Below are 56804 nucleotides of genomic sequence, written 5' to 3'. Positions count from 1 at the left end.
AAAAATTGTATGTAGAATATTTGAAGATCTTTGAATATACATATTTTGAAATAATAATTATCAATAATTGCAATTATGTTCTCATTCGATTGTGTGCATTTTATATTGAAAAAAGGTAACTTGACTCAAGCTAGCGAACAATTGTAGCGAACAATTAGTCAGCGAACAATAAGGAGGTATAACTAATGAAAGTACTGAAGTACTGAACATCGGATGACCGCAAGCCGTTCTTGTGGATGGTCCGACAAGCACTTGTCTCAGAAAAAAAATCACCTCTCTATACCTGAAAGTGAAATTAATGCACAGATATAATTTTTTCTGGGAAAAGTTCGTGCGTGGATGATAAATTAATGACAGGGAATTCATCCTCACCGTAATATTATATTAATACTTGTATATTACAGTTAAATGTATATATGATTTTCATGCATATATTTGTATCATTCTATTCTACTATATTAATAATAGTGCAGTGCAAGTGCATGGTGGACAAGTCACGCTTCTGTAATAATTCGATTTTTCTAATAGAATGGATTTGAGTAGACTGAGTAGGCATTCGTATTTTCCCGTAAAAAAATGTTGTATCATCCATGCAGAGTTATCGTTCCTTGAGACTGCATAAGTTCCACAGGCACTTGTCTCAGAAAAATATTTCCTATATACCTTATTATAACACAACAAGGTATTTTTTTCTGAGACAAGTGCCTGTGATAAGTTCTTAGATATTCTTCCGTTTGCGTGTGCATAGATATTAATGATTTCGATTACTTATATGGATATACATATAACAAAACATTTTAATATTATTTATTTATCTTCTTTACAAAGTATTTTATGAGTATTCATTGAAGAAATAGATTTATAACAAGCGATAAAGAATGTTAGTTTGTACTTGGTGCTATCTACGTATTCATTATGTTTATAGATCGGTTAAAAACCCAAAACAGATATAACGTAATGGAAATCTATGCGATAGCAATACACGTGAATGCCCTCACGGTCATCCGCTGTAAAAACCACAATTTCACATAAGACAATCACGTTTTTCCGACCTAATGAACAGTTACAGTGATCTTACAAATATTATACTTTTTTCATATTACCGACTTTTGACCCCGGGTTCTACAATAAAAAAAAAATGAAATTGACAACATGAGATTAAAGGGGTAGACAAATTAAAGTTAGTTTTGGAACCATTTATAGAGATTGTGACGGTCAACGGCTACATAGGTGATGTAGAGGAGACATAAGCGCATCCTGGAAAAATTGACCACATTTAAAATGTACCCTTTACTGATCATTCTTACTATCCAAGAAGAAACAAAAAATTTCACCAATCATATCGGCAAGTACAATTTTTGCTTGATGCCATAAAAAAAACCCCAAAGAAATCCCTAAGCAATGTAATAACAATGTTTCCAGGAATTTAATTTGATCCGACGCGAAGCAGAACTCTTCATTTGTCCAAGAGCAATTAAAAATACATTCTCAAAATTAGAAACATCTAAAGGTCTTACCAATAAGAGACAATTTTTATTGGTTTTGAATCTGAAAAAAAGTCTTTCACTCAAAGTATGAGTTAAGCAAATGAAAAGAAGGTTGAATGAAATAAGAGGACTTTATATTCATAATTGATATCATAAAAGAAACTTTTCATACAAGGTAACTGAACCAAAGAAGCCTAAGGAGGTGACGATAACTTGGAGTTCGGGAATTGTATTTTTTACTTATTATGTGAAATGGAAAGCAACGTTTGACGTAAGACAGAAAGGCATATTTCTAATGAAATACGAATCATCTTCGGTAGATCACGGAATGACTTTCTACTTTGTTGTGAGACGGAGGTCAGATGAAAAATTAAAATTAATGCTAACATTTTCATGTTTACCTCACCTGGCCCAAAGGGCCAAGTGAGTTTTTCTCATCACTTGGCGTCCGGCGTCCGTCGTCGTCCGTTGTCGTCCGGCGTCCGGCGTTAACTTTTACAAAAATCTTCTCCTCTGAAACTACTGGGCCAAATTTAACCAAACTTGGCCACAATCATCATTGGGGTATCTAGTTTAAAAAATGTGTCCGGTGACCCGGCCAACCAACCAAGATGGCCGCCAGGGCTAAAAATAGAACATAGGGGTAAAATGCAGTTTTTGGCTTATAACTCAAAAACCAAAGCATTTAGAGCAAATCTGACATGGGGGTAAAATTGTTCATGAGGTCAAGATCTATCTGCCCTGAAATTTTCAGATGAATCGGACATTCCGTTGTTAGGTTGCTGCCCCTGAATTGGTAATTTTAAGGACATTTTGCTGTTTTTGGTTATTATCTTGAATATTATTATAGATAGAGATAAACTGTAAACAGCAATAATGTTCAGCAAAGTAAGATCTACAAATAAGTCAAACATGACCAAAATGGTCAGTTGACTACATTAGGAGTTATTGCCCTTTATAGTCAATTTTTAATCATTTTTCGTAAAACTTAGTAATCTTTTACAAAAATCTTTTCCTCTGAAACTACTGGGCCAAATTAAACCAAACTTGGCCATAATCATCATTGGGGAATCTAGTTTAAAAATGTGTCCTGTAACTCGGCCAACAAACCGAGATGGCCGCCATGGCTAAAAACAGAACATGGGGGTAAAATGCAGTTTTTGGCTTATAACTCAAAAACCAAAGCATTAAGAGCAAATCAAACAGGAAGTAAAATTGTTGATCAGGTCACGATCTATCTGCCCTGGAATTTTCAGATGAATCGGATAATCGGTTGTTAGGTTGCTTCCCCTGAATTGGTAATTTTGAGGAAATTTTGCTGTTTTTTGTTATTATCTTGGAATATTATTATAGATAGAGACAAACTGTAAACAGCAATAATGTACTGCAAAGTAAGAACTAAAAATAAGTCAACATGACCAAAATAGTCAATTGACCCCCTAAGGAGGTATTGCCCTTCATAGTCAATTTTAAACAATTTTCATAAAATTTGTAGATTTTCAATAATATTTTCCACAGAAACTACTGTTATAGATAGAGATAATTGTAAGCAGCAAGAATGTTTAGTAAAGTAAGATCTACAAACACATCACCATCACCAAAACACAATTTTGTCATGCATCCATCTGTGTCCATTGTTTAATATTCACATAGACCAAGGTGAGCGAAACCGGCTCTTTAGAGCCTCTTGTTTTCAGTGTTATTGCTGATGTGTATACCGATTGTTATACTATATTACCTAATCTCAGCTTTATGTTTGGGATCGATTTATTTTCAAAAAAGAGAAGTTCAGATATCATAATTTAATAAGCAACATCAGATGTCTGTAGATTCGTTGAACTTGTACGATCAGATGCAAAAACAATTTCTAACAGTTTGTTGGCATATCTTCGTAATTGAGAGTTCGATTTGAGGTAATAGAACAAGAGTACGATATTTGTTCCACAATGTCCGGTTAAGCTTCAACAGATACAGTTAAGTCTGCCTCATATCTAGACTTACATCTAGAAATAGACAATGTTGGGGGTCGGTTGAAAACAAAACTTTACGACACAAAAAAAAGGATTTCAGCTTTCTAATTGTGAACTTTTCATTTCTATGTAGCAATATTACAGCAGCGCCTGCATACAGAGTATTTATCTCCCAACTGATACGATATTACCGGGCCTGTATTTCCTAATCATGATTTTCTTGATAGAAGGTTGCTGCTCACTAGGAAGCTATTAAACCTAGAGTTCCAAATGGTGAAAGTGAGATCATCCCTTCATAAATTTTACGGACGCCATCGCGAGTTGGTTGACCGTTATATATGGGATAACTGTTTCACAGATGTAATCGGATATGTTCCTTTTATCGTAACTACACTACCATTACCTTTACACGAATGTGACCTAACGAATTAGATTTTTTACAGGATTTGTAATAACATGAGCGACACGACGGGTGCACTTGTGGAGCAGGATCTGCTAACCCTTCCGGAGCAACTGAGATCACCCCTAGGTTTTGGTTGGGTAAGTGTTGCTTAATCTTTAATTTTCTATGTTGTGTCTTGTGTACTATTATTTGTCTGTCTGTCCATTTTTTTCTTTTTTTTTAGCCGTGGCGTTGTCAGTTTATTTTCAATCTATAAGTTTGATTGTCCCTCTGGTATCTGTCGCCCCTCTTCAATTATTGAAACTCTAAATACTGCAGAATTGTCCGCTGAAAAATGCTTGTATTAAACGAACTAATACTCTTTTTATCTCAACAAACAGCTGATCCTGCTATATACATACTAAGTGGAATACTACCAATTGAAGCTGAAATCCACCTAAAAGCTTTAACACTTTTTGGAAATATTACCAGAGCTAACAAAACATCAGTTGAATGGAGATTAGCAGAAAGACAGCTGCAATTAAAAAAAATACAAGTAAAAGTTGGTTCATAGAAATAAAGAAAATATGCCTAAAACATGTAAAATATGATCTGCCAGGCTGTCCGAATTTCCTAACATATCGTCTTGGAAAATTCCAATGGAAAAACTTGATTACAATGAAAATTTATACTTACTGGAGAGAAAAAATAATTGAAAATTGGAGGGTTATTCAAGCTTGCAACACATCACATGTGCCTATAAGATCAAAACAATCCAGCCAATCTTTACAACAAACACATCAAACTGCAGGAACATCAACAGAATACCTATTAGAACTAAAGTTGCAACAGGAAGTTGCATACTGCAATCAAATAGAGCTAAATTTAACAAATGTGAGGTATCAGCAACCTGCAAAATTTGTAATAAAGAGGACGAGACGATTGAGCACCTTCTTATCTCTTGTATTCATCTAGAACCGGACAGAGAAAAGCTTTTAAAAGTGATACGTGAGCAATGTCTTAGATTGGTAGATCTATTTAACATTAGTTTGGATATAAACTGAATCCATGTGATAATTAACCCATACTATCTTGTGAAATTCTGTGCTTACACTCAAACTAGTGATTTATGTAGAGTTATTAGCTTTCATGTTGAACCTGCGTGTAGAGCTCTTATATATAACCTGCATATGCAAAGGTACAAGCTTCTGAACATTGTACAGAAAAACTTAAGAAAGTCAAATTTTATAGCTAAGTAGTAGTTGTGTGTGGACTGTAAGTTATTATTAATTAAAAGTAAATATAAATTCTAAATTCCTTAAATAAGACTTGATATGTGATATTGGTGACGGAATATATTGCGGTCCTACTAAAAAGCGCCCGGGGAAAAGAAAAAGCGCCCGGAGAAGGAAAATTAGCTCCCGGGGAAGAAAATTAGCGCCCGGGAGAAGAAAATAATAATATTTTATAACAAATTTTTTTTTCCTTAAAAAATAACTAATCATTGCTTGTTTTGTCCTTAATATAAATGGGGATATGTACGATGCTACATCTAAAGTGTTGTTGCACTTTTACATTTTAGATTTCAAAATTGTATATAAGTAAGTAAATAAATATAAATAAGAGTATATAGAAGAATCATGAAAGACATTGTCCTCGATCAAAATGTATATTTTGTTATTTAAAAATAATCGGTGCCTGAGGTCTAATATTTTCGCAACTGCATGGTGAACACTTTTTTATACAGATGCTGAGATAGATTTATTATATCATTTTATAAAACTAAAACTGCTTCAACAAGTTCAATGGCTATGCTTATCAGGGTTTTAATGCTTAGACTTAAATTTAAACCAAACACCTGTTTTTTACCCCCTTGTTTTAACTACGGTACATGTATAGTACTGCTTTTTTTCATGTGCTGATTTATTATGTGTACCTCTTTTAATTTTTGATTAAATTAATATTTATCTGTGAAATTTGGGTTGTCTTATACATTTTTCATTTTGATATCGTTTTTGAAAAACATGTCTTTTGATGTCTTACATTTTATAAATCTTCCGCATAAACTGTGATCCATTGTTATCAATCTTTAGAAAAGTATTCATATATTATTGTTAAAATTGAAATATTCATACTTGTTTTTGTGCTTTATTACAAATTAATTGTCTAAAATAAAAAAATAAATCAATTTTAATATCTTAACAAATTTGTCTCATGCCAATAAAATATCTATATATTTTCCCCGGGCGCCTTTTCTTCACCCGGGCGCTCCCGGGCGCATTTTAGTAGGACCCATATATTGACATACTTTATTGTGTACTGACTGTATAATAATTCTTCTGGCGATTGGATTTATATTGGATTTATTACTTCGTACTGAAGGTGTGCCTATATTGGCGGAATATATGAAGATACAGCTTGTACATTATAGATAGCAATGTTTGAATTAAGTGGTTGTCAATGAGTTAGGAAACTGTCCCGGTTGTTCAAAATTTCGTGGCATTTCTTGGGAAAATCACAGGACTCATCAGTAGTTCCACAAAAATAATAAAAAAAAACATTAATAGCGTGTTGATTTACCATCATCAGGAATAATCAGAGCCAAATATAAAAAGGTCAAAGATGTATATGTAACAAAATACGTGAAGAGCTACTAGATCAAAAGAAAGCTAAAATAATAGCCTATTAAATCCATCTATTACAGATCAAAGGAGTAGGTCCGGTAAGGACCGATTTTGGCCTCAAATTTCAGTTTCATCTGACGAAAGATTTTGACCACTTTTTAAACACTTAAGTGTCTATTTCATATGATTCAATTGATTTATGTGAAAGATTTTAACTTATTTGGTCATTAAAAACGATCCGATTCAAGCTCAAATATGAAAAATCTACCAAATATGCGAAAAAATGTCACTTTTCAGATTGTTTTTGTCAAAAACGAAAGTGGCCGCATCCGTGTTCATCCTCAATCTTTATATATGTTATGTATTATCATCAAATACAACTTCCATTTCAATATTTTGGATGAACACGAATGCGGCCACTTTCGTTTTACACGGAAACCGTCTAAAATTTAACTAAAATGCTGGAATTGTGAAGATTTCCGTAATTTAGCATGACTTAATGGTGCTAGTACCCAATATATGTGCATAGTATTGTCAAAAACAGCCTATATTTATGTAGCAGAACCATTCTTCTATCCAATAAATAACTAAAAGTTTATATTTTAACAATTTTGTAAAACTGCTATATTTTGGGGCCAAAAAGGGGTCTTACTGGACCTACTTCTTTGTCCACCAGTTGAAAATCACTTAGCATTTTTCAATTTTGTATGACAGGGAGGAAGATATTTTCGAAAAAGGTGCCTGCCGACACATAAGACATGGCTTCATGTATAAGCACTGTGAACAGGTTCTAGGCATATTGCAAGAAACGTGGATCATCCTTTTATCATCTCTGTCATGTTTGGTCAAAATTGGCTATGTAGTTTAGGACTTGAAAATGCAAAATCCCTCTTTTCCTTAGTGTTTCAATGGGAACTCTGTGGTATTATTTGGCACACTGGTACGAGAGAAATGATTATAAATGAATGGAATGGGAGGACAGACAGTTAGTTAGAGGTAACACTTATACCAGTGTTTTTTTTTTTTTTTTATATATTTACGAGTACAGAAAAAATATTTTGGAGGTATGGTTGCATCCTTTAATCATTCAGTTTTTGTTGTTGTTTTTTTTATGGGTAAAAACGTCCTTTTCTCTTCTTTTCTTAATTTCTCTTGACAACATGTACTTTGCCATAAAGAGTGGTCTATTGTCCGTCATTAATAACTACAGTTTCTTTACTATTCATAAAAAGTATAATTTTATGGACAATGAAAAGAACCTTGCTGTATTCTTCAAAATACTGCTAATTTACAAACCTCCAGAGACAGGTTTTTAAGGCCTTGCACAGTTACTTAACATCTGTGAGCATTAGATTCTCTGTCTGATTTTGAGATAAAAAGTTGAACTCTAAGTGAAAAATTATTAGCAAACCAGTTTAAATTTAATTAAGCTTGTTTTGACCTCCCAAAACTAGAGAATTTGAGGGGCTGTAAACAAAAATACTTGTATTTATAGTTACTGTAAGTTTTGGAGAAGATCAAGGGGAGCCTTGACTATTCAAACCTTGAAAATAAAATCAAAATCAGACAAATTTACTTATATAAGTATAAGTTAATATTACTTACATCTTCAAGTAAATAAACATGGCTGTTAAAAGTATCACCCATGACTGAAAGTCACAAAAGAGGGATGAAACATAAATACCAAAGACAACTAACAAGAACATGACAAAAAATTAAAATCAAGTTTAAAGGAAGAACAAACAATGGTCAACAAAACTCATCATAGAACTAAACACTGAGTGAAACAAACCAAACTCAACATAGAACTAAACGCTGAGTGAAACAAACCAAGCTCAACATAGAACTAAACGCTGGGTGAAACAAACCAAGCTCAACATAGAACTAAACGCTGGGTGAAACAAACCAAGCTCAACATAGAACTAAACGCTGAGTGAAACAAACCAAGCTCAACATAGAACTAAACGCTGAGTGAAACAAACCAAGCTCAACATAGAACTAAACACTGAGTGAAACAAACCAAGCTCAACATAGAACTAAACACTGAGTGAAACAAACCAAGCTCAACATAGAACTAAACACTGAGTGAAACAAACCAAGCTCAACATAGAACTAAACGCCGAGTGAAACAAACCAAGCTCAACATAGAACTAAACGCCGAGTGAAACAAACCAAGCTCAACATAGAACTAAACGCCGAGTGAAACAAACCAAGCTCAACATAGAACTAAACGCCGAGTGAAACAAACCAAGCTCAACATAGAACTAAACGCCGAGTGAAACAAACCAAGCTCAACATAGAACTAAACGCCGGGTGAAACAAACCAAGCTCAACATAGAACTAAACGCCGGGTGAAACAAACCAAGCTCAACATAGAACTAAACGCCGGGTGAAACAAACCAAGCTCAACATAGAACTAAACGCCGAGTGAAACAAACCAAGCTCAACATAGAACTAAACGCCGAGTGAAACAAACCAAGCTCAACATAGAACTAAACACCGAGTGAAACAAACCAAGCTCAACATAGAACTAAACACCGAGTGAAACAAACCAAGCTCAACATAGAACTAAACACCGAGTGAAACAAACCAAGCTCAACATAGAACTAAACACCGAGTGAAACAAACCAAGCTGTTACAATTGCTATCAGAACAGTAATCCTTTCAGAGAGGTAATCTAAAATTTTGAATGATGATATATAGTATACTAGTTATCAAATTTTATTGATTTTGAGCTTCCTTTGTCAATATAAAACTTTTTGCCAGCCTCTGGCGGAGGTTGAAATCCCAGTCCTATACCTCTCTGGAAGTTTGAGGTTATAGCCTTTTCATACTGATGTTCTAATTTTTTCTGATAATTTTCCTCAGAAGATTTGTCCATAGCATGATTAGCAAATTTTGATGTAAATTTTTGTGTTTTTGTATCCTGTTCCTCTCCACCCTTTTTAAAACCTCCTAACAGTCGAAGAAATTTGCTTTGTTTGTCTTTGTTTTCATTGAATGCAGTTCCCCACTGTCCTGTGACTCCTGTCTGATGTGTCTCTACTTTGGTATCATTCTTTCTACTGTTTTCATCCTTTTGCCTAATATAATCTGATAGTTCATTGTCTTTATGTTTTAATTTTTTCTTGGCTTTCTTATTTAAATCAGCTTTGATACTGTTTTGGTTGCTATCTGAATCTGAATCAGAATTGGAATTATCTTTATTCTTTTTCTTCTTTTTCTTAGATTTCCTTGTGACTTCCTCACTGTCTTGACAATTATTACTTTCTTCTTTCATTTTTTTGTCATATTTGTTTTCTTCAATTTCAATTTTCTTTTTCTTTTTTTTCTTGGATTTCTTATCATTTGATACATCATCAGTAATTTCTGTCTCTTCATGATTACATTCAAATGGTTTATCTTTATTTTTCTTCTTTTTGTCCTTTTTCTTCTTTTTTGCCACTTTTTCATCATCCGAGTTTCCTGAAGCCAAATGATTGTCTTCTTGTGTGTGTTCTTTATGTTTCTTTTTCTTATGCTTTTTACAGTTTGTTGAATCAGAATAATCTGAGTGTACTACCTCAAGTTTACTTTCTTTCTTTGACTTCTTTCCATCATCACTTGTATTTTCCTTGACCTTTTTGTGTTTTGGTTCATCACTGCTTTCAGTATTTTCTAAATCAAAATGTTTTCTTTTCTTTTTCTTTTTTGACTTTTTAGATAAACTGTTTTCATGGTCATCACTTATATCAACTTCTTGTTCCTTAATCTTATGTTTTTTCTTTGACCTTTCTTCTGTATTTAGAACTTTTTCATCTACATGATTTTCTTCATAATTTTCACTTTCAGTTGGTATTTTTCTACTTTTTTTCTTCTTTCTGTCTTTTTCCATTCTATAAAATATATATTCAAATATGTTAATATTTCCATGTACATGTAATATTGAATTTTTTTTTGATTGATAGTAAATACTTGCAATCATCAATTTTCAGTTGACATATTGTTGACTTCAAAATTATGAAAAATGTCTGAAATAACCTTGTAATTATTCCATTGTACTCCGATTTTGATAGATTGTTGTTTGCATATAACATGTATAATGTTCTGTTCAGTTGCAAGTATTTCATCAATACATGCATATTTCAGACAAAGACAATTTATCTTGTTTTAAACCATTAGTAAACAAGCAGTGAGTACACTCATATCTGTACTTTGTATCTTATTATTTTATTACTTTTTTAAGTGTGCTTTGTTATGTTTGTGTCAATCTGATTCAGTTAAGCCTTTTTTCAACAGTTTTTTTTCATTGTTTGTTCTCATGTTGTGCTCTTACATTGTACATGTGCACGCCACCAAACTCCCATGCCACTGTCCCAGCAAAATCAAGAGGAGTTAAATGAAATATGATTAAGGGATTTCAAATTTTGGCACAAGAAAATTATGGGAAAATGTAATAAATAGTTGTTTTTCTTAAAAAATTGAACATGTTGAACAAATTATAATTTTTGCTATGACTTTAGTATATACAGATATAATATTATTATGAACTTGTTTAACTTCCAAACACGAAATTTTGCAGAAAGAAAAGCAGCAAATAGTCTGATAAATCTACTGAACTATAATGATTATCTACAATGTAAATGTACTTGATAAAAAAAGAAGTGTTTAATTAGAACAATCAGAGTTATCTCTCTTTATTCAGAGTTGGACCTATACTGGCTATAGATATATTTATATGACGACTTTCAAGCATGTGCTACTATACTGTATATACCTAGCATATACCATTTGAACGATTATGCCATGCAATGGTTGCCTTTCAACTTTTCCAGGAGCACAGGACAGATTTGTCTGTACCAACTGTTTACTGAACCCCCTTGGCCTTGTGGCTTGTAAATTTTATGTTGTATGTTGTCAGAGTGTATGGTAAATTGTACAATTGTACATGTTTCTTTGGAACCAAAATTGTATTGCACGGATCAAAAACATAACATAGCATCCCGTTAAAGGAATGAATAGATATTACCTTTGACGAGACAGTATTCAGTATTTTCGAAGCAAGTAAACAAACTTTCCACACGTGAAAAACAAGTACCGGATATTGATGAAGATTAAAAAGATAAGAAACGAAACGGAAAGGACCTTATTGCTTTCCGACTTATACGGTTAGCAAAAGCCTTCTACCTTTAGCATGTTGGTACTTCATTTATATAACTTCATGTCATATCTAAATGAACAGTTTTAAAACGGTAATTCAATAGTGTGTGTTTTTTTTTTATTCGGTTTGTTTTTAGCCTCAATTCAAATTTCTTAAATATCCGTTAAACTATTTTATTTAGGTTTTTTTTATTAAATGTCCTATTTAAAGTAGACTTTAATGTTTTTGTCGAGTGTGCGAGGGCTGTCAATAAAAACTGTCATCATCATTTTTATGTTTCTAGTTCATGTCACAGGGACTTGGTAAGCAGATTAAAATATTTTTTTATCTGACAAAGTTTTTCAAAGCTGTAACTAACTTGAAAGAAGATTTTTTAAAGATAAAACTCCAAAACTGATTGAGTTACATGAATTTGGTTATTCGGACACTTATGACCGGCACTTAAACTCATGCTAAAGAGTGCATCAGTTTGGCTGTGCGGAATGTATTCATACGCAACCGTATGATTGCAAATATTAGTAGCTTTTCTTAAACACTTTTCTTTCGCCTTTCAGATATATAATTGATGATGTCATTCAATAAGTTAACTGATCCACATTTCAGTGAACTCTTGCGTCTCATAGATCCTAGTGAACCTGATATAAAGGATACTACCGAAAATAAAAAGTTTGCTTTATATATTGATTTTTTTTCTCGATATTGAAACAGATGGACGCCGGCACTTTAAACTAAGCTTAATTTTACCTTTCAAATTGTCAACTCCCAATTTCTCCGCATTAACTCTGTCACATCTTCAATCTTGCTGGGTTTGTTTACCTTGGGTAATTGGCATGTTACGCTATTTTTACCGATTATGTGTGGATTTTTTTTGTTCACTCATTGTTGTCAATATTATGGAATTTTATGCGACTGTCATACAAGTGATAGGTATAGCCAGTGATAACTATAATTTTCTTCAATTGTACCAAGTCAGTCGTTTTCCATGTTGAGTTTGAGGTTTTGATTTTGTCATTTGATTAAGAACTTTTCGATTTGAATTTTCCTTGGAAATTTTGTTACAAATGTATTTTTACTTTATACGGTGGATTGCTTCGTTAGGAGTTCATGCGATTCCTTCATTTCTTGTTTGTTTTGTTGTTTTTATTTGTCTGAATCGTTCTAGAAAATTTTAACATCGGAAAATACCTTAATTTCTTATGTAACCGTTCGGAGTAGATGAGTTTGGATAACGCTGCTCATCAGATATCGCCTCGGAGGTCTGCGTTTTGAAATTCAGTTACGAAACAAATTTGTTAAAATAACGAATGGGGTGCTTACGTTGAGGTCCGCGTTTGTGAATTTCAAATAATATTAAGATTTATCCTTAGTTTAATTAAAAGACGAGCAATTGAGGTTTAATTGCTATTTTTCTCTGTATTTTGCTTATAATATCTGCAAATGGAGTAATCTGCGTTTTTTTTTTTCGTTTTTTCTTTTCCTGCATATGTTTTTCAAACGATGGAAGATAATTTTCTCTGACCCTGCACACAATGTTGATTGTAGTGAGCGTTTTACGACGTTCGCTATAAAATTACCATTTCAACGTTATTCCAAAGAACATTTCAACCGTTCAAGATTATTTTTATAATCTCCTTTAACTGCTATTTCTCCACTAACAATATTACCATTATACTTCTTTTTCTTTTGACGATTTGAAACTTCGCTATACAAGACTCTTTACAGCAACTGATTTTGATAGTTCGTTCCTGTATGTTGTACTGTTAAACCACTGTCCCAGGTTAGGGTAGGGTTGGGATCCGGCTAACATGTTCAACCTCGCCACATCATAGTCTGTATGTATTTGCCTTTTCCAAGTCAGGAGCCTTTAATTCAGTGGTTGTCGTTTGTTGCTGTGTTACATATTTGTTTTCCGTTATTTTTTATACACTCATTACATAAGGCCATTAATTTTCTCGTCTGAATCGTTTTTCATTTGTCATTTCGTGGCCTTTAAAAGCTCACTTTGTGGTATGGGCTTAGCTCATTGTTGAAGGCCATACATGACCTATAGTGGTTAATTTCTATTTCATTCGGTCTCTTGTAAAGAGCAAACCAAATCTTCTTATTTTTACTAATCAATTGAAAAAGAGGCGTCAATCTAATCAAAATATAGATCTCTGATTTCGTTATACTACATAATCAGAGATTTATATTCTAATTAGATTGAAGAGAGACTGACGATAATACCAAAGGTAAACATTCAAACTAATTAGTCGAAAATAAACTGACAATTCCATTGCTAAATAAGAAAAAGACCAAATACACAAACAATTGTTCACAAACCACAAAATAGACAACTAAAGAAGAATCAATGTATCTCAGTTACCATTTGCACAGAAGACATAGTATACTTTCGTATACTGTAAACCAACTTATTTTAGCGACTTTCGCGAGTAGAAAAATAACGCGAATATAAATCGTCGCGAATATGTACAACTTAGTTCTTTCCTTATTAAACTTCATCAAGTAATCAGAAAATCGCGAGATTTTATAGCCGCGAAGTGGTCAAGAAAGGGTGAAACGCGAAATAAAGTATCCGAGAAAATAATTTGGTTTACAGTAGTTTACAGTAGTTTGCATTTGTTTTCTTTGCAATATAATTCTCTCAATATTCGGTTCTGTATTCATTATCTCTACGCATGAATCACTAGTTAAACAGGATTTGAATTCAAAACATTTCTTGACCGTTAAAAAATTTTTTTTGTTGGAAAAAATGTAAAATACCAAATAGGAATGTTACTTTTGAAGTGTATACGGTATTAGTAAAAAAATGATATCCTTAAAATGTCGAGTAGATTAATTCTATTTCAAATTGACAATACTTAAGCAATATTTATGAGTTCGAAAAAATTAGTTGACGAGATACACACACAATGTTATTAAACCCCAGAAAATATTTACTTGAAAAAGTTATTATACAAATACGAGATGTGGTCTTTCTTTAAATAGATCGTTGAAACTAGCTCGCGTTCGCTGTGTTCAAAGACGATATGTTTGTGTCTATACTATCATCCACTGACATTGATTGAACAGAAATTATTTAACGCTTAATTTTAAAGATCAAGATATATTGGAAGCAGCAAAACTTAATTGTTCTAAACAATACAACAAAAACCAACAAAATGTCAACACAAATATTATCATGATTATGTCTAATGAATTTTGATAATCTTATGTTTCAAATTTAAAAAAAAATCAACGTGACTGTCACTCCTTCTAGTTCAAAATTAAATTTTATAACATGAATTTAGCAGCTGAAATGATATTGAACATATTTCACAATGCCAATATAAGATTAACAAACGGTGCTTAGTAAACTGTTCTTTTTTATTAATTGCTGGTAAAATTTTTCACCTTCGGATTACAGTATGCTTTAAAATGACAAAATATTGATTAATCAATATGTTTACTCAATTAATTGGTTTTAATGAACATTTTTAATGATAAATTATTCGCAATATTTGGATTAAAATAGAAATCAAATACATGCAAGTTTATTTATATTTACATACAGTCTGGCAATGACGTATTTCAGTAAGTTCAGTATTATATTAGGGATGGGTAAAATTTCAAAAGCACATTTTCAAAGCATGATACAATGACATGCCGTCGATACGGTGTTTACTTATGTTTTTGTATTTCACTAGGTCATGATTTGTTCAGACTGTTGATGACGTCTTTACATTAAATCAGTTGGATGTGTATTGATTGGTACTTTAGTCTGGAAGAACATCAATAATTTATTAGTTGCAATATAAAAATGTTTAATTAGGTACAGGCGAGGAAAAGTACAATGATTAAGATACTGATCATGTGTCAAGAGTCTTGCAGCAAGGACATTGGAGACGTTTTAATCAGAACTTTTTCTTATTATTCTAATACTAAATAGAGTGGTGACTAGCCTTATTACACTTTTATCTTACTACCTTTACAGGCGCGGATCCAGAAAGGGGGGGGGGGGGGGGTTCCGGGGGTTGGAACCCCCCCTTTTTTTGTACGATCAATGCATTTGAATGGGGACATGTAATTGTCCTGGGTTAGGAACCCCCCTTTTTAAAATGGCTGATCCGCCCCTGCTTTATAAACTGATTTTTTCGTTATCTTTGTTGGTTAGAAAATAAAATACGTCTACGAATGCAAAAACAACTATTCTACTCAGTATCGAAACACAATCCAAAAACAGTAGCAAATGGAAGAACCTTATTTTACCTTCAAAAAAACATCTTTCATGTCAGAATTTTAAGTAAACTGCTAATAAAAAGCTTAATAAAGAATTTCTCATTTTAACTGTTTTGAATATTAACACAAGCAGAGATGGTATTCATTGAAAATGTTTTAATAATTATACAACAACAACAACAAATAATAATTCATTAGAGTCACTTCTTTAAAACATTTGATTTAAAACACAATATAAAATTTTCAGATCAATTTATAAAAGAGCCACTCTAAAAAGAGTTATGAGAGACTGCAAAACACACATTGGAATAAATTTATAGCGTGGATAAAAAATCTGGTCCTGGTGTTTGTGACGAGCTTATTTACAACCACTGGGTCGATTTCACTGCTGGTGGAGTTTTAATTCCCCGAGGGTATCACCAGCCCAGTAGTCAGGACTTCTGTGCTGACATGAATTATTATTGATATGTTTATATTTACAAACTAACTGTTTACAAAACTTTTGAATTTTTGAAATACTAAGGCTTTTCTACCTCAGGAATAGATCACCTTAGTTATATTTGGCAAAACTTTTAGGAACTTTGGTCCTCAATGCTCTTCAACTTCGTACTTTATTTGGCCTTTTTAACTTTTTGATGTGAGCGTCATTGATGAGTCTTTTGTAGACGAAACGTGCGTCTGGCTTGGATACAGAATTTGGTGCTGGTGTCTGTGATGAGTTTATTTATATTACATATATAACATATATCAATATATCTTAGCATAAAAACACAATAAATGAAGAAAAAAACAATTATACAAAAACATTATATACAATTATAACGAGTATAAGATGCACTTTAAAAAGTACTTCTTTGTAGATTTTGGCTGTAAAATGGCAAACTGTCACCATGAAACTTTTCCTCATTACTCAGATTACTAAAACTTCATTTATATTACATATACTGTTAAAAATATATCGTTCGCAAATCTGCATGTTCTGGGCAATCTTATACACCGTGTAGAACGCCACATGCGGGGTGTCGGCTATGTTTGACATGGGGTGGCAATTTTGAAGCGACGAAAAAGTAACAAGGTAAGTTCAAGCATCAAAATTTCTTATTTTTAGAACTCTCAGTACCCTATAATGTATTGCACGGAAGGAACCGCAACATAATGTATTTCCTGAAAGCAGAAGCAGTCGTTTTCAGTGCTCAGTTTTCTCAAACACCTCGCCCTAGTTTTCCGTGTTGCAGATTTTGAGGCTTTATATGCAAATTTCGGTATAAAAACTACTTTACACAGCTACCCTCCGTATCATTTATATGGAATTGTATTCCTCTCATTGACTTATACCAAATACCAGTTTCTTAGTTAAAATTAATTGGTTTTAAAACTGTTATTCATCAAAATATAAAGTGTCGCTCGGGGTGTCAGATTTTGCGTCGCAAGGGGTAGAGGCTTGTCATAAAAAAGAATACATTTTCGTATAAACCGATTTCTATCTGATACTTTTTAATTCAAACACACCTACACTATTATGATGACAAATAACAAACTTGAGGTACGGTAGTTCTAGCTAGGCGATTACGAACGAAATAACTGTCTTGAATCATATTTTCTTGTAAACCTGTTCCGTTGTATATTGTGTACAAGTCGTTGTTTTCTCATTGACAATTGTAGTATCATCGTCTTCAGGATTACTTGAAGTTGTGTTGTCATTCGCTGAAAAAGATGCCGGTGAGTGTTTCATTGGAGAGAGTGTTCTAATACTTTTAGGAGTGATGGATTTTTGCGGCGTGCACGAGTGCTTTTTAGATGAACCTGGTGATGAACTATGATGCATTTTGGCTGGTGGAGGCTTCGGGCATATCTTATATTGAGGACTATTTTGTAATTTTCCACCATGTTTTGGTTTATTGAGCCATAGCCTTGACTTTTTGTACCATGATAGTGTCTGAAAAGGAAAAGAAATTGTTTACCAGCTTGAAAACTAAATATCTTGAGCTAAAGTAATAGTACCTGACTATAGGGCCCCCTTCGGAGTAAAATGCGGCAAAGCCGCATTTTACTCCTCAGTTGGGGCCCTATAGCTCAGGTACTATTACTTGGGGGGGAGCTTGAGGCTCCCCCCACAAAAAACAAAATATGGAATATATGATCTGCTATATTTTTTTTTATTAAAAAGAGGTCACTCAGTATTTTAATACAGACTTGTGACTGTCAAAGGTTACTTTACCCTCTTTTTTTTTATTTTTTATTTTTTTATTTTTTTTTATTTTTTTATTTTTTTTTATTTTTTTATTTTTTTTTATATAAAAAGTAATATATAACATATTTACATACATACATTTATAATTATTAGAGTTATTATAAAATTTTATTATTACATTATATTTATATCCATCTGCAGTTAATATATTTAAATTCTGGCTTATTATCATTAATAATTGCATTTCTAATTTGTAGTACTTCTATACTTTCATTATATGAAGGTTTTACATACATATTTTTATATAAATTATATGTTCCATTAAGTCTATATCTTAAAAATATACTATATTTATATGCATCACTTTTATACATAAGCATACCACCATTTTCTTCTGAATAAATATTAATTCCTACATTTAAATATTTTTCAATTTTTGGAATATCTGTCCACTTAAATTCTTTTAAAGGATCAATATCTAATTTTTTACACAAATATTTTACACATTTTATTAATATACCTGCATTATATTTATATCTTAAACTATAACTATAATTTATACTACATATTTTATTTTCAAATAATTTTTCTTCATTATGTACTCCATATTCTGTTTTAAAATTAAATTCTTCACTATCTACTCTAACTAAATTAGCAAATCCTATAACAATACATTTATAAGCTGTCATTATGTTATCATTAACAATATAATGATCATTAGTTCTACATCTTTTTATAACATTATCATAATGATTATCAGGTTTATCATTTTCTTTATTTATTTTTTCATTATAATTAAGTATAATACGTTTATTTTTTGATAAAATATATCTTTTTCCATTTGATAAAAGATAAGGATTATATCTTATTTTCTTATCATCAATTTTCTTTATATCTTCATTATCTTCTATATTTGATGGAGTATTTATTCCTTTTGAATTATGTAAAGCTTTTTCATAATAACTGTCAATATCTTTTTCTTTAACATAAGCACTTTTCTTTATAATATTTGACCAATATTTTATATGTGCAGCATTTATTTCTTCATTCATATCTTCATTCATTTTTATAGATGAATTATTGTTTTCTTCACTCATATTTATATATTTATTAATATATCTTTGTAGTGTAAAATTTTTTTTTTTTTTTTTTTTAAAATATTAATAATAATATTGTTTATTTTTCTTATATATATTCTTTTTTATAGAGTAATAAATTAATTATAATTAATTTTGATTGGCTAATTAAAGGATGCTTTCTATTACGTCCGCGTTATATAAAATTTTTATTTTTATAATACTTTGTGTTTCTTTTAATATTTTTTATAAATATTATAGAAGATTTATAAAGTGCTCTTTATAAACATTTATTTATATATTTTAATTTAAATTATTTATTAATTGCTATTAATATGTAATTATTATTAACTCTATTTCATTTATAGTTCTAAATATTTAATATATATTTAATTTTAATTATTTATTAATTATTATTACTATATAATTATTATTAACTCTATTTTATACTAAGTTCTTAATATTTAATATACTCTTTTTAAAAAAAAAATATAGCAGATCATATATTCCATATTTTGTTTTTTGTGGGGGGAGCCTCAAGCTCCCCCCAAGTAATAGTACCTGAGCTATAGGGCCCCAACTGAGGAGTAAAATGCGGCTTTGCCGCATTTTACTCCGAAGGGGGCCCTATAGTCAGGTACTATTTTGTACCTGACTATAGCTCAGGTACTATTACTTGGGGGGAGCTTGAGGCTCCCCCCACAAAAAAACAAAATATGGAATATATATCTGCTATATTTTTTTTTTAAAAAGAGTATATTAAATATTAAGAACTTAGTATTAAATAGAGTTAATAATAATTATATAGTAATAATAATTAATAAATAATTAAAATTAAATATATATTAAATATTTAGAACGATAAATGAAATAGAGTTAATAATAATTACATATTAATAGCAATTAATAAATAATTTAAATTAAAATATATAAATAAATGTTTATAAAGAGCACTTTATAAATCTTCTATAATATTTATAAAAAATATTAAAAGAAACACAAAGTATTATAAAAATAAAAATTTTATATAACGCGGACGTAATAGAAAGCATCCTTTAATTAGCCAATCAAAATTAAGTATTTTATTAACCAATCAAAATTAATTATAATTAATCACGTGACTTATTACTCTATAAAAAAGAATATATATAAGAAAAATAAACAATATTATTATTAATATTTTTTTAAAAAAAAAAAATTTTACACTACAAAGATATATTAATAAATATATAAATATGAGTGAAGAAAACAATAATTCATCTATAAAAATGAATGAAGATATGAATGAAGAAATAAATGCTGCATATATAAAATATTGGACAAATATTATAAAGAAAAGTGCTTATGTTAAAGAAAAAGATATTGACAGTTATTATGAAAAAGCTTTACATAATTCAAAAGGAATAAATACTCCATCAAATATAGAAGATAATGAAGATATAAAGAAAATTGATGATAAGAAAATAAGATATAATCCTTATCTTTTATCAAATGGAAAAAGATATATTTTATCAAAAAATAAACGTATTATACTTAATTATAATGAAAAAATAAATAAAGAAAATGATAAACCTGATAATCATTATGATAATGTTATAAAAAGATGTAGAACTAATGATCATTATATTGTTAATGATAACATAATGACAGCTTATAAATGTATTGTTATAGGATTTGCTAATTTAGTTAGAGTAGATAGTGAAGAATTTAATTCTAAAACAGAATATGGAGTACATAATGAAGAAAAATTATTTGAAAATAAAATATGTAGTATAAATTATAGTTATAGTTTAAGATATAAATATAATGCAGGTATATTAATAAAATGTGTAAAATATTTGTGTAAAAAATTAGATATTGATCCTTTAAAAGAATTTAAGTGGACAGATATTCCAAAAATTGAAAAATATTTAAATGTAGGAATTAATATTTATTCAGAAGAAAATGGTGGTATGCTTATGTATAAAAGTGATACATATAAATATAGTATATTTTTAAGATATAGACTTAATGGAACATATAATTTATATAAAAATATGTATGTAAAACCTTCATATAATGAAAGTATAGAAGTACTACAAATTAGAAATGCAATTATTAATGATAATAAGCCAGAATTTAAATATATTAACTGCAGATGGATATAAATATAATGTAATAATAAAATTTTATAATAACTCTAATAATTATAAATGTATGTGTGTAAATATGTTATATATTACTTTTTATATAAAAAAAAATAAAAAAATAAAAAAAAAATAAAAAAATAAAAAATAAAAAAAAAGAGGGTAAAGTAACCTTTGACAGTCACAAGTCTGTATTAAAATACTGAGTGACCTCTTTTTAATAAAAAAAAAAATATAGCAGATATATATTCCATATTTTGTTTTTTTGTGGGGGGAGCCTCAAGCTCCCCCCAAGTAATAGTACCTGAGCTATAGGGCCCCAACTGAGGAGTAAAATGCGGCTTTGCGCATTTTACTCCGAAGGGGGCCCTATAGTCAGGTACTATTACTTGAGCTATTTTTTTTACTATGAATGAAATCAAAAGCACATGTTTTATAAGACCAAAAACAGGCAAAATGAAAAACCCTTATTTTGTCATGGTAAAGTAGATGTGAATAAAATCAAAAGCATATCTTTTATAAGACCAAAACAGGCAAAATGAAAAATCCTTGTTTTGTCATGGTAAAGTCGATGTGTTTGAAATAAAATGTATCATATGAAGACTAATTTACATGCAAACATGTATTTTTTATGACAAGCCTCTACCCCTTGCGACGCAAAATCTGACACCCCGAGCGACACTTTATATTTTGATGAATAATAGTTTTAAAACCAATTAATTTTAACTAAGAAACTGGTATTTGGTATAAGTCAATGAGAGGAATACAATTCTATATAAATGATACGGAGGGTAGCTGTGTAATTTAGTTTTTATACCGAAATTTGCATATAAAGCCTCAAAATCTGCAACACGGAAAACTAGGGCGAGGTGTTTGAGAAAACTGAGCACTGAAAACGACTGCTTCTGCTTTCAGGAAATAGATTATGTTGCGGTTCCTTCCGTGCAATACATTATAGGGTACTGAGAGTTCTAAAAATAAGAAATTTTGATGCTTGAACTTACCTTGTTACTTTTTCGTCGCTTCAAAATTGCCACCCAATGTCAAACATAGCCGACACCCCGCATGTGGCGTTCTACACGGTGTTATAGAACTTATTTTTTTTTATCTTCAATTATATTCAAATCCTTTTTTTTCTACAATTAAAACAAAACCTTCCATTAACATCTATACCTTCATATCTTCCAGTTTCAATTTTAAACAAAATGACAATAATACATAAATAACAACAGACTACTAGCAGTTAACTGACATGCCAGCTCCAGACTTCAATTAAACTGACTGAAAGATTATGATTTCATCATATGAACATCAGGCACAATCCTTCCCGTTAGGGGTTTAGTATCATACCATCATAACATATATGAGAAGAACATAACCCGTGTCATGCCAACAACTGGTTTTTGAATAAATGTGTTTAGTTCCGATGCAAAGACCCTATAAGTGAATCAATATTAACGCCAACATATGCAATCTTTAATGACCTGACAACAGTCTCGTAACTATATCCCTTCTTAATAAGTCTATTCAAAGGTTTTGTTAGTTTTTGAGGTGAATACTGACACCTTTGTGCTTTATAAAGAATATTTCCATAAAAAATTGGATGTGAAATACCTGAACGTATAAGAAGTCTGCATGTTGAGCTATATTTACGAATGATGTCCTTATACCGATGATAAAATTTAGTAAATGTTTTGACTAGTTTGTGATATCGAAAACTCTGGTGTAATAATTTTTCAGTAATACATAAATTTCTCTCGTTAAAATCTAAAACATTGTTACATACACGAGCGAATCGTACAAGTTGAGATATATAAACACCGTAAGATGGTGACAAGGGAACGTCACCATCTAACAATGGATAATTAACGATAGGAAATGAAAAATCATCTCTTTTATCATAAATTTTAGTATTCAGCTTTCCGTTAGTGATATAGATATCAAGATCGAGGAAAGGGCAGTGGTCATTGTTAGTATTAGCTTTATTTAAAGTAAGTTCAACAGGATAAATTTCTTTAATATACATCCCTACTGAAACGGCAAAATCAATCAATCGAATGGATAGCAACTGCAATATTCCTAAATTGGTACAGACATTTTCTTATGAACAATTGGTGGATTAATCTTTCTTTTATAGCTAACGAATACGCTCACTTGTATGACAATAGTATAAAAAAAAAATTTATACTGATTACAACGCGTGAACAAAAGAAACAGACATATAGGATGAAAGCACTTGCTTTGGATTTTTGAATGATATATACGTCATTAATATATTAGAACGTTAAACTGGAGCTAATTGCAAATTAATTTTCTCTTCCTCTTTCAGATTTTTTTTTTTTTATGAATACAGATATAAATCGGCCAGTAAATGTGCACAATTATTACCTTTTAGAATACCGACTTGCGAGTTTTATGATGACGAAACGCGCGTCTTGCAAACCAAATTTGAATTCTGATATCTTTGATGAGATTGTACGACCACTGGGTCGATTCCGTTGACAGTGGACGTTTCATCCCCGAGGTTGTTCATGATATTACTTGTGTTGACTAAACATAGTATTGGTACATAATTTTGTATTTATTGTTTATTAAGTTTTTCGAAACACTAAGATTTTTTTTCCCCACAACGACCTTAGCTTTATTTGACACGATTCTTAAGGAATACATTTGTATTAGATTTTCAGTATACTCGTCAACATTGTATTTTTTTGATATTTCAACTAACTTGATACAAGCGCCACTGACAGACAGTCTTATACCATCACAATGTCATCACAAACACTATTTCAGTACGCAAATGACTATATTATATTATCTTTTTAATTCACCAATAAAATAAACATGTTTTGTTAAAATCGAATAATTTAACATTTCTGAAATATTGAGGCGAACAAAATTAGTGCTCATGATATTCATTTCATAAACATGATAAAGATCCATTAAATGATTTACTCAACTTTGCTTTTACCATACCTATTCGTAAGGAAAAATCCTTTTTTATATGTCATATTATGTCTGTTTGTTTTGTTCACACATTGTTATCAATACAATGGAACTTTATGCGACTGTCATGCAAGTTAAAGGTATAGCTAGCTTTAAAATCAGGTCTTATACATCATATATTCTTATAAGAAAATGCCTGTACAAATATTTTTGAATATAACAGTTCTTTTCCATTCGTTTGATATGTTTGTGATTTAGATTTTACCATTTAGTATTAATGACTTTCCAACTTGAATATTCCTAGGAGTTCGGTAATTATGTTATTTTACTTTTCATTAAGCCATCATATTCAAAATAAATCTTTATTTCATAAATCCTAACATATTAAGTCAAAACTTTCTAAAAAAAAACCAAAGCGTACTGAACGATCCTCAAATCTAAGAATTAAAAATTCCTAAATGTATTCAATTTGTCAGACAAATTGCCAATATCAGGTAAAGTAGATACCAGATAATTGGACATACGTAAACAAAATATTTTCAAATTTGTAGTACGTTCATCATTTATAACGACAACATGTGGTCTTTAAAACACATCAAGTTTATATCATCTCAAGAATTCAGAATTAAAACCTGGCGATAGAATTGTTATTGTTATATTTAGAAGTTTTTAATGCTGAATTTTAAGTTTTTGTTATCAGGAAACTGTATTTTTATTTAGTTGAAACAAGGAACTTTAAGTTAAATACGTAGCTATGTAATCTTCTATAATCAATTTCCTTGCAAATCATGTAGAGTTAAATGTGTACGCAAATATCAATTAAAATCAAGAGTTACTAAATTACATCTCGATGGAATAAGTTGCAAACTCATGCACAATTTTCTAATCCACTTAATTCTGACATTAAGGTATAGGGTTAATACACGTCGCTGAGACATTTCCATTAACGACGTAGAAAATGGATGAAAACATGCATATATAGTTCTGCTATATTTATAAAAGTTAATCATACGTAAAGAAAGCGGGAATACGAATCCAAACAGCAATTAAAAACCACAATTCTAAGAAATACAGACAATGATCTACAATTACAATTATACGTCTGCTTATAATTCACATTTTTTACAGAACGTCGTCTGCTTGTAGGAGAAAAAAATCGCACAATTATTTGTTTTTGAAATTTGATATTTCAGTTCTTTTAAGATGCTCTTCATGATATTTTTTTTCTAAATACTTCTATACAGTCAATCACAAAAGAGTTTGGGGCAGATTACTACGCATTTGATTTACAGGCATGGTCAAGTTCAAGTTAAAAAAAATATAGTGTCCTGTGTTTTATTCAGGATGGAAAAATACCTTGTCATTTTTGTAGTGCCTGCTCAATTAATTTCGCGGAAGGGAGACATCGTGATCCTGTGTCGGCGGCTTCAAGATTTAAGTCTGTCGGTAAAGTTAAGATTTTCTTTGACTTCAAACACTGTCAAACCTACATGGATTTTTATTAAATTTGGACAGAAGCTTATGTGTGACACAAAGATGTTACACAACGAGTAAATTTTAAAATATTTATTTTCATTTTTTCGTAAATGGACGTTTAATTACAGTTCACATTTACAGTTCAGTAAGCAATTACTCTGTCAAACCTTCATGGTTTTTTTTTTAATTTGGACAGAACCTGATGTTCAGTGGTTGTCGTTTGTTGGTGTGGTTCATACGTGTTTCTTATTTCCTTATTTATATAGATTAGACCGTTGGTTTTCCTGTTTGAATGGTTTTACAATAGTCTTTTGTGGGGCCCTTATAGCTTGTTATTCGGCGTGAGCCAAGACTGCGTGTTGAAGGCCATACTTTGACCTATAATGGCTACAATGGTTGTCTATTCGTTTGATGTGTTTGAGTTTTTGATTGTTTGATTTGATTATAGGCTTTCCGTATTCATTGAAGCTCAGTATTTTGTGAATTTACTTTAACTCATCAATTATGTTGTCAAATATTTTTGCTGATTATGTATGAATTAAACCTTTAAAAAAACTTCTGATAGAAAGACTTAGTTTTTGACAATTTTACAGACAGTCTTGAATTAAACTTTTTTGAAACGATAAATTTGTAAACCTTCGTGAATTTTTATGAAACTTGGACAGTAGCTAATTTTCGAAACTGTGAAATAGCATCTGTATTTTTCTGATTAATGGTCTTTCTTTTTATATCAACATAGCACTTTTACATTAACAGCAACATTCGTATGCAGGACACAGGTTCCGTTGAACCCCATACGATTTTGTTCAACACAATTCTGAAAGCAAATGTTGAAAGACGGTCCAATACTGTCGTTTTATGAGATTTTGCAAAAAAAAATGTTTATTATATTAAAGACATGCAATGCAGTTATCGTAATGTCTCAGATATTATCTCGAATATGAATAGAAACGATTCCAACTCTCAAAAGTGTAAGGGTTAATATTTTTTTTATTTATCAAACTTGTGGTGAAAGTAGCAACATCTCTTTTTATTATCCCAGATCTATAATATAATGTTTAATATGCAATCGTATGTCTTCATGTTTACATATGAGACTTCATACATTGATTAAAGATCGGCTACCAAGAAATTATCCCTCAGACCTTAATTAGTACAACATTCAAGAAAAACAAAAATCCATATCGGTGACATCTTTGTTAATATTTAAATATTGATATTGAGCTAAATTTAAGAAACATAAAGAAAACAATGTGATTAATAAGATAGATCGTAGCCTTTATGAAAAGGAAACAATACTGCACCCTTTTGTGAATTGTCTACGGAATAGATTATCTAAGCTGTATTTGGCAAAACCTTTTGGAATTTTTGTTATCCTCAATGCTCTTCAACTTCGTTATTTATTCATCTTCGCTAGCCAAGGATTACGATCAACTTCCCTCCTCCCAGAGAGGAGACAGGAGGGAAGTGGATCGTAACGCTTGGCTAGCGAAGATGTTATTTATTTGGCCTTTTAACATTTTTTATTTGAGCGTCAATGATGAGTCTTTTGTAGACGGAACACGAGTCTGGCGCATATATAAAATTTCAATCCTGGTATCTATGATGAGTTTATTTAAATTTTTCACATTTTCATAATTACAGGCGAGGTCAACACATGTGTTGTATTTATTCTAATTACATTGGGTTGTAACGTCACTTTGTAAGACGGTTTTCACGATTTAATATTAGAAAATACACCAAATAAATTATATGAGATAAAGTGAATACATCTTTAATAAAATTGTGAATGGAAATGGGGAATGTGTCAAACGGACAACGACCCGATCATAGAGTAGACAACAGCAGATTGAAGGCCACCAATGGGTCTCCAATGCAGCAATAAACTCCCGCACCCAGAGGCGTCCTTCAGCTGGCCCCTAATATTTACTAGTTAAGTGATAATGAACGTAAATATACTTTGGACACATGAAATTTATAAAGTATTATTTAATTTGTTTAACAACGAACTATATACAAATAAGTTACAATGTACCTGAATACCAAATAAAAAACGTTAAAAGAAATTCAAATCCAAGAACCGGAGGTATGAGGAACACGTTTCATATGAATATATAACGGTCCTTTCATCGTGCATGTCGAACGCATGAATTTATAAAAAGAGTTTATTTCATTTACATTGACGTTGAATATGAAAACTTAAACCTCACGGAAATTATCTTTCATGTATCAGAAACAATAGCATATAAGATTATAACACAATATTGACTGCTTTTATCCTTCTTTATAAACTTTTACCTGTCATATCTGTTCGTTTTGTTCTCACATTTTCGTAAATATAATCGAATTTTAATCGATTGTCAAAGAAGTAAGAGATTTAGCTTGCTATAAAGCCAGGTTTTAATCCCCATTTTCTACATCCGAAACCGCTGCACCAAGCCAGGAATATGATAGTTTTTATCTATTCGTTTTTGATATACTAAGGATGTTGTATACTAGAAATAGACAACCTTATCTTAATTTGACAAAATCTCTCTGGATTTTCTGTCCTCAATACTCTTCAATTTTTTGAACTGAGTGTCACCTGGTGTTTTGTAGACGAAACGCGCACCTGACGTACACATTTTAATCCTGGTACCTTTTTTAGTTGTTTTTTTAGCCATTGAGTCGATGCCACTGCTTGTAGATGTTTCATCTCCGAGGGTATCACCAGCCCTGTAGTCAGCACTTCTGTGTTGGCATGAATTATCATTGATATGGTCATAAGTATAAATTATCTTTTTTTGAAATACTAATTGTTAATTGATTGACTTCCCCTTTTCTTAGCTGTGTTTGGCAAAACCTTTTGGAATTATGATTTAGCTTCATACTTTATTTTGCTTTTTTTTATTTGAGCGTCACTGGGGAGTCTTTCACGACGAAAAGCACTTCTGGTGTACACAATTTTAATACTGGTATCTTTAACGAGTTTATATCTAACATATATTTCGTTTTCAGCATTTGTTTTCCTATCATCTGCCTCGATATTCCCGTATATCAATGACTTATATAAGATTCCACGTCTGCATAACAATGTTTTTGATATAAAAAAGTAAAATAACAAGAATTCCGAACTCCGAGGAATATTCAAAATAGAAAGTCTCTAATCAAATTGCAAAATCAAAATCTCATACACATCAAAAATGGACAACTGTCATATTCCTGACTTGGTACAGGAATTTTTATGTGGAAATTTAAACTTGGTATCTATGATGAGTTGTTTAAAGTAGAGATAACAGTTATGTATTTTTTTTAAAATCTTAATTTGCTTGAAACCTCTACGTGGATCCCATGCATGTGTATCGCTTGTGAATAGATTACAGTGAAGGTTACGAAATTGGTTCAGCAACATGGTATATAGAAGTGTTAAACGAGGAGAAACATTTTAATGGACAATTCTGATTCAAGTATTTGTAGATATGCAAATCATATAAGAAATATGAATGTATTAACTATATGTATGACGTCACGATTACTTATTCCTTCACAGGCGAAATACTATCTCTGTGAGTGTTCACGAAATATTCTATCTTGGCATAGCTTTCAGTGAATTTTATTGAAATTTTATGTAATGAAGGTTTTAATAAGCAGTTCATTTTTTTTTTGGAAAATTCTTCTCTTTTTTTTTACAAAATTAACATGATTAAGACGATTGGATTGTGATACCGATACCATGCCATTATGAAAAATTAACACTACATGAATTAAATGCGTTCAATGTGCTTTTGTCAACTAATCTTCACCACGAAAACCCAAAACAAAAACAATTGAAAGCCAATGATGTATATACAATGAAACACATGGAACATGAACAAAAAGTAGCACAGAAAACATTAAAATAGCAAGACCTTAGATTTTTCTTTATTTTATTTGAAATAAATAAAAACAATTTGACATGCGGTTTTTTACCATTGTATTATAGTTTATTCGCGTTCATCTTCTTCTCCTATTTATCGTGATAACATGTCCAGTTACAGAATAATCAATCAAAATATGCCTATAAAGGCTAATCAGTGCAATAATTTAAATTCTATTAAGGATATTATGCATTAATATCTTTAATGTAATTGAGTTTGAACAAGATGACCGAACTATTAATTACAAGAATAATACGCAATTGCACTATATATTATCATGAAAGGTATAGCTGACAAACTGTATTGAAAATGATGAATATCTGAAGAAATATTAAACTCTTAAGTCTAAAATTTTAATTAAATTCGTGGTAATAGTAGTACCGCATGTCATTAACAGTACAACACGATATAATATGCATTTAACATCAGCTGAAGGGCGATTCTTGTAATAATACTATCGTTGTTATAACAACAGATATCAAAAGAATACAAGACACAGTTATAATGATCACACATCTTTTCCTTTTATATCCTTGTCTTATACCCTGAAAGAAAAATACAGTCAGAACATAATAGAAATACAAATATTCATATTTTATATCAAAACATATTCTTTCATGATAAAAGTACTTAGTTTTGTAAATCGGTTGCTACTTCCACTTAGAAGTATTATTATAGGAACATTTGTTGATATGGTTTAAAAGTGGTATTCGTTTTTCATATAGATTAGACAGTTCGTTTTCCTTTTTGAATGGTCTAACACTAAGCATTTGTGGGCCCTTTGTAACTTGCTAGTCTATTCGGTGTGAGCCAAGGCTCCGTAGTGAAGGCTGTACTATGCCCTATAATGGTTTAGTTTTTAATAATTGTGACTTGAATGGAGATTTATCTCATTGGCACTCATATCACATCTTTTGATATCTCTGCATTGCTCTATCATTAGAATGGTAGAATAGAATGATGGTATAAAGGGTAATAATTTGCCTGTAGAGTTATTAAGATGATTTCCTATAACCTTTATAACTGTTATACAAATATTAATATAATATATAACAACAAACCAGATTATATTGATAACAATTGATTATATATATATCACTACAATATAATAATTATTACGTTAAGGTTGAATTTCCTTTAATTTATTCATCATCTACCCAGGAACTTGTCTCAGAACAAACAAAAAAATACATCTATCCACATTAACCCAGCTTCCAGGTAAAGAGATATTATTTTTATTCAAATGCCAGTGACCATTCACAAGAACCTGCGGTCATCCGATTTTTAATACTTCAGTACTTTGATTACTTTTAATATATTCCATTATTAGAACGGTAATATATTACACACAATAACCTTATTCATTCAGTTATTATTATCGTAACTGACACCCTTCTTCTGTTATATATGTATTATATATAGATCATTCTTATTATTAATTTGATATCAAACATTTGACCATTATAATTTAGACGGCATTGCAATGTATTTTTTCAGTGCAATGACAACATACGATTTTGTCACGTTGACTTTTATTAAACAGAAAACCAAAATTAGTGACTTTAATGAAAACTTTGAAGTTGAGTTATGTGTGGAAGTTCATTCTTTAAATATGCACAATTACCTATCAAATATGTCTATATAATGGCGTAGGTGAAAGATTTCCTCTATATTTAAATGCAGATTTTTTTTCGGTAGAACAATTAATGTGATTTAAGTTACTTTAATTGTCAATACTTACTCGTTGAACATTCAATGAGGATGTAGAAGAGGTATCGGATGAGTTGTCAGAATTGCTGCACTCTATTCAAAAAGAAAATATATAAATTTTAGAAAATATGTTTAGAGTGATTTTATAAGTATATACATTGTATGGGTCGTTTTCAAAAAATGTCGAATTTTCAGTACACCCATGCTAACTTTTTTATTTCTAATGGAAATTTCAGTTGTAATGGTTTAAATGAAAGCTTGTCGGATTTGTGATTCAGAACATTAATAATAAACACACCTTACATCTATTTTGATAAGATTAAACTGCATTTAAGACCCATTTTGGAGGTATTTGTCTGCGTACAGTGTCAGAAAAACACATTTCAAATGATTTTTTTGCGATTTTCTGATCGCCTTGATATCTACAAAAGGGAATTTTTAAGAACGTTAAATATTATTCTAACGAAAATTCGTAGCTTCTATATCACTGTATGTAACATATTATCTACAAACTAAATTGAATCTGCGTACAGGAGGTTCATGTCTTTCCTGTTACCGCTACTTATATCAGCCGTGAAATTAATCTCCCTATGAATATTGAATCAGTCAGTGTTGATTTCAAAAGTGCAAAGTAATCTTTACATTTAAAACGCCTCGTTTCTTGAACGACAGTGTAGAGAAAAGAAATTTCAAGACATTTAGTGAAAAAAATATAGCGTACTTTTTTTATGTCTATGCTGTTACCACCAATTTTGATTAAATACACCAACAGTATATTTGTAAAAAGTGCAATAACGTGTTGGAAACCAAATTCACAATAGAAAAACATAATCACTTCTCCAAAGGGAGTAGTTATTTCACAACAGCAATCAAAAACGAAGAAATTTGTCTATCCTGTTATGTCTATCCTGTTACTATGGTTGCTATGGTTACAGTAACAGCATAGACAATTGTAGACAAAAACGTCGTTAATTTTTTTATCTTAACATATAGGTGCAAAACGAATGAAATATTTCGTTGTTTGAAGTCATCTTCAGGTTATAACGTCTTAATCTTCCCAATTAAGCATTCGCAGGTGCAATACTGATATCGGTAACAGGATAGACAAAAAGGTAACAGGATAGACTTTTATATAGTAATATATCAGAAACGTACGTTCCTGTTACCAATGAAATATAGAGAAAAGTAAACTAACTTATGAGGGATTTACTTGATGTTGGGTTTATTTGAAAGGGTGAAAAAATGCCGAACAATATAAATTGCTATCTTAGACTTGCATTACTGGTGCTAATTTTTACAACCTTTGAAAACCAATTTTTAGAGGCATTTTTCAGTACAACCTGGAAAATTGGCAAATTATCTATTATATTACAGAATGAATATATATAGAAGTTTATTCTCTTGAAAACCATCTAATTGTCTACGTAAAACAAGCTTAACATTTTATCTTAACCTTTTCTTAATAAAATTTCTTTTGAAAATGGTAACAGGATAGACAAAATAATGTACCACCGATCAAAAAATGTTATAACATATTCTTGTATGACATCATTAAGATTGCATCTTTTAATATGTTGTTCTTACAGTACTGTTTGTTATGATTTGCTTATGTAGAGGGTAGTTTGAATAAGTAACTTTTAATAATTTTTTCAATTTCAAAATTCGACATTTTTTGAAAATGACCCGTATATGAGACATATTTTTTTCAAATCTGTCAAGAATTGTTTTTCGTTTGACTGTTATGAATGTTCAATTTGTAATTCAGAGACATTTTAGCAATTCCGAGGTTATTTGCTCTGTCAAGTAATACCTTTATTGCTCCTTTGTCGGCACAGTTCTTTTAGTTAGATCATTTTTTTTTAAATTATTTTCCATAATGATTCTACCAAAGTTATTATTATATCATTGTACGAAGGAAATATGAAAACTGAAAAGCGCGCGAACACATGTCTTCTCAAATATCATTTATAGATATGAATATAATATAATTGTTTCTGTGACTGCATACTACATTTATTTGTAAGATCCTCTACGTATCGATAAATAATTCAGCGGCTTATACATGCTGCATGAATGTCGCCGCATACACGTTTTTAATTTCAAGGTTAAAAAAATTCCAGAATTATAAATACCGAACTCCAAGTAAAATTCAAAACGGAAAGGCCATTATCAAATGTCAAAATCAAAAGTTCGAACAGATCAAACGAATGGTAAGCAACTGTGTTTTTAGCGTGGAGGTTAGTATCTTCTAATCCTAACCGTTATTGTCAAAAGATGTTTGAGTTTTCCTTCTGATACTGCTTATTAACTAGCTCCTCCAAATATTAAGTGAAATTTATGAAACCTCTAGACATTTAATGACTTTGAATACTATACATAGAATCTGAAGGTCTTACCTGTCGCACCAGTTCCGACATCTGGGTCTACTTCCCAAGGTTGGACGGCAATAAGATTATTTATATTGTATAGAAGTTCTTGTAAATCACTTATATCTCTGAAAACATTCAAGAGAATGGCTTTAAGGAATGAATTTATATCTTGTAAAATGATTCAAAACAATTGTGTTCTGATAAATATAACTTCTATTGAAAAATCAATCTACTGCTGTAAAGGTGGAAGACATTTTAAAAGTTGTGATTTTACAAATTTTTAGTTGATTTGTAATCAATCTTAACACAATGTTTATGTGTTCTATGTATTAAAAATTATGAGCCTTCCGTGTTAGAATTTGAAAATCTGCAATTGTTAACCTGCATCGATGATTTGTTTGACCATTTAACGCCCTATTTGGATATTTTCGTTGGTTCAGTAAGAACTTTTAATTCGTTCACTGATATATATTGCGAAAATATTTACAACATGAAATTAAAAAGTTTTCTTTCAATTTTTGTCTTTAGTACTTCATTCTCTGAACAATACATTGTTACTTTCAACTCTCAACACGCGTGTCAATAAAATCAATCTGTGGGGAATAAACTGTCAGAAAAAAAGTATTGTCATAAAGTTTATATTATTTCATGGAACAACTGCTGTTTTGAGTCAATTTATATGTCTTGTTAAATATTCAGATCCATATTTTTGACGTAATAAATTGTTATTTTACCCGATAAGTTATAGCTGTTTTGTCGTTCCTTGTCATTCTTTGTATTTTTGAATACTAATTTACTCTCATAAACAATAGTGGGAATTTATTTTGTCAAGTTTTAGTCAAACATGTTGCATTCTAAATCAAAGTGCATTTGCTTGACGTCTATAAACTTCACATTACGTTCGACCGATACATAGAATATGAGAATTAGAATAAATGTTCACAAACTAATTTGTTTAAATACGGATCGAATTTCCAATAAAACCATACTTATATATAATAAAAACTTTCAAATTAGACAAAAAAATCCAATAAATATTGCACATGCTAAAATATTGTGTTTGCCGAGTCCTCCAAATAAAAGCTTTGAACTTAAAGGAAAGACAATATCATAAAGTTGATCGATAGATACTTCAAGTCGTTATTATTCTGTTCTATGTCTTATTCAAAATAATAGCCTCTCGGCACTGCCAGATGCTAGAAATACAGAACGGTTATCAATGATGTTGCACTCGCGAGCAACGAAATATAAATTGAAGTTTTGCAACTGTTTAGTACACCTGAGCTTTCTATAGTATTATGCCATATCGACCAATTATATGTCCCGAAGTTGACAATGAAGTAATAAGAAATACATTTCAGTAGGTTTTAATCTCGATACAAAAAATCGATTAAAACTTAGTGTTATTCATTTCTCGATGACCAATATATTTTATCTGTCTATTCAGTTTTACATTTTGATGATCAAACTCGTTTAATGTAGTTGGTATAAAAAAAAACCAAAGAAGGTTACTAATTAAAAGAAACATGTACAGCTAACTGTTACATTGGTTATCATACTAAAATATTGCGACCTACTTTTCTAATATTTTGATTTCCTCTGTTTCGGCTAGTTTCTTTTCACATTGAGTATTATCTAAACTTTCCAAGGTTACGGTGTGTTTCTTGCATATACTAAAAGGTTCGGCCCATCCAGTGTTTATAAGTATTTTCACATCTGAAAATACAATATTATTACTTTATTTTATTATATTTACCATAGTATCTATGTTGATAATGACAAGTACATGTTTACGTTGAAGTTAGGTTGAATAGATCATGGTTATCATAGCATTGCAGAATATGTGTGTCTAGAACTGTTTTATGTTTGTCTCCTCTGCTCACGTGTGATTATATTAAGATGAATTGCAGTTATCATGGTGTAACAATACGGAATGTTTACTCCTCCCTATCATCCGTGTCCATTGCTACTTTATTTGATTATTTCGAGTAACTAGGATTGTTCACCTTTTCTTTGCATCCGTATCCATTCTAATTTTATTTGGTTATTTCTAGTAACTTAAACCCTGATTATCACATTAGACCATATCAATATGTTCTTCATAAATGATTTGTTCTGTTTTCCTTCGGCGATTTTTAGGGGTATTACTATATATCAATGTTCTATTTTTCAAAGAAACGGACAGAGTTAAGAAACTACGGAGACGTTGATTTGGACTAATGTTGCTGTTTATAAGCGTTTTAAGCATTATCCTCTAAGCTATCGAGCAGATTACAAAGATTCCTTTGTGTATAATAATAAGATCTTATTAATTTTGATATGCCGACATTGAGTGTTGATAAGTTCTTCCTTTTTTTGTAAATTTGCATCAGTGAAAGCAACTTCGATGATAGGTTTACCTGAGTGAAGAGGAAATTCTCGTTGAACAAATAAAGTTTTCAAAAGCTGAATTTCAAAATATTCCAGACAGGCTGAGAACATATTATATATCTTTTCTAATTCTTTTACATCCTCTGGACACAAAAGTTTACTAGAAAAAAAAATACAAAAAGATAACTATAAAATACAAAAAGAATTCACATGAAAATGCATCGAGAGTTTATAAAATTAAAAGAATTTCTACAAATGATGCATGTATGACCATATATTATCCATTCGTTTGATGTGTTTGAGCTTTTGATTTTGCCATTTGATTTTGACTTATATCTAGAAATTGACTATGGGGGTCGGTTGAAAACAAAACTTTGCGACAAAAGAGATGATTTCAGCTTCACAATTGAGATCTTTTCATTTTTAAAGCAAGAGTTCCAAATGGTGAAGTTGAAATCATCACTTCGTAAGTTTTACGGTCGCCATCACGAGTTGGTTGACTGTTATGAAATATCTGTTATACAGATGATATCGGATATGTCCCTTATATCGTAAATTTAATTCCTTTACCTTTACTGAATTGGATTATTTACCGGCTTTGTGATAACATGAACAACACGACGGGCCACATGCCACGTCCGGATCACCTTAAATCACATCCAGTCTTTGGTAGGGTTCGTGTTGTTGTTGTATCCCTATTTGTAACAATTGGAATATGTGATGCGACTGTCGTACAATTTAAAATGCCTGTACCAAGTCCGGAACATGACAGTTGTTATCCATTCGTTTGATTTGTTTTATCATTTGATTTTGCCATTTGATTGGGGACTTTCCGTTTTGAATTTTCCTCGGAATTCAGTATTTGTGTGATTTTACTTTTTTCTTACTGTGAAGGAAACGTTATATTTTACAAAAAGGTTTTAAAAGTAGTAATAATGTAAGTTTGAGTATTCTAGAAGAGGGATCTTTAAAATTAATGATAACAAGGATGTGGGGAGGAATGTCGAGTTAATAAATTTAGTTATATTGTGACATGTTCATTTTCCCTTTTAACATGGAACTATTTCAAAGGATACATATTAAATACAATTAAAGATTGAAATACTACATCAATAAATTTCAAATTTATTAATTATGTTATATTATCAAAACTCGTGTTGTAACATCCTTAGACATTTTTTTTCTTATTTTGTAAAACCATTCATGTAGCTAAAAAGTAAAAAAAAAACATTGTTTACGTTCATGTTGTCTTTTTATTTTCACGTCTACTTTTATGAACTTACTTTCGGAGGGTTGGTACAAGTTTCAAACGATTGGTACGAGCAAGCTCGATTGCCTGTATTCGCATCCTTTTTAACTCCTCCCTCAAATCATCAGAGTCCTGAGATCCTCCTAAACACACAACATGTGTACAGTAAACAGCTGTTAAGTGGTTAAGCTCAGCTACATACTAAAACAAAATAAAACTATCATCATTATTATAATTACTATTAGATATAACTGATGCTAATAGTGTTATTATTGTTTAAGATATAACTGGCTGTTAAACTCATATCAGACAAGTTTCTGGTGAATATATTGTTAAGGAAATTGTTGAACAAAGAAATGCATTTTTACTTAGTCCTCTATGCACGTTTTTTCTTTACATTTACATTATAACGAATCCATTATGTACAATTTAGTATTGAAAAAGATTATTTTAAAAGAGGGGCGAAAGCTACCAGAGGGACAGTCAAACTCATAAATCGAAAAAAACTGACAACGCCATGGCTAAAAATGAAAAGAAAAAACAGACAAACAATAGTACACATGACACAACATAGAAAACTAAAGAATAAACAACACGAAACCCACAAAAAACTAGGGGTGATCTCAGGGGCTCCGAAAGGGTAAACAGATCCTGCTCCACATGTGGCACCCGTCGTGTTGCTTATGTAATAACAAATCCGGTAAATAGTTATTTAACTTTAAATGATGATTGATGATCGAAAACCTTGGCTTGTTATAACCATCCGTGTTTTAGTGCCTGTGTTTCCCGATCATGTGTTTGATAAACAATCAATACAGAAACAAGAAGTACCTGTACAATAAGTGAGATGTTAAAGTTTAATTATTATTTGTTTTAGCTATGTTTATCTTATAGTCTTATATGTCTATAGATTCCATTTTTTTAATTAAATAAGTCACACCAATTGTTAAAGAAATTGGTGTATATTTTTTTTTCAGTTAAAGTTATGTTCCTTTCATGTGTTTCCTGTTTGTGTCATCATGGTTTTTCCTTCGCTGTTTCCCTTTATCATAGAATATCTGCTTCAGAGATAACGACGGATATGTTCTAATTGTCGTAACAACAATCAGGCCCTCTGTCCAGAGACGTTGACATTTCCAAATTAGACTTTTCACTGAATATGTACTTAGATGAGCCACACGACGATGTCACAATGTGGTTTAGGATATGCTTACTTTACCAGAGCAATACGACGATGTCACAATGTGGTTTAGGATATGCTTACTTTACCAGAGCAACACGACGGTGTCACAATGTGGTTCAGGATATGCTTACTTTACCAGAGCAACACGACGGTGTCACAATGTGGTTCAGGATATGCTTACTTTACCAGAGCCACACGACGATGTCACAATGTGGTTCAGGATATGCTTACTTTACCAGAGCCACACGACGATGTCACAATGCGGTTTAGGATATGCTTACTTTACCAGAGCAACACGACGATGTCACAATGTGGTTTAGGATATGCTTACTTTACCAGAGCCACACGACGATGTCACAATGTGGTTTAGGATATGCTTACTTTACCAGAGCAATACTACGATGTCACAATGTGGTTTAGGATATGCTTACTTTACCAGAGCCACACGACGGTGTCACAATGTGGTTTAGGATATGCTTACTTTACCAGAGCCACACGACGGTGTCACAATGTGGTTAAGAATATGCTTACTTTACCAGAGCCACACGACGGTGTCACAATGTGGTTAAGGATATGCTTACTTTACCAGAGCCACACGACGGTGTCACAATGTGGTTCAGGATATGCTTACTTTACCAGAGCCACACGACAGTGTCACAATGTGGTTTAGGATATGCTTACTTTACCAGAGCCACACGACGGTATCACAATGTGGTTTAGGATATGCTTACTTTACATCAGCCACACGACGATGTCACAATGTGGTTCAGGATATGCTTACTTTACCAGAGCCACACGACGGTGTCACAATGTGGTTTAGGATATGCTTACTTTACCAGAGCCACACGACGATGTCACAATGTGGTTCAGGATATGCTTACTTTACCACAGCCACACGACGGTGTCACAATGTGGTTTAGGATATGCTTACTTTACCACAGCCACACGACGATGTCACAATGTGGTTCAGGATATGCTTACTTTACCAGAGCCACACGACGGTGTCACACTGTGGTTTAGGATATGCTTACTTTACCAGAGCCACACGACGGTGTCACAATGTGGTTTAGGATATGCTTACTTTACCAGAGCCACCCGACGGTGTCACAATGTGGTTTAGGATATGCTTACTTTACCAGAGCCACACGACGGTGTCACAATGTGGTTTAGGATATGCTTACTTTACCAGCGCCACACGACGATGTCACAATGTGGTTTAGGATATGCTTACTTTACCAGAGCCACACGACGGTGTCACAATGTGGTTCAGGATATGCTTACTTTACCAGAGCCACACGACGATGTCACAATGTGGTTCAGGATATGCTTACTTTACCAGAGCCACACGACGATGTCACAATGTGGTTCAGGATATGCCTACTTTACCAGAGCCACACGACGATGTCACAATGTGGTTCAGGATATGCTTACTTTACCAGAGCCACACGACGGTGTCACAATGTGGTTCAGGATATGCTTACTTTTCCAGAGCACCTGTTATAACCCACGGTTTCGGTTGGGTTCCGTCTTAAGTTGTCATTGGTGTGCTTTGTGACATTTTTATGTGTTTTGTTGATTTTTGTTTTCTTTTTAATTATGAGTTTGAATATCACTTTGATAACTTCTGCCTTTCTTTGACAATCAGGTTTGAGTAAATATATAAAATTTCTTTCAAAACTAAATAGTTAATCCTCGTTTGTATTCGACGATTTGAATCGTGCACATTCAACAGAAAGGACTAAACGTACTGAAATTTATGGCACAACAATATCATATTAACTTATTTTACGACAATAACCTTGTTATATGCTATTCTCTTCGGTCATAAAGATTGAATCGTACAGGATAATGCCGTTTTATTCTTATTTCAATCATTAACAGTATTTAGATGATTACTGCGTTCAGCTTTTAATCAATAGCATCCCTCGGAACACGTGCAAAATATTGCAGAGGAAAGTTTAGAAGCAACAACTGTATTTATTATTTAAGTTTAGCTCAGATAAGAAAACATGTAAAAAAAAAATGTTTTTTTTTTTTTTTTTTTTTTTTTTTTTTTTTTTTTTTTAAAGTTTATTCGGTTATGACTTAATCTAAACGTTCGAGTTAGATGAAAATAAAATAACAGCAAGTCTAAGATTTTCGGACTGTCTGCAAATATAATACCTTATGTCAATGGATTCTTTCTGATTTTTTTCGTACTACTTTTCAATTCACTTTGAGTGTTTTATGGTTATATGGATATGATGGGTACATTTCAGTTTAAGTGGTTCTGTACTCTTGTTTCGTTTCTTTTTATTATTGCAATTCATGTAATTTCAGATAAGCCAAAGTTTACTTGTTGATTTGTTAAGCTGTATCGTCTAGAGTATCGTGTAGAGTTAAATCTGGAGTCTACAAAAGTTATGAAAAAATCTAACAGAACTGAATTGTCTACTGGATTTTGCATTTCTGGACCCTTTTTATATTTAACCTGCACAATATAAAAAATAATGAGATGTGGTATAATTACCAATTAGACAATTCTCAACAAAAAAACCAAGTGATGTATAAGTAAGCAACTTAAGGTCACCGTACGGGATATTCCAATCAGCAAAATACATACCCTATAGTAAGATATAAAAGGTCCCGGCCTTATTTACGATAAAACAATGGACAGCTAACAAATATAACAGACAACAACCAGCGACAATCACTACATTACAGGCTCCCGATTTAGGACATAGGCATATTACTAGTTTTTTTTTCTTTTTTTTTTCTCTTCTCTTATGTGGTTATAAATCTTATTCTAATTTCCTGTTCTTAGTGCGCATAATTTATATTATACAAGCATTGTACTTAAAAACCCAATTAATTGATTACAGCGATGAAATGAAATTTAGAATTGATTATTTGTAATGTTTCGCCTAGCCAACTTTACATGTAAAACAATCTCTGACAGAGAACAGACACAACATGCACAATTGTAAAACCCTTTAAACAATACATTCTATTAGCTTATATTTGTATGTGAAATATGTCATAGCAACATGTTTTTCTTATAACATCATTATATAATTGAAATTGATATAGTAACATCATACATATAATTATTATTACTTAATGATATTTCGAGAAAGTGATGATTTTAAACAATGACATTTAGGAATATTATCAGATGTAATATTTTGAGCCAGAAAAATTACATAATCCCCCTAAAATGCGATGACAGAAAAATTTAGCGCCATCAGCTAAGAGTGTATGCCAAACATAAGGCTGCTGACGACCTTACACAGAGCTATCAAAAATAATTCGTGCGTGATTGAATATGTGGATGAGGATTCTTTGCATCCTAAGGATTTACAGTCTGTTTCAAAGGCTGTGTACAGAATGAGTAGAAAATCTCAACAGAATTTGCCTAAATCAAGAGAAGATGTTCACACTCTCTTTGAAGGTCAAGCCCGATTAAAAGAGAGGGGAAGTCATAAAAAGCTAAATATTGCAAAAGCGCAAAGGTCCTATGTAAAAAGCGCAAATGTCCTTTTTTTAAAAGCGCAACTGTCCTATGATTTGAAGCGCAAGTGTCCAAAAATAAAAGTTCAAATGTCCTATGAAAAAGCGCAAAAGTCCCGCACCGATGATAATATGATATCATAAACATGTAAACAAAAATCTTAACATATTATTTTAAGTCTAAATCGGATTTTACACATAGATTAGCCACAGCCTAGTCAAATAAAAAAATCACAGTAAATTCTGGTTGAAAACATTTAACAACTTGTGTAAAAATATTGAATTGTCTTTAGTATGGCAGTGTTCGGTTTAAATGCAAGAATTTGAAAAATTGAAGCAAACATTAAGTCAAATTTAAAAATATATATTATACTGTTATCGAGCGATTAATGTCTTGTGAACACCTACAAGAAGCTATTAGATTCTTTAATTACATTTTCTTATTTTAGAATTTCTGGAGCCAAACTATGATCTTATAATAGGTTTTATTTTGCTAAACTGATAAACGTATTCGCATAGAATAGATATAGGAAGATGTTAAATGAGTGACAATGAGACAAATTTCCATCCAAGTAACGAATTATAAAAGTAAACCATTATAGGTCAAATTACGGCTTTCAACACGGAGCCTTGGCTCACACCAAACAGCAAGCTATAAAGGGCCCCAAAAAATATTGGTGTAAAACCATTCAAACGAGAAAACAACGGTCTAATCTATATAAAAAGATTTGAAAAACGCAAAACGAAAGGATGTAATGTTTTAAAGCAAATAAACAATTCGGTTTACGTAGATTGGCATAGCTAACGTGAAGAGCACACTCCACTATATTAAGTAGTGTTTTGAAGTGATTTATCAATTTTCCCCTGCGTCCAGCGACAACGGATAAGGTGTATGTCCTTGACCGAAGTCAAGAAGATACTCAGTGGTTGACTTTAGTTATATTAAAAGATTGTTTGGTTTTATTTTTATTGTGGTTGGGAGATGATTTGCTGGTAATGACAGGTATTTTATAGTCTCCAATAATTTGTATTCCCTTTTTTCATACAATGGGCGATTTGGACCTTACATAGTGTATATCTCAATGTTTATCGTTAACTTGAAAGACATCTTTTTGTTTTTACATCTGTAAGAAAGATTTCAAATGTTTATGAACGACGCAAAACAGACTGTTTAGCTTAAGATTATTTGCCCTTTGACAATTGATTACATGGAATATTCGTCATTATCTCTGTCTATAACAGAAAGAAGAAAAACATATGACGTTGCTTTTTGCCGATAGAACGGACATATAAAACACCTATAGTTCTCATGTCCTGGTTGTATTAGTCGGCACTAATAGAATTATAAAACAAAGATGTAATAGTGGTAACTAAAGATGATGGCGTTGGTCCTTTTTCTCGTCTAGGATTTAACACCGAAGTAATTTGTAAATATTAATTTCCCTACAGTGAAGTTAAGTTAGGTCTGTCGTAAATACTGATTAGAATAGGAATGACTTTTTTACAGAATTAATTTTGTCCTGAATACATTCGTCTATTTAGAATTTTATTTTACCAGGAATAACATAAAGACAAAGTGCAAAAATGTATATATTCATTTTTTTTACCTAAATAAGGCCGTTAGTTTTCTCGTTGAATTGTTTTACATTGTCTTATCGGGCCCTATTATAGCTGACTATGCGGTATGGGCTTTGCTCATTGTTGAAGGCCGTACGGTGACCTATAGTTGTTAATTTCTGTGTCATTTTGGTCTTTTGTGGATAGTTGTCTAATTGGCAATCATACCACATCTTTTTTATATATGATAAATTCCAATAATGTACCTGGAAAACGCAGAAGAATTCAATGTTGTGACACATTCAGTTTGTTAAAACTATTGATAAATTTGACCTAATGGTTTATATGTATTAGGATTAACACCATAAATCAATAGACAAACTACAGAGCTTAACAGTGGCATAGCAGTAGATTGAAAAAGGGGTTTTCTATAGTCTAAAGTGAAATCCCCTTCTCTATTTTCAATTTTAATTTTCAATAAAAAAAAAAAAAAAATTAACCAAAGAGTGTAGTAAATCGGGGAGGGGTAGTTTGTCTACAGATTTATGATGTTAACTTACTTTAGTCACTGTGAAAATATTCTACCTCCACTCATTGAGTGGGGGCAACTTCTGAGAAAGGACCGAAGCTCGTTTTCTCGGCAATCACGTTTAGAAAGAGGTCTATATTGCAATCACATTGTCTGTCCATCCGACTATTCGTCCGACAGTTCGACCGTCAGTTTGTTCATGAAACACGTGTTTTCGTCACACTTTATCTCCAAAATTAAGTAACAAAACGACTTCATATGTTTCCAGCATCTAGACATTGATGAGTTGTAACGTATGTACCTGTCCTAAGTCAGGAATTTGATGTACAGTAGTTTTTGTTTGTTTATGTATTTTAAACATGTTTCTCGTTTCTCGTTTTTTTTATATAGATTAGACCGTTGGTTTTCCCGTTTAAATGGTTTTACACTTGTAATTTTGGGGGCCTTTCTAGCTTGTTGTTCGGTTTGAGCCAAGGTGTTGAAGGCCGTACAATGGTTTAATTTTATAAATTGTTATTTGGATGGAGAGTTGTCTCATTTGCACTCATACCACACCTTCCTATACCTGTTTTTTTGTTTTAGTGAATCTTTCAGATACCTACATAACGTTTGCCGAAATTTTATTTTGTATCAAGGAAATATCTAAAACAATTCTTGTAAATCATAAGCTTACCCTATTAAGGATACAATGGATAACCAAAATAAAGACATTTAAAAAAACCAATATGCTACCTTTTAATAACAATATGTTTCTATTATATTGTGAATTGATATCTTACAGTGCGTTTCGATTGTTTATATGACTTCAGTAATAATAATACTTCTAATAATAATAAATAAGTAATAGGGATGATAATTATGATTTAAAGAAATATGATAAATATGGCTGTCATTATGTATATTGATACTCCTAGAGGAAAGGGAATTCCAAAATGATAGTCGTTTATTACTTTCTAACTGTAATGGATTCAGGTATCTGTTATACGAAAGTTGTTATTCTATATCTACAATTTTTTTCTGACTATTACATAGTGTAACAATAACAATGATATAAACTAATCTGTCTTAAATTTTGCATTAGAACCTGATATTATCTTTCTACGCTTCCCACAAGCTTGGAATGAAGTAATTAAATTACAAATTACTATGGTAACAAAAAAAGACAAATCTAGTTTCAGTTTCCTACAATATTTTAAGTACAATGTCAGTAAGCTGACAGGAGAAATATATTTTTCAAAAAAACTTTAGTCCATGTAACTTACGCCGACGTTAATTAAAATATGTTTACTACAATTGTCAATAAAGAGTCCCATTGTTATTCATCACTGTTCTCAACAGAAATATATAATATCAGTGAAGGAAAACAAATGGTGGTCATCGTCTCGGGAATACTGAAAAATGACTTCTGTTTAGCATGCAATATAGAATGGATATCTTTGATGAAAGGAAGAATATAGATTAGTTATTATCTTAAATGTCTTTGTAGTTTTGTTTCAGAAGAGATAGTGGTTACTGGCTTTTTCATCTTGTATAAGAAATGTTACCATCGCATGCGTATGTCAATATTTTTTCATGATAAAGGTAAAATTTATTTCAAAAAAGAGTAAATGGTTATAATTTACACTCTTTTTGCATTCATATAATAGATTAAGATGTAATTCATCAATGTGAAATATTGGATTTTATCTGTTTAACATATACTTTGCGAAAGCACGTCGTTTATTCAGCTCTTGCATGCAGTAAATACTGTTCTGTATCGAGCTATCAAGCACTTAATAAAAAGTGGATTACTTTTTAACAAATACTAAAAAAAGTTAAATCTGACCAATATTCTATCACATATTATGTGTTCACGTTTTGCCTACACTTACAAACAAAGCTTGAAACAGGACCTGCATTTCGGTCAGATTGACCAATATAATAACCGTTGAACTTATTTCCATTCATCACTTTAGTATTTGGTTTTCTAAGATGTGGTTTGTGTAATGTTGTTGTGTAATATTGTTGTGTGTAGGTCCTTTCTTGTTTATCAAAGGCGTTGCCAGTTTATTTTCGACTTATGAGTGTTATTTTCCCTCCTCTTATCTTCTGCCTCTCCTTTAATGGCGTTGTCAGTTTGTTTTAGATTTATGAGTTTGACTGTACCTTTGGTATCTTTCGTCCCTCTTTTAAACAAAACTACAAATGGTAGTTGTAGGTAAAATTTGTCCATTTTTCCAATTGTTCTTTTATAAAACTATTTTTTCCGTTGGTTTTTATCACATCATGTGACAATCAATATTATTCATATTAATAGAAAAGAATAATTTCCGTTATTTTATAATGATTTCACTACATTTAACAATTCTTACGAATGAGATGTTCCTTTACGTTAACGATAGGGTCAAATATAATTCAGCAATCCTGGTCAATTAAAGTCAGTTAAACAACACTTTTTATACGCAAGTGTTTAGGATGTATTCCATTGTTTGTCCGTCAGTCCGTCCGTTCGTCCGTCGTCAACATGTTTGACAATAACTCAAAAACGCTGTAACCAATTAGCATGAACCTTTGGTGAATTTTTAATATCTATTGACTTGAGCTCCCTTTTAATTTATATAAATTTTAGATCCTACGTTTCGGTGTAATGGGGTTTTATTCATTAAAAATAGGTGGATTTTTCAGTTTTCGTACAATAACTTTAAAACTCTTTAAAAACCAATTAGCATGAAATTTTTGTGAATTGTTTATATCTATTGACGTTTCCTCGATATTTTTACATATATTTCTGGAACAGAATTGATCAGTCATGGACATTTTTCTTTGAAAAAGCGAAAAGCACACCATGCGCTCACGGCGAAGCTCTTTATTTCTTCTTTTTGAAGTATTTTTGATAAACTTCACGGACTTCTTCAGTTTGTAGTCGTATTAACGATAAAATATGTACGGTATACAATTCTTTGACTTTCTAACAATCACATATCATGGAGGTTTCATAAAATTCTGTACTTTTAATTGATAGAAAGCAATCGCAAGGCATGTCAATATCAAATTGTATTTGTTAATAAAATGTAACATTCATAACAGCATGTGCTTCTCTAACAAATCACAACAATGTATAGAAAAAAAGTAAAATCACAAAAATACTGAATGAACTCAGAGGAAAATTCATACGCACAAATTTAATACTACAGCTAATTATTTCATGGTTATAGCATAAAAAATAAGTTATCAGAATTGTATGTTAGTAGGTTCTTAATGCAAACATGCATAAAAGAAGACGAGTAATACATATATCACGTGACATACATGTACGTCAATGAGACAGAAAATCAACAGGATATGCAAAATGTTAAATGTATATTGGTTCACACTTTAATTACACCATAATAGAGTTCTATCAAGTGTATTGATCATAGCAATGAAATTTACAGTTTTCGTTCCATTTTTTTAAATCTAGACAGAAGCTGATATTGTGTATAGGTTGTCAGCCAACATAATCAAGATTAACATTGTGTATCATACACCTGTTTTTTGTGATAGCTTTTGGATAATTAAAGCATCTATGAGCTAGTATGTATGTCATTGAAAGACTCTAAAATATCTCTGTAGGTAAAGCAGTTACTCGTGTATATGTTAACCAAAATCGTTTCGGGAAATGGCTATTGTTGGGTAAATGTGTAATTTCTTATTGTGATTTTATATTTTTTTAGAAGCGAATATGTTTTGTTAAATGCATATCAAAAAGCGCGTAATCTTGTCTTAGTTTTGTCTTCTCTTCTCCAATTGACCACACTAGTTTTAGAATTATGATTTTTTTAGGCACATTATCGCTTTAAAATCCTTTATTTATATCAGAAACGTGAACAGTTAGCTGAATTAATATTTTTTTTAGTTATCATAAATAATTGTTTTCCAAGTTTAAGGGGCATTTCTTCTTTACACTCTCTAGTATTCATCAGCTCCAGATATTCATCTTTACAAAATAATCGCTGAGGTTGCAGCTTTTTTTCGTATCCAATAAGATCATCCTAACTGCGTATATACATCACAAAAGACCAACTAAATTGTATAATAGCGGTATTGTTGATATAAATAATAAAACAATTTGACTATAATAACATTCATTTATATATGATTGTGTAGAAGAGAATCGAAATTGTCACTGTAAACCGAAGCATTCCATTTCCGATCCGGTATATCATTTGAATAGAAAGAAAATGTGGTTATATTATAAGCTTAGGGAAATGAGACACACTCCATCCAAGTCACAATTAGTAAAAAGTAAACCATTATAGGTCAAAGAATGGTTGTTTATTAAGTCTGGAAATCAAATTACTGTCTTCACCCCAAAATCACTCCTGGTACCTTTGATAACTAATTGCAATAGATTTTTCTTTTCAAGGTGGTGGTGTATGTTAAAATTAAGTTGATTAATTTTAAAAAAGAAGATGTGGAATGATTGCCAATGAGACAATTGTCCACAAGAGACCAAAATGACACATATATGAACAACTATAGGTCACCGTACGGCCTTCAACAATGAGCAAAGCCCATACCGCATAGTCAGCTATAAAAGGCCCCGATATGACAATGTAAAACAATGTAAAACAATTCAACGAGAAAACTAACGGCCTTATTTATATAGAAAAATGAACGAAAAACAAATATGTAACACATAAACAAACGACACCCACTGAATTACAGGCTCCTGACCTTGGACAGGCACATACATAAATATTGTTGCGGGTAGAACATGCTAGCGGGATCCTAACCCTCCCCCTAACATGGGACAGTGGTATAACAGTACAACATAAGAACGAACTATAAAAATCAGTTGAAAAAGGCTTAACTCATCAGATGGACACATATACAAGTAGACGTGGCCGGGTACTTATACATCCCGACAACAAAAAGACAGTAGGAACATATATGATAGTACTCGCAGTTATCTGATAGCTAGTTCAAAGCCACTAACAACTTATAAAAAAATAATACATCTAAGACTAAACTATCAATCCGTACACATCCAACATCCAATGGATTTAGTGAAAAGACGTCATAAACAGTCAGAGAAAAACATGACCTTGTGCAATGCCAAGTTACAGGTATCGACAGATTGTGATCCATGAATGTGTATATATATATAACATACTAGTAATATTAAGTATGCTTTTAATTTACTGATAACAAAATCAATAACTATACCAATAAAAACAATATTCAATGATCTTATTACAGTTTTGAATAGGTAACCTTTAAGAATAAGTTTATTTAAAGGAGCGATAAGTTTACAAGGATCATTTCTAAATTTCCGGGCAAGGTTAACAACATTTCAGTAAAAATGAGGATATGCTATCCCGTTTGAAATAAGTTTTCTACAGGTACAACCAAACTTCAAAACCAAATCTTTATATCTATGGAAAAATTTCGTAAAGGTTTTAAGTAATTTATGGTAACAATATCCCTGGTTTAATAATTTGCCAGTAATACATGGATTGCGTTTGTTAAAATCAAAAACGTCACAACAGACTCGGGCAAAGCGAACGAGCTGTGAAATATAAACACCGTAAGATGGTGCCAAAGAAACATCACCATCTAAAAATGGAAAAGTAATAATAGGGAACGAAAAATCGTCCCCCTTGTCGTAAATTTTTTTATGGAGTTTCCCCTTTAAAACCGAAATATCTTAATCCAGGAAGGGACAGTTATTACCGTATAAATTTGCTTATTTAAAGTAAGTTCCTTGGGGTAAATTTCAGCAGTAAATTCCGAAAATTCTTGATTATTTAACGAAAAAATATCATCAAGATAACTGTAAATGTTGTTGAATTTATCAATTAAATGTAATTTCGACGGGTCTTACTGAGTTTAGTCATAAACTGTGATTCGTAACAGTACAAAAACAAGTCTGCTATTAAAGGGGCACAATTAGTGCCCATGGGGATACCTACAACCTGTCGATAAACTTTGTTGCCGAAACATACATAAATATTATCTAGGAGAACATTAACAGCTTCAATCATCTCATCACACCTCCAGTAAGTATATCTAGCGTATTTACCTTTCTCATTAGAGAAGAAGGTTTTAAATGAGTTGCAGCAAATATATTTGCATTCAGCTTTACCAAACGACCATTTAATTAAATAGGAAAACTTTTGTTTAATAAGATAGCGTGGAAGTGTGGTGTAGAGAGTAGAAAAAAATCAAAACTGTCCACTGAATCAAAAGGGCCATCAAAAGCACGTAATTTATCTAAAACATCCAAAGAATTTTTTACACTCCAAAAAAAGTTTATACCACTATGTTCATATATTTTATTACAATAGTTTATAAGTTCTTTAATAGTAGTTAATGAACTAGTCAGTTTAGCCTTATAGGGTTGACAGTGTGATAATCTTTGACCTTGGTTTCTATGAAAATCAATAAGGGCCATGATCTCTTCTCAGTAATTATGAAATCCATTTTGCGTTAACAATGTTTATACCATGACCTTATATTAATTTTTGACCTTGGAAACTGACAAGGTCATCCTCTCCTATGGGAATCATGTACATTTACTACCTAAGATTAATTAGATCTGTTTGTTTGTAAAATACTTTGCCTACACACGAACGGACAAACAAACTCAATGGACGGATAATATCGTTGATGACAACAAATTTATGGCAATTGATTTGTAGAGGACAAACAAACAAAATGAACAGATAAAATTGAGAAAGGAAATGGAGGAGGTGTCAAAGAGACAACAACCCGAACAAAGGGCCAAAATGTCCACCAATGGGTCCTCAACACAGCGATGAAATTTCCATCTCTATAAAAAGCGACTCTACTCTAGCATCTGATTAAAAAGACTAAGCAAAATTGTCTTTTTCCCTATCTTTATAAATGAAGGATTTTATTGGATATTTACCGTTGATTAAAAGATTAATCCCGTCGGGTAAATATGCATAACGAGTTTGCAATCTAATTGATAAGTACCTGGTACGAGATATCAGTTATTGCTTTAGTAATAATAGTTTTCTGATAGTATTTCAGTCACTGATTTGGTTTCAATTGATTGCTTTTTTATTGAAATATAAATAATAATGTCTTTACTAATGTAAATTTGGCTATATATAATATTCTACAACAAAAATTAAATGATCATAGAAAACATTTATATTACATTTACCCTACCTTAGCACATTCCTGTTTTGTTGTTGAGTCGACTTTCTCCGACAATGCTGTTTTAACCTGAGAAAACGATGTTAACTGGACTGTTGGAGAATCGCCGTTAAGACGCGAAAGCGAGCTCATCATACACTACCCCGGGCATAACGAGAGGTGTAGAATAATTAAATGTTCAAAATGTATCTGTAGTTCGATTTATGTGTTCCTAAAATACTTCCTTCAAAAGACGTACAATGTTCGAACTAACATAAACTTATCACTTCATAGAATAATATATCATCACTAATTATTCTACGATGGAAAAACAAGAATTTTAAGTATAAGATGCAATTTCATTTTATCTTCGAATATATCAAACTTTAGTAAATCGGTAAACGTTGTTAGTGCACAATAGATATATTTGATTGGAAGCAAGTGAAACAATCAATGAAGAAGATTTACTGAAGATTTATCTCCATCAAATATCACATTGAAAATAGCGGCTTATCTTCGTTGTTTCCATTATGTATACAGAGCACCTGTATTACCAAAGGAATTCCCAGGCAGTATCGACTTGTGTATCCATATCCAGTTTTATAGAAAGATCTACAAATAAAGTGTCCCATAAGTATCACTGTTTCCAGTGAACCTTTTGTCAGGTTCAATAACTAGACATTGTTTAAAGCTTTACTTAAATACCATGTTATCGATATTATTGGGGAAAATCAGTTTTCAAATATTAATTGTTGTTGCCACTGGATGATTAGAAGTATAAACTTAAAAGTAGTTTTCCAATATACTTGTCTTCTATCCGTCTATATCGGAAATAGCTCTTGTGAATTGTGAAGTTTTAATCATTCCAAAAACTACATAAGCTAATGTTAAAGTTCATTTAGACAGAATTAAAATTGTCATTCTTTATCTTGCAATGATCAATGGATGATCTGTAGACAACAGGCGCATGTAAAAATGCTTGCATGCAATAATTATCTCAGGTGCTGATCGATTTGGACGGGTCGTCTGTCTCTGCAGCAGACGATTTCCGCTGAAAAAAAATGTGTATAACTTTCTGTTATGAATTGCTTTCACCTGTATGATTATGTGAGTTTTATTCGTTACAATAATGATTTTAATATAAAATGTTTCATTGGTGATCAATACAGTCAGGTGCAATCACTATAGTAACCAAGTACCTACTATTTAGCGAGTACGTTCAATTAGACTTAATTACCGCAATTTCATTTTCATAATTGGTATCAGATTATTGTATAATTAGCTTGATGAGCAGCTGTAAGGAATTTCTTAACTTAATGGATATTACATGTAACATTACGCCAAGAAATACAAAATAAATCACCGAAATTACTAAGATAGTTTTAATGTAAAAGCCCGTTTAACTTTGAAGAATAGTATTTGTCATTTAATCCTGGTATCTATGATGAGTTTATTTACCACCACTGTGTCAATGTCACTGCTGGTGGAGTTTAAGTTACCCGATGGTATCACCAGCCCAGTAGTCAGAACTTCTGTTCTGTGCTGACATGAATTATCATTGATATGGTCATATTTATAAATTAACTGTTTACAAAACTTTTGAAATATTAAGGCTGTTCTACCTACCTTATGAATAGATTACTTTAGCTTTGTTTGGCAAAATTTTTAGGAATTTTGGTCCTCAATGCTCTCCAACTTCGTACTTTATTTGGCCTTGTTAACTTTTTTGGATTCAAGCGTCACTGACGAGTCTTATGTAGACAAAACGCGCGTCTAGTGTAAATACAAAATTTAATCCTGGTACCTATGATGAGATTATTTGCACTAAAAGATGCATTATAAATACTTGGCATAACTTAGTAATCTTTTTAAGTATTACAGAATCAAGAGACATATGATTGGATTTGGTGATCATTTGTTAAACAATAATCTTTGAAAGAGTAGGCGCATATATTTTAGAACAATACAGTTGTCATATTCAACCTATAACGTCAATGTAAACTTAGGAAAACAAGAGACACATGTAAAAATATTACTGACATCGATTTACAAAAATGCTCAACAGTCGACACAAATGTATTTTAATAGAACAGCTAACACTAGTCAATATCTAGTCACTCAAAACGCTTAAAACAGTCGATCTCTAGCTAGTAACCCTTATAGAATTCTTGTATCAATGATAACCTACATATAATCACACAAACAGAGCTGAGCACCTTAAAGTTACTCGTATACAAAAGCCTAAAACAGGGTATCTGTATATGTTTAAGGTATTTCTAAGTTAACTTCAAATACCACGTTGTACTCTCAGACGCGTGGTATAGATGGCCTTTTTCAGATTTGGGTTAACTTTTTTTTGTGATTTTTTTTCAACTATAATCTCTTATTCGTAATTGATATGGCCGTAGAAGGGGTTTGATCAAGTGCCACTGATGAGTCTTATGAGACAAAATGCAATGTCTGGCGTATTAAATTTCAATCCAAGAATCTGTGCACAGTTTTATTTAAAGATGTTTGTTATTCGTTGTTCTTCAAGTGCTTACATCTGCAGCATTCATGCATTGTATAATATTACTTACAGTTTAACTTTCAGCTGGAATATACAATCCGTTTGAATAAAAGTTTTACAAGATGGCAGTCTTTGTCCTTCTGGTTCATTGATCTACAGAAATAATTCAATATTGATTACTTTATTTACTTCTATAAAGTGATTTAGGTTTTTGAAGAATGCTTGAACTTCAATAACTGAGTGGGATATGATACCATTATAAAGCAATTATCACATTCGTTTCTAGACAATAATTACAGAGATTTCTAGATTGTTAAGGCAGTTATTTCTAGTATTGTTTGTTTTTATCTATTATAATAAAATATGAACGATTTGAAATTAATGTTTAAGAACCTGTGTATGTGTTCTTATTTTTTGAAACAAAGAACTGGGAAATCATATCGTCAAAAGTACCGCATGCAACCCAAACGATATCAACAAAAAAAAGGAAAAGAAAATTACAGATTTCAGCATTGTGTCAACAACAAGAAATTTAATGTTTATATATATGTAATGCTCTTGAATGGCAAAATATGGAAAATTAAGCGAGAACTTGAATCAGAACTAACATATGTGTACCATACAAACTTAAGTCTTTACTGGCAATATACATAACAATAACTTAAGACAAAGAGTGACGGGTTTTAATGTATTCAATTGCATGTTCTTAACCGTTGTACACAGTGAATGATATTTTATCTCGCACTACAAATTATCGAACTTTATAGGTGTATTTTTGGTTTTTGTGTCGTTTGACTGCTGTATTATTGACTTTTATCTCACATCTTCTGTTATTCAGATTTACATTCAACCGTGTATCTTTTTTATTCTTAAAAACCTTGTTAAGTGGACTACTAGAATTGGCCTCATTGTGACTTTAAGATGAAGAACAACAATACAAACGCTGTTCTTTAACTTTTTGTGTGTTTTGTTGTTGTGCATGTGCTGTTTTTGTGTAATTGATATATACCCCAATATCATTTGTTTTTCTATAATATTGAATGGTATTTCAAATAAGACTATTTACGTCTAATCTAAACTTTTGAGGCGAACAAAAAACAAACAAATATCACACATATATTCAACACAGCTATTAATACCTATAAATGATAACTTATTTATAAAAATATGGAAATAACGATAGTAAAGAGTCATTTGGTATTAATTATATACTGGTACGCAATCTTGTTGATGTAATTCGTGATGTCGCTCATAAAATATCTCCATGAAAAGTGATAATGAAACGAAATTAATTTGATGGAAAAAATCTTCTTTATACAAAGAATGAATATATCAAAAGACATGTGTGATATCGGTATGATGATGAACTAAAATAAAACAAAACATTGTGTCGGTTATCATAATAGCTTTTGAGAAATAGGAATAAATGATAACTTGAATATTAAAGATTTAAGGAAAAGGGACATTTAGATAAACTCATCATAGAAACCAGGAAAAAAATTTAATATTTACGCCAGACGCGCATCAAAAATGTTATAAAAGGCCAAATAAAGTAAGAAGTTGAAGAGCATTGAGGACCAAACATTCCTAAATGTTTTGCCAAATACAGCTAAGGTAATCTATTCCTGAGGTAGAAAAGCCTTTGTTTTCAAAAATTCAAAGTTGTGTTAACAGTTAGATGTGCAAGATATACAGACCACAGTCTGGTCTGAAAATGCAACTCAGAGCTATACTATATTTTTCACATTCAATTTTTTTTTTAACTTTCATCAAAAGTATTCTATATCGACAATTAAAGCAAAGAATATTGGTCCAAAAGAGACAACGGCTCACGAAAACAAACGATTTAGTTAAACTTCACAATGATAAACATTGTATTAAAGACCAAATTATTAACTATAATAGGTTTATTTCGGCGGTTTAAACACAGGGGGGAAACAGGAAAGAATAAATGAAACATAGTTAGTACGCTTTTTTTATTTGAAATCTATCAAATAAACTCATCATAGATACCAGGTTTGAAATTTGTAATCTATAGTTTGATTTTGCTTTAAATATATCTTGAAAATAATAAATAAAACCATCATTCGTTTTTGTATGTCTGTTTTGTCTTTTTATTTTGAAATCACAAAATAATATTTAAAAAATGATTTGGAACATAAAAAAAACATACAATGAAACTAATTTGTCGTGTTTGCCATTTGAAATTCTCAGCAACAACAAAATGAAAGACTAAACAAACGAAAATTATTCTATTCATTACTTTGTCCTTCATTTCTCCTTCTTTGAATTTTATTCATTACTTTGTACTGTATCTCTTCTACTTTTAATCTTATTTCTGATATTTATGAGGACAAATTGAGGTTTTCATTTATTTATATCTGATGTACATGTATTTTAAATTAATGAATAAATCCGATGAAATTTTATCAGTTCAAAAATTTCTAATCTTTTATGGAAATGAGAAGTGAAATTGAATATTGATTGCTATGGAAAGCTCTAGAGCCGAGTATATCGACAATAAATCTATAGCTGATCATTGTCTTTTTCCCAATTCACCAAGTGATTAAAGATGGAAAATGTTTATAAATTGTATTTTACAATGAAATATTATGAATTGTACACATTTTCGAATTGTTAGTATGAGTGTAAAGTATATTATATAATAGTGAAGAATTATATTTTTGATAAATTGTTTACTAGTATTTTCTTTCCATTAAAACTATTCAAACTTTTATAATTTGGTACTATCAATTTAGCCTCCAGAACTAGAAACTAAAGAATCAACAGAAATTGCTTCCATTGTCTCGTACCTTAGCTGAATTTGGCAAAACTTTAAGAATTATTGGTCCTCAATGCTCTTCAATTTCGTACTCTAAGTGGCCTTTCTAACATGTTTTGATACCAGCGTCACTGATGAGTCTTTTGTAGACGAAACGCGCATCTGGCGTAAATATAAAATTTCAATCCTGGTATCTATGATAAGTTTATTTACAACCACGGGGTCGATGCCACTGCTGGTGGAGTTTATATTCCCCGAGGGTATCACTATCCCAGTAGTCAGCACTTCTATGTTGACTCGAGTTATCATTGATATGTTCGTAATTATAAATTAATTGTTTATACAAAACTAAGATTTTTTGAAATACTAAGGCTTTTCTACCTCAGGAATAGATAACCTT

General features: G+C 31.3%; 2 protein-coding genes across 4 annotated transcripts; both read right to left on the bottom strand.

The window, feature by feature from the left end:
* Window positions 1-9166: 9166 nt before the first annotated feature.
* Window positions 9167-11582, bottom strand: LOC139521071 (protein FAM133-like). Of its 2 annotated transcripts, none has more exons than XM_071314326.1 (2): window positions 11472-11582; window positions 9167-10338 (listed from the first exon to the last, which is right to left on the bottom strand). In XM_071314326.1, the coding sequence occupies exon 2, from the start codon at window positions 10335-10337 to the stop codon at window positions 9171-9173; it is 1167 nt and encodes a 388-aa protein (XP_071170427.1). In that variant the 5' UTR covers window position 10338; window positions 11472-11582; the 3' UTR covers window positions 9167-9170. The 2 variants fall into 2 exon arrangements, with proteins under 2 accessions (XP_071170427.1, XP_071170426.1); XM_071314325.1 differs by lacking the exon at window positions 11472-11582 and adding an exon at window positions 11220-11319.
* Window positions 11583-29527: 17945 nt separating this feature from the next.
* LOC139521070 (regulator of G-protein signaling 9-binding protein-like) lies at window positions 29528-53797 on the bottom strand. 2 transcript variants are annotated; one of them, XM_071314324.1, is made up of 8 exons: window positions 53693-53797; window positions 51147-52164; window positions 37265-37431; window positions 36011-36141; window positions 35189-35327; window positions 33639-33736; window positions 31274-31335; window positions 29528-30077 (listed from the first exon to the last, which is right to left on the bottom strand). In XM_071314324.1, exons 2-8 carry the CDS (start codon window positions 51267-51269, stop codon window positions 29958-29960), a joined length of 840 nt encoding a protein of 279 aa, XP_071170425.1. In that variant the 5' UTR covers window positions 51270-52164; window positions 53693-53797; the 3' UTR covers window positions 29528-29957. The 2 variants fall into 2 exon arrangements, with proteins under 2 accessions (XP_071170425.1, XP_071170424.1); XM_071314323.1 differs by lacking the exon at window positions 53693-53797 and having other exon boundaries at window positions 51147-52214.
* Between the last annotated feature and the right edge of the window lie 3007 nt (window positions 53798-56804).

This window comes from Mytilus edulis, chromosome 4 (assembly GCF_963676685.1).
Source record: "Mytilus edulis chromosome 4, xbMytEdul2.2, whole genome shotgun sequence".
In the NCBI taxonomy this organism is placed as follows: Eukaryota; Metazoa; Mollusca; class Bivalvia; order Mytilida; family Mytilidae; genus Mytilus; species Mytilus edulis.
The sequence above is the reverse complement of the archived record's forward strand: the minus strand, read 5'-3'. Positions and strand labels throughout refer to the sequence as shown.

Bases quoted from the DNA above. Each gene is read 5' to 3' on its own strand.
- LOC139521070 (XM_071314324.1), bottom strand. From the start codon at position 51,269: ATGATGAGCTCGCTTTCGCGTCTTAACGGCGATTCTCCAACAGTCCAG. The intron at 35,328-36,010 runs GTAAACCTATCA...TTGTATTTTCAG, and splicing joins AGAATTTCCTCTTCACTCAG to ATGTGAAAATACTTATAAAC. The intron at 30,078-31,273 runs GTAAGTATTGAC...TTTTTCTTTCAG, and splicing joins CCTCATTGAATGTTCAACGA to GGTATAAGACAAGGATATAA.